This window comes from Conger conger, chromosome 1 (assembly GCF_963514075.1).
Source record: "Conger conger chromosome 1, fConCon1.1, whole genome shotgun sequence".
Lineage (NCBI taxonomy): Eukaryota > Metazoa > Chordata > Actinopteri > Anguilliformes > Congridae > Conger > Conger conger.
Window position 1 is genome coordinate 76,941,427 of NC_083760.1, and position 70,685 is coordinate 77,012,111.

Sequence of the window (70,685 nt, forward strand, 5' to 3'; positions counted from 1 at the left end):
AGCAACACAATTCACAGCTCTGGCCTCACGACTGGGTGGCTCCAGAGGGAAAGGACGAGGTGGCTGGTAGAATGTGGACACACATTGAAATCTGCACTCCCCGAAACTGACATAGGCCACTGCAGCCATGGAATGAGAAAACAGTATAGTGGTCAGTTGTAAGTGTTATCAGGTATACATGGTTTTGTTGGAGTTGACGACATTTTGAATACATGGATAATAACTACAGGGACTATAACAATTTGTGAATTATTCTATGTATAAAAAACAAGAAAGGTCTTCTACGATTCATAAACTCAAAAACTGAAAAGAGTTATAATTTCAGGTGCAATTTTCTAGTTTTGTTTTTAAATTGTGTGGTTGGAAACTCATTAGTTGCTCATGAAATAATTATTCCTGCGTTATAGCCCTGTAAATTAGTCGACCAAAATAGCCGAAATGAATAATAACAATTAGAAAAAATAAAATAAAATAATAAATAGTATAAAAAATAAAAGTATAGTATAATAATAGTATAGTAAATAAAATAAAAGAATAAATAGTAAGGGAAGTGCATGTCATTCATTTACATATAGATACGTTAAAAGCATATTAAAACTACTATGCGTGTTAAACATTAGTTTGTATACAATTTGTATGACTTATTTCCTAGGTGTTGTATCATGTTTTTCTTTCTACTCGTGAAACCTCCTCCTGCTCCCTTTCTTTTCCTGTTAGCACGATTCACTCTGGTCAGTTCAAACGTGCAACTGTATCACCCGTTGAATTTCGTTACGCAACAGACCGAACACACCATCGTTTTTCATTGGTCACCGGAATATTTGGGGGGTGTGGTGAAACGTCTCCCTCGACGTCTATTGGCTCAGCTGTGGCCCGTAGGCGGAGCTATTGGATTTCATTCACAAATCTCCGACGCAGCAACTCGTGAACATGTGCTCGCTTGTTAAAGAACGCATTCCCCTTCTGTGCGAGAGACATGTCTGCGTCTTCTGTGCGAGACTTAAGCGATAGATCTGAGCATCTGCCTTGCGATCTTAATTACCAACGTAGCGCTTCCGTCATCAGATCTACACAATTTAATTCTGAGCTGTATGGAATGTAACTCCCGTGTTATATGTCTCTCAACGTTGTGCTAATGAGCGGATGAGTCAGCCTATTCTTTGTCAGACACAAATGCATTAGTAAAGCGTCTTTGCTTCAGCCGACATGAGCTGTATATTAACAACACTCAGCAATTCAGAAATATTTTTGAACCATACTCTGCTGTCATTGATAAACATTTGGGATACAATGCGGACAGATTGTTAAACATTTGGCTGTATTTCTTTCTTCCACATGTGCAAGCGCGTGCGCTTCAGTTTCGCCAAACCACACACCCCCACCATACCGGACCAATAACATTGACAGCCACGTGAGGGGATGTCATCTAGCTAGTTTTCTGCACAGAGAGGACCAGGAAATTTCCCTTAAGTGAAAGAAGGAGATGGCAACAGAAGGAACAGAGCCAGGGGAGTAGGTTCAGTTTCATGTCATTTTCACTGATATCTGCAGTAGTCCTACCTTCGGATTTGTCATCTTTCATCTAAATCTGTTCATTCACAAAATCACAATCCATGCTATATTGTCACTTACAAGTGTATGCTGTATTTACCCTTGTGTGCTGTCGGGTGTTACACTGTGAAGCATTCACTGTTAAGCTCTTATCGAGTACATTTTGCGGTAATAGGTTAGGCTGTATGCGGTGGCCACAGCCCCCTGCTCTGTCTACCAGGGCTGCTTGCAGTGCTGCGTTTCTTCACAGGTGGGCAGAGCAGAGGCCTGCTGGCACAATTGGGAGCACCTGCGGCTAGTGCTCCCAGAGAAGGTAAGATGCACCTGTCTCCTGGGGTGCGTCCCAATACTCAAAATAATTTATCCTCTTTTCCTCCACCTGTCTCCTCTGCCCATACTTCCAGATAGAAGGAAACAAGTGAAGAAATGTAAAATATGTGCTTCTCCCATTTTGACAGGGCTATTCAGTCAGGTTGTGACAGTGGTCCCTAAAGTCAGGCGCACCACCAGGGATTTTGGGCCCCATAAAAATATCTCATACTCTAGCCCCACCCTAGAAAATCTTATGTTCTAATAGTTTTGTCAGTCAGTGTCCTTGGAATTGTCCTAACCCCCTCAATCCTACCCCCACCCCCATTTCTGGCACTCCTGCCTATTGGACTAATGTACACTCTATTAGAGTTGAGTTAACACCGGGGCTATATCCTCCTTTACCTGTGACAGTTACACCAGTCACGTTAAACAGACATTACAGATAGAGGCAACACACAAACACAAATGACACTGTCAGCATTAACCGCATATTGTCATTGTGATTTTCTCTGCTTTACGATATCGCCAAGCATGCTCCTCCCTCTCTTTCTATGTCATAATCCATATTTATCCCGCTGTATCATCGGGGAATAGGCGGGCACATTTGGAGTGTATGCGGCTGCCTTCCCCTCGGATTACTGGAGTCCCCGTCCCCAGTAAATGACTCACAGTGAGGGGGAGAGGCAGAGCCGCCAGCTCCCACCTCTCCACAGTCAGCTGGAATTCAAACAACGGCTTGTTCGCCGGGCGGCTCTTATCGTTATGTAACCCGACTGTGCATGTGTGCTGTGGAGGAAAGAGTGGTGTGGCGCCCTTTATTTTGGGCACAAAATAATGTAATAATGCATTCTTGACGTGCACTATATTCTTTGAAGTTAAATTAATCTGATTAATAACATTTTATATGGCAGTACTGAAATGGGGCAGCAGAGGGAGTAAGAGGCACTTCCTGAGCTTAGAAGTAACGTCAACGAATGACTGGCTCGAAGGGGAATGTAATGTGCTTCCAGCAGAGTATTTTGCTTTATTGAAATGAGTAATTCTGTCACTTACATACAGGCAGAATGAAAATAAATCACAGTGATTTCTATTCATCTACAACTTTGTGAAAAATATGTTTAAATGCAGAAAAACTAAAGGACAAGTAAAGATTACATAAAATTCTTATCCAGAGCGACTCACACAGATTACAGTCCTCACACACAATCCATTTATACAGCTGCACATTTAGGTTAAGTACCTGGCTCAAGATTACAAAATGACAATGCCTCCACCTGGGAAAGATGCATTGCATTCACAAACATTCAGCAGAGAAAGATAAAATAAATTATCCTTCATCCCACAGTATGGTTCATTTATTTGCAGTTGGCAGTGGCCGGTGTAGCAGACATGGATGTCGGCATAGCTGACCCTGGGGATTGTGATTCTGCACACTGCAGTCATGAAAAGCTTCAGGATTCGGCCATGAGATGAATGTGAGAAATAATGATTCTATGCCTGTATTATACATTTCAGAGAAAAATGCCATTCAGTGCTATTTGAAAGGTATGCAACAAAACACACTTTTTAAAGTCACTCATTCGACGGTTGTGTCTAATTGTACAAATTATATAATACAGCAAGAAGCAAGTAAATTCCCTTGTATTTATAACTAATCATAAATATGCTGTTTAGTCATTGATACTTCTGTCTGTTAGTCAATATTGGTGCATTCGAAAAGAATACTGCAAAAGTCGTGAGCATTCATAGTTGTATTTAAGGAGCTGTGTGGGTGTGCCTGCGCGCGTGCATATTACTCAAACAATGATGCGTTGAACAAGCAGTTTTTCTGTGAATAAACTATTGTCTATACTTCTCTTCTGTAATAGAACACACTAAACACATTTATAATGGATGGATTAAGCCTTGTCAGTGAGTGCCCGGGCGGGCGCGCGTGCGTGCGCAGAGGGCGGGCGTGCGTGCGCTGCGTAGACGCGTGTGTATCTGTAGTACCCAGCCCTACACACGGATGCCACATGTATAGGCGGGGCCACGAGTACAACAGGCAATATCCAATCAGTTACTAGTGAATCGCTCAGTGGTTAGCAATCTGACCAATAGGAACAGGGGCTGTCAGGCAGCCAGCCAATGATTGGTCGTGTGTGGCCTGCACACAGATCGGCACGTGTAGCCTTGCACATGTTGACGCTTGCAATGGGCAGTTGAAGGGGAGAGAAAGAAAGAGGCAACGAGAGAAGGCGAGTTGTGAACCCAGACTGGTGAAGCGGGCACCGGGGCACCACTCATTGAAGGAATTTTTAAAAGAAAATATATGCGCCTGATTGTAAACGATTACCTGCAGTTGAAAAGTATTGTATCCGCCATTGGGGGCAGGTCCTTGTTGTTTTGGTGTCTTCTGTTCAAGGTGAGAAAATGTCTTTTGAATTGTAACTTAGAAGGATAGCTAACGATAGATAGCTAACGTTAACGTGTTAACGTTGCTGCAGTTTAGTTATAGATGAAATTATCTGTCCTTTTTGGCTGAATTGAAGACTTCTTTCACGCTTTATATTAGTTGTTATATACGCTCAGACCTGTTTTGTTGATAGGTTGTGTAAGACAATTTGGTAACGTTTTAATACGACGATTACGCCACAGATAGCCCTCATTTATATTTTTTCGGATGTCTAATTTTATTGTTAAAATTGTTAGGGGTTATTGCACATTAACCTTATAGAATGAGATTCTCAGAAAGAAAGACAATTTGTACATCATAAATATTGTGGTCTTGATTACCGGAATCTTTTTTATAGTAGCTTATTGCAAAACAGTAAGTTATAGTTAGTAAAAGCAAACCAGTGAAATGTAAAATACCAACAGAATTTTGAGGGACTTTTCAGCTTTGCATTTAGCTAACTTATGTCCTTCATGATCTTGGAAGTTTGTGTGCTAGGATTTGTTGTGTTTTCATACGTTTGAAATGCCTATGCCGTGAATACACAACACATGTCCAGAGGTATGGTCACATTGCGAGGCAGGCACACTCAGACATAACGTTACTGGAAGTCAGCTGTAAGCCCAGACAGAGAGAGGGAGAGAGAGAGAGCTGAGGGAAAGGAGAGCAGGGACAGAGGCAGGTAGACTTCCATAGGTATTTCTGCGTCGGTATGCTCACTCTCGTAAGCCTATCATTGGCTGGATGCGATGGCATACTATGTACGTGGGTGTGTCAGTGCGTACATGCACATGCTTAACCGTTTGTTTTATTGTGTACTGTTTTCTTTTGGTATAATTTATTTATTTCATTTTCGTACCAAACATGTATAGCAACGTGATGTGACTGGTCCATAAGTGTCTCCAGCGAGATGGTGCTTGTGCCTGGAAGAGGTTCTTGTGAGGCTCTCTCTAATGAGGGTAGAGCTCGCACTGTTCCAGGGAGCCTGGGCTGAATACCCAGAGTGCTGGTGTGACCCCTATTTCTAATTTTCCTGTCCGTCCAATTTTAGACCAGCGGGGACTCCCAGATTAGCGAAAGACCGAGAGAACCGGGGGGAGTGAGCGAGTGGGGGGTGGGGTGGGTGTGGGGGTTGTGGGTGGGGGTCGGTGTCGGTGTAGGGCAGAGGGACACATCTATATGGTGAGACGTGTAGCAGAGGAGAAATGTGGAGAGAATGAGAGATGGGGGTTGGTGTGTGAATCGGGGGGAGAAAGAGGGGGTGGTGGAGGGAGAGAACGAGCACGGGACGGAGGGGTGAGAGTTAAGTGACAGGTCCTGACATTACTATTACTACTGCTGCTACTGCCACCATTACCACCAGCCCCCCCCCGCTCCACCTTACACCAGCAGCCCCCTGCACTCACGTTTCTACTGCAATCTTAATGAGGACTCCTCCACATCCACTCCAGCGCTATTTCCTCTGCTTTCTCATAAATATACCCACAGAAAAATAGACCGAAGCGCGACACTCCTGTTTCTGTCAGGTGTTACTATATTTATGCGGACATTATTTTTTTCTAATGATTTCAATCAAATGAGGACATACTCATTCTTTGGCAAGCCCACCCTCGTAGAGATTGGTTGTAGAGGCACTTAATGACACAGTCAGAAAGACTGATGGGCAGAAATGGACAGAAAGGATAGATTAATGGGAGAAAGAAAACAGGCAAGTAGAGACGAATCAAAAGTGATTTTGATTTCCCTCTCTTACCCTTCTTTCTCTGTTTTTCATTATTTTGGCTGAAATGTTAAAGGGCTTTCTTCTCCTTATCCACAGTGATGCAGTCATCAGGCAGTACTTCCTCCCAACCCTCCCACGATTCGCTGAGCTCGAGTGACAGCTTCCTGTTCAGCGACGGCGACCACACGGAGGACGAGGGCAGCGTCTTTCTGTCGGAGAGCGAGAGCAGAGGAAGGCCCAGAGGGGCCTCGTACTGCTTGGACAGAGGGAGCTCCAGCAGCCCCTCCTCGCAATGGGCCTTAGACGGTTTCGGAGACCAGGAGCGGTCCTCCCTGCTCACGAGCGGTCGGGTCGAACGCTGCCCCAGCAACGCCTCCTACTCCGCCCTGGTGACATCGTCCAACGGGGCAAAGGACCAGGAGGGAGGGAGAAGGTCTCAGACAGAGGGGGATTACCTCTTTGCTCAGAAGGTTAGTCCTTTTGATTTCCTCAGTTATCAATAAGTTGTCGGCAGTAAGTGTGCTTGCTTGCTGTTGTGGTGTGGGAAATCGAATGTACAATGTAGTTCATGTTTCTCCTCTTCCCTCCATCTTGTGTCCTCTCAGTGTGTGGAGCTGCAGGGGTTTGTGAGGCCTCTGCTGGACCTTCTGAACGGGCTTAAAAAGGGGAGATTCGACAGAGGTATGCGCTGGAGTTCACTCCGAGCTCTGACTATATGTTTAAACCCGTTTTCCTCTTGACTGTGTCAGTGCGATACTGCTCTGTGTACGAAGGTTACACCCTTCATGAATTGACAGAAGGACACGGGCAGGTTACTGATAGGGCTTATTTTTGATTGACAGGTCTGAGCAGTTTCCAGCAAAGTGTTGCCATGGACAGAATCCAAAGGATTGTGGGGGTTCTTCAGAAGCCTACCATTGGGTAAGAGCCAACCACCACAACCTCCACTTGTATTTATTGTAAGCTTACCAGTGTAAGAGCCACTGGATTAGAGTGCTTATCAGGCTGCACGGCTAACACTGACACTATGGCACAGCATTCTTAGTTTATTTGAAAACAGATCTGCATACAATCCGTTGGGGAAATTAATAATATATGAATTACTATGTTTACGTACACATCTACAGCCCTTTTCATAGATTATGTTTGTATTTTCGTCAGCAGGCATGTGTCATTTTTAAGCTGTAATAATTTATAATCTGTTCTGTTTCACAGAGGGAAGCACCTGCACACCCTGCTACAAGTGGAGATGATGCTGAAGCTGTGGTTCCCCCAGATCTCCCCCTGCGCCCCCTCGGGCAGCGGACACTCCGCGCCTCCACACAAGCACAGAGACCAGCTGCACATCCCCGTCAAGGTGAGGGGCTGTCGCCCAAGTCCCCCTGGCCTCTGCGTGCGAGTGTGAAGTGTGAGCCAATCAGTGGGCACGGAGAGGCAGTTATCCAATTAAATGTTTACATACCACTGCTGTAGTGTTGTTGCTACATTCCGTAAGGACAATACAGACAGTCTGGTCTGTTATTTGGCTTAAATTGTTTGGGGAGGGGGTTACTTGTTAGCGTGTGGGGGTAACACTTGTTTTTGCTGTCTGGCAGAAACGCAGGCTGAGCTGGTCGGACATCGACTCCCCGCCCCCGCCGCCCCGGCGCGGTGGACGCTCCGACCGAGGGGGGCAGGAAGAAGGTGGCGCGGGGGGAGAGGAGGGGTCAGGCCCCGCCCGGCCTGCCTTCTCCGGGGGTGCGGAATTGGGACGACCCGCGGGAGAGGGCCCAGGCCACGCGGGAGGAGAGCGGGAGAAGCCGGAGCACAAAGTCACGCGCTGGTCTGAGCTGAGCACCGCCTGGGTCCACGCCAGCCCCGTCGTCGGCCCCCCGAAATCATGCCCTTCTCAAAAGAGCGGAGGCTCCAGCAGCAGTCCAGCCACGCAGGACAGCTCCGTCTCCTCCACCACACCTTCCTCTGATCCCCGCCGGCTCCGCCTCCCGCAGTGCCAGCCAGTGGCGTGCCAGAGCCAGCCTGTTGCCACAGAGACAGAGGATTGTGAGGCTGGGCAGGGGCGGAGCCAGTCCCTTCCACCCGCGTTGAAGCCGTCGAGTGGGGTGGAGAGAGTGAGAATGCACAGTGCCACACAGACTTGATGTTGAAAACACAGCGTTCTTATAGAAGCTGTGCGTTTACATTTGGAAGGTTTGATTATTATAAATGCACTCATTTATAGAGCACGGGGAGGGGGGGGGCGTTTCGGTGATGAAGCATTTCTGGTGCACATTTTTATGAGTGTATTTGACTTCTATGGGATATTGTAGCTTTCAAATTCAGAGGACCACAATAGGAGCATCAACTGTGAGAAATTATTTAGATTCCTCACATCATCTAAACGAGCAATATTGCAACAAAAAAAAAATCCTCTCCCAAATTTCACAACTGCATATAGAATAAAAATACAGAACTCAAACCGGGGGGGGGGGGGGGAGGGGGAGGGGGAGGGGGAGGGGAGAGTGGCTTTTGCACCAGGCAAAGAAGGCTTTTGACGTATTCTTCCATTTTCTCACTTTTAGAATTTAAGTTCAATGAGGACCTTTTTATGCAAAAAAGAACTGCCATGTGAATTTCAGTAAGCGGTTCATTTCTAACAGAATCAAAACCTGGAAAAAAGGTGGTCTACTGCTCCGCCCTTTTTTAAACGTGATGTTTTTGTCAAGTGGAGTTCCCCCCAAGGAGCTTAAACATCACAATTACAGGAACATCGGCATTAATAGAGCATTAGACAACACTACTGTAAGATCAACTGCATTAGATTCCAGCAGCTGAAACAACAGCCGATAGCAGTGAAGTTCATCACTTTGCTTGTGATATGTGTAAACGGATTGTACACGTATTATATATCAGGAGAGGGAAATGGACGGTAACCAATAACAACACCATAACCAATAACAACATAGTTAGACTACAGCAGCATTGGTAGCAGCTTGGACTGAATTCACAAATGTAGCATCATTATCAAACCACAAAAACAATCTCTTCTTCCATCTTGTAGGTTTAAAATAAATCTTGCAGAATTCCTCAAATCTAACCAACAAAAAAGACATCCCTGAGTACAAAGGAATAAGATCCTTTTTAGGCCAGTAAATTGTAATTCTCGACTTGTGGATTTTCTGTAGATCTGAAACGGCACCTGAAAATAGCCTACAGTTACAGCAAGAGTAATGCTAACAACACATATAACAACTTGTCATCACTATAACCCATAGCACGGTATACAAAATACACAGCAAAATGTTCAGTGTTGAATCAACTCTTACAGAGTATATATAGTCTCAATAACACTGGACATTTTACTGAATCAACAGCAGCAGTACCATCAGGACAAGAAAAGGCCACACCAAAAAAACAACAGCATAAGCTGCACCTGACAGAATGAATTGTGGAGTGGACTTAACTTAAGGGTCTGGACAGGAGGAGGCCTTGCTCTAGAAACCTGACCCTGGTTCCAGTGTTCATTGAGCTTGTTGAGATTTGCATTTATTTATTCATTTATTTATTTAATTTTATGACTGAGTGTTCCGTGTCCAGTTCCTCCAATTGCTTTGAGATCTATTGGAGCCTCTATAGCTGTATGTGCATAAGGTATTATCGCCACCATGAAAAAATAAGACATTTGTTGATTGGACAATTGTGCCTTTACCAAATAGGATGTGTACAATGATTTTTATACTACATTTCTGATTGTTTTTTGTGCTTTTTTCTAGAAATGTTTACACAGCAACACAACTCAGTATGATGTCTGTTTTTCCTTTTCCCACTCATATACTGGAAATAGCTGTATTTCAAGCTTTCATAAGTTGTTCTGTGATTTGTTTAGAAAAATGAATTTCAAATTCCATTGCACTTGCTGATGAATCATATTTTCTCTGAATACGGATTCACTCCAGAGAAAACCTGAAAGCTTGAAAGACTTGGTCTGATTGGATTTGTAGAATTTCTAGAAAAAGGAAAGGCAAAACATTTGCACCAGCATCCATCATCTATTTAGTGTGAGATAGAGATTCACAGTGATTCAGCGCCCATATGTTCTCACTATCCTAGCGGTCTCAAAGCACAACACAGCCCCTAGCAGCAGTACCACAATGTCAACATGAAACAGAACAATGCCAGTGTTCTCTTATGTCTTTTATTTGTATGAGGGTTGTGTGGGGAGATTGGAAACCATTTGCACTTATTTTTATTTCATTTTCCATGTTTGTTTTATAAGACAAAGGCCAAATGGTCAAAAATTGTATGATACGTGTATTATTTCGACTGCCTTTTTTACATTACTGTACAGTTCTTCCTCTTCTCGCGCTGTCTGATCTTATTCTGTATTTCTACTCCTCCCTCTTCTACTGACTATAGCAACCCCCTCCTTCATTTCCTTCTTCTCTACACTCCCTTTCTCTAACAGTTTTATTCATGTGACTACTTTTTCAACAATAATACAAAAGAAAAAAAAAAAGGTTTTAATAAAAACACACATTTTGAAATGTGCAGTTGGTGTTGTTGTTCTGTCTGCGCGTTGCCTGTGATCCCCCTCCCACAATCCCACAGAAGGAGTAGTTGGCAGTTGGCTGACTGGGGGACTGGGTAAACAGCTGTGCCTCGGTAGGGGGTGTCATGGTGGGCGGGGGGGGGGGGGTTGGGGGGTTGGGGGGGGGGGGGGAGAGGGGAATTAGGGTGACTTGAAATTTGGAGAAAGGGGTCTGGCAGAGCTATGGAGGGAACGGATGGGTGTGTAATCTGGAGACTCAACCCCATTAATCCGTTCGGGATTGTGCGGGATTTAGCCCACCGCCCCCTTCTCTGTACGTGTGGTTTGTGTTTGATGTGTTTTTATGTTCATGCTTTTACCTGAGTCTGTGTCCACAAAAGTAATGAAGGACACAATTAGGCTTTGGTCTGTGTGTTTAACCATTTACACGTGGGATGATCCGGGGGAAAAATAGTCATGTGTTTACTAGTCCACATATCGGATACACATATATATGGATATATATATATCTTCCCCCAGATGATGTGTGTGTGGTGACCCTGACGGATTGTTATGCCTGGTGTTTTCTCTGACACACAGACTGCATTAATGTTCAACTCCACAAAGGCAGTGTCTCTGGCAGCCTCTGTAGGCCCCTCCCCCTCTCCCCCTGTCTCCATGCAGTTTTTCGGAGCGGGAGGCCCAGGCTCGCAGTTCAAAGTGACTGAGCCCTCCCCCTTTCCTCTAGACAACCTCAGCGTAACTAGAGGCAGGATGAACGGGAAGGAGAGAGGGGGGGAGGGGACTTAGGGTGGGGAAATGGGGGATCTGAGGTGACTGAACTACATTTTTGGGCAAATTTCTACTTATGTTGACAATATTTTTTGCTGAGGGTTACGCAAATCTATTGAAAGCCATTAAACAAAGCCTGTGCTGATATACAAAACACACACAAATACATATGTGTGTATATACATACACTGACCAAGCACTTTATTAGGAACACTTTATTACACCTACCTACTCATGCGATGATCTAATCAGCCAATTATGTGGCAGCAGTGCAATGCATAGTCATGCAGATATGGGTCAGGAGCTTCAGTTAATGTTCACATCAACCATCAATATGGGGAAAAAATTTGATATAAGTGACTTTGACCGTGGAATGACTGTTGGTGGTTTCAGTATCTCAGAAACGGCTGATCTCCTGGGATTTCACGAACACTAGTCTCTAGAGTTTACAAAGAATGGTGCAAAAAAACTAAACAAAATCCAGTGAGCAGCAGTTCTGCAGACAGAAACATCTTGTTAATGAGAGATGTCAGAGGGGAATGGCCAGACTGGTCAAAGCTGACAGGAAGGTGACAGTAATGCAAATAACCACACATTATAACAGTGGTATGCAGAAGAGCATCTCTGATCACACAAGGCATCAGAGATGCATGACTGGATAGGCTACAGCAGCAGAAGTCTAAAAAACGAAATTGAATAAATACCTAATAAAGCGCTCACTGAGTGTATATTCACATGTGTTTGAAGCATTTCTTTTTTGGTGTTCATTTGTTCATGGTGAATGTAACGAATGTAAAATTAACGTAATTGTTTCTTGTTGAAGTGTATGCGTTATCAGAAAAAAATGGGTGACGGAATGTTTCTGGGCCATTTGTGTTTGTGAGGAACGGAGAGACATTGCTGGAGAAGATAGAGGACACAGACTGGCATAGAGGGTGGGGGAGGGGCACGCCGTGCTTACTCACTCACCCCCCGTCCCTCTCGCCCAACCCCCGCTGTGTTCATTCACTGTGCTCCATTAGAGCTCACACAGGCTGCCCTCAGCTCTACTACAGCACACACGCTTACGTGCCCGTGATGCGTGTACATACACACTTAAAAACACACACCAATACGTGCACAAGCTGTATCACGACCGTATCCTATTCACAAATACCATGTACCCCTGATATACCCACATGAGCTGTATCCATCGATATCACACACACGTGTAAACACACACATGCACACAGTATACAACTATAGCATGTATACACAAACACTGCAGACAGTTATGTAATGTATGCATACACGCAGCGCACTACAGTGTATAAAAATGAATCATGTATGCATGTATGCACAAGTACATTATACACCTGTCTGGCACACACACATCCAAACCCCGCCCCCAACATACATACACACACACACACACACACACACGTTATACACCTGTATCTTACATACACTGTAAATAACGTGCACAAACATACACACAGAGTATCCACCAGTATTTTCAGAGCTTTGAATACAGCAAAATAAGATGCTTACTGCCCCTTCATTTACAAACACATATTCTCATTCTGAGACTCACACACACGTGCACACACATGTTCACATACACATACACACACGCGCACACACACACACACACGCACACACACACACTCACTTCACAGCGCAGAGTGAGCATGCTGACCATCTTACACGCCCTGCAGGGTCTGCAATCACTGAGAGAAAAAGAGAGTGAACATGTGAGGGACAGCGAAAAGATAAAGACATGCAGAACAGGGATTTCTCTCTACCCAAAGGACTTTGACAGCTCATAATGAGTGAAGGCTAGTGTAGTAGAGCACCAGAGAGCATCAGAGAGCCCTGTACAGAATGCAGTGTGCATGAGTACAGAACCAGAATGCTTGGTCTGCCATGACAAAGTTTCACCCAGTGCTTATCAGCACAGTCAAGCACAGCAAAGCAACACTGAGAAATGCATTACTGTACAACATGATAAATAGCAGTAGGCTGAATTGCAGAAGATTAAACAGCAGAAATACAGCAGTTATGCAGAGACAACTAAATCAATAACATGAAGTTCAGTCCCAAAATGACAGGCTGTTGTAGGCAATTAACAAACGTGCCACACTTGTGATGTGACATAAGAAGCAGAATTGGCGCAGACTGCAGTGGTATGAAAAGGCTGCAGGAATCCACGGCGTGGTGGTTGTGTTTTCGGATGCCCTGTCACATTGTGGGCTGCTGCTGTTACATAATAAAAAAGGGAGTGTACGCATGTGCGATACGGCAGCATCCCGCATGGCGCGTGCGATAGTATCTGTGCCGGAGAATGGGCTCCAGGTCTGAGCAGTCTGCATTCCCCAGTCCTGAACCTCCGATAAGGATGAAGTGGAATCAATCGACACATCGAATGAATTCAGCACGTTTTGGAAAAGGGAGTATGCCATTGGGTTTAGCAGAGTGTACAATGGTGTAGTACTGCCCGGCAGAGAGGAGTGGTGTTATGAGAAGTGCCGCAGTGGGGAGGGGTACCGCGTGCAGTCGGGGTGGGGTGGGGTGGGGTGGGGGTGCTGGGTGGATGTGTGCGATTGGAGGCAGATTGGGTTGCCTCCGGCAGAGTGCTACACACACTACCACTACTGCACCCGGGTGACCCACATCACAAGGAAGGGAAGAGAAAGGGAGAGAGAGAGAGAAAGAGAAAAAGAGAGAGGGATAGTGGAAAACAGGGAATCTTCCGATTAATGGCTGATCCTCTGTTTTCCTCACTATATTTTCACATTTGTTTATATCTATGCAGAAGCTCCCCACCCAACCCAGAATGATAAAACACATTGGAAAACACAGTGGCATGGTAATGTGCAAACGTTTTTATGTGCTTATTGTACTCTGCTCCCGACTAGTGGCAAAAGCTTGGAACTACTACCAACAATGTGTGTAACATCAGAATTTCATGGATATCCTGTTATTATTTTAAATTAGGTATTTTTATGCTCAATATTTCAGTGTATTAAAAATGTTTTGTTACCTGGAAATTAGAAATATAATATTCAAGGGGCAATAAAAATGATACATATGCAGTTTGAGGAATGTCAGTAATCTAACATATAATGTCATTTTATTCACTCATTAAAATAATTGCTCTCATCTTGATTTCTCATTCAGTGCACATTTTATAAGACTATTTTTACATGGAAATGACATAGCCTATAGGTAAATAAACACAAGGTAAAGGTAAGCCTGTAGCAAGGCCCTTAATCCCACAGCTCCAGGAGGGAATGTCCCCTGCTTAGTCTAATCACCTGTAAGTCACTTTGGATAAAAAGAGTCAGCTAAATAACATGTAATGTAAATGAAATAAAAATGCTAGCTAGCGCTAGCTTCCCTGGTGTAAAATCCAACTATACCAGCTTGAAAATTGAGCTGCTCAAGCTGGTCATAAGTTGGTCTAGCTGGGTATGAGCTGGTCAACCACCATGGCGAAGAGTGTTTTTTTCAAACAGGATTGATTAACCACAGACGATAGTTCATATCTGGTTATCAATTTGTAAAAATGCAAACTACCAAAGCCACCCTGTTTAATGAATACAGACTGATAGACTGATATTAACATTAAAGACTCTTTGTGCTTTCCCATTCCAAAATGCTACCCTTTGCATACTAACTAATCAAATAAAGTACATAAAGTTACTAGAAAGAGAACCAGCAGGGAAAATTATAAATTTTTTATTTTTGTTCATTTTAACAAACAAAAAATTGGGTTTTGTGACCCAGATAAAACAAACCTTTGAAACAAAGACACCGGCTCACTGAATTGTTGGTCCACTATACTGTGTGATGGTTTAGTTATGAAAACTCTGAACGCTAGTAATAACAATACGTCGTAGCAAACTAGTGGAAGCACCACAGCTAGTCCATACATGGGGGGAAATCATAAAGAAAACACACATTCGCGTTTGAGCTAACCATTGGACTGTAGAGCTAACAGTAGTCGAAAAACGTGCGCTTTAAGAATGCTCTGATTGGTCGACCGACATCATGAGGCTGTTTCCGCTTCCGTCTGGGCCCGGTTGAACGTTCCATTTACGGGGTATTCAGAAAGTTCGTGGGTCGTTAAAGTAGCTAGCAAGCTAATTCCTTAGTTTAAAAAAAACAGCTATTTAGACTGCTTTTACTTTTTGAGAACAGGCGACCATCCTTCCCGAGGTTTAATCGTTGGTAAGTTTTACAGACGCATTCATATTATGGAAATGCACGAGCTAACAGGGACAAGGAACTAGGTAGCTAGCTAGCTAGCTAACGTAAAGTAAACGTGGAAGGAGGAGCTCTTGCTAGTTTGAGATGTTAGCTAGGTGTGCTATGGCTTGTATTTGTAGAACACAGCGAATTGAATGGATACAATTGTTACTATCTTGGCTAACACGTTCTTATTCTGACTTAACGTAATCGTTACGTTTCTGCCACGCTTAATGTGTTAGCCAGTTGCCTAATGCCAATAGGTTGCTATGGTTTGACTATTCGAAAAGCCAACTAGGTAGCTAGCTAGCTTCGCTAAATAACATTTTGAATGGCAGGACGCTATCACGCGGGCTGACAAGCTTATTTTTAATGTAATTTAAGTTGGTTAACTTTTATCAGATGCACCTAACTTGAACAAAAACATCTATACTTAGGTTATTGTTGCCCTTCCATCCAAACTTAAGAATTTCCAAATTGGCTCATTCGTTTGCTTATCTTGTGGTGCTACACGTCTATGAAAAGCTACCGCGTATTATTTGCTCCTTGTGAGGACAATGCCCATTCCATTTTTTTGAGAAATCAACCCTCACTTTGGAAATGTCAGATACGCTTTTCAAATTTGTAGAGAAATCTCCCATCGTGGCCTTGTATAATGTAATATCTACCATAATTCCTCTGAAGCTTCCCGCACATTTTCCTAAATCGCCCAGTCTGGCTACCATAACATTTCCATGGAGCAGCGACACAATTTCTGTTGTTTTGACTCTACTCTAGCACATTGGATTTTAAACGGTATACAATATGCTCTTAATGATGTTACAAACTGTTTTTGTCTCTGACTTTTATTTCTCAGCCATATGACTTCCTCATGTTGACAAACACCAATAACCGACTCCAAAGGGATTCAAAAGCCTAGAATCAAGACTAGTTACTGAAAGCTTTTTTTATACCTGCACTAAGCAAGCGATTATCCTGACTAATCACAAACGGCTGATAAGCCGACTGTTTTTTTCCCCTGCCCCCTAAAATGAGTAGTCAATGTATAAGAGGAAGGATCACACCGATCACCTGATATTGATGTAAATGCCCTCAAATTAAAGGTTTAACCTCATATTCATTGTTTAATTTCAAATCCAATATGCTGGAGTGCCGAGCCAAATTAACAGAAATTCTTCCACTGGCCAAATACTTACGGACTACACTGTACATCTCAGATGTGGCAACCCCAGTGCATGCGTTCAATAATGGGCTCTTAATGTGTTAATGTGATTTCTGAATGCTCGCTGTGTCTGCAGAGCCCTCAGCATGTCTCTGCCGAGGCGGGAGGTGGAGGAGTTGCGGCCCTGGGTGGAACGCACGGTGAATAAGGTCCTGGGCTTCCCTGAGCCCACCGTCGTCAAGGCTGCACTGCACTGTGTAGGCAAGGGCCTGGACAAGAGGAAAACTACAGGTGTGTTTCTCATGGTACTGATTAATAGGCTCGTTCCAATAGCTTTTTTTTTTTTTTTTTCCCTCCTTGTTCTTTTTTCTTTCTCCGTCTACTCCGAGCTCCACCCTTCCGGAGAAGACTGGGGAGTCAAGAAAATGTGAATTGGGCACGTGCAATGTCCGTTGCTCCTTCAAAAGTCAGTTCAAATCCACGTCAGTTACAAGACGTGGCAGATGAGTGGTGGAACCACAGGTCGTCCATTTATACGTCGGGCTTTCTAAAATACTTTCTTGCTCAAAGGAAAGATTGTGAGTTCCTAGCTTCTAATTCTTGCTTCTAGAAGGAACAATTAAGGGGTTTGAATGTCCTTAAAGATGGTGGACCTCGATCGATATCTGGGTCAGGAACAAGGAAAGGAAAAGAGTGGAGAAAAATAAGTCATTGGAATGAGCCCAATGTGTGTGAGTCAGTCTGGGTAATGCAGAGGAGGTTGAGTCTACGCTCCCTGCAGCATCTGAATTTACTGTCTGATGGGCACGACCTTAGCCTGCACTTAAATATGACATTCTGATCCAAATGCAGAGAGAACGATAGCCTGACGTCTCGGCGACAGAGCCTGGCTCTCGTGCTCCGCAGCAAATGTAATGTTTTGTGGCAAAGACGCCGTTAAGATGACTGACGTGCCTGAGTCCTGTTTGCGCCTGGCACCTCAGACCAGCTGCGGCCGTTCCTGGACGACTCGGCCGGCGGGTTTGTGGAGCGGCTGTTCGAGGCGCTGGAGGAGAGCCGCAGCTCCCGAGGAAGCAAGTCTGGAGGGGAGAGGCAGCGCAAGCGGGACCTGAAGGTAGGGCCTGTGTGCAATGCTATTTAGCGTGCCTGACGGTGCTCACTGTCCGTGATATTACTTTACGGACATGATATTATCTACTGTGCGTAGTGCTATTTACTGTAGACATACAAACTGCCTTATGAAAGACTAACAAGCTCACACAAGTTTTATAGGGCAGACTCTGACTCGGTTATGGTTGAACGTTGCTCAGTGTGCATTGTGAAGAGTCAGTCCATGCCTACTGTCTTAAATGTCTGATTTTTGGACTTTGCTCCCACAAGGTTATCTATTCTTCCAAGTAAATTACCTGAACAAATCAATGCTGTTGATTGGCCAGACTATCCTCACTCCTGACTCCCAGGGAAAAGGAGGGTGGAAAACCTGCAGATATCAGCCCTGGAGAGCCTTGTTTTGAGGAACAGGGATTTTGAGGGCCACTCAAACTAGTTATGCTTGAATATGGCATCTTTGCTCTGTTGTCATTCATTGTTGCTCAGTTTAAAAATGAACCCCCTTCTGCGTAATCATCCCGGTCAGGATGTGTTTGGGGAGGAGAAGGAGGCCGGTCGAGAGCCCCCTGCTGGTGCGGGGGGGGAGGCGAAGAGGAAACGGGTGCCCCGCTTTGAGGAAGTCGAGGAGCCCGAAGTTCTGCCAGGACCCCCGGCCGAGAGCCCAGGCATGCTCACCAAGATGCAGGTAACGCCTCCCACCCGTCCATTTCTGTACACCCGTCCATGTTCTGTCCACCCGTCCATGCTCTGTACACCAGCCCATGCTCTGTACACCAGCCCTTACCTTACCCTGTGCATCACCCCGACCATGTTCTGTACACCAGCCAATGTGCTGTTATCTCACCCTGTGCACCACCCCCACCATGTTCTGTACACCAGCCCATGTTCTGTACACCATGTTCTGTACACCAGCCCATGTTCTGTACACCAGCCCTTTTTCTCTTACCTCACCCTGTGCACCACCCCCACCATGTTCTGTACACCAGCCCATGTTCTGTACACCAGCCCTTACCTTACCCTGTGCACCACCCCGGCAGTCCCATACACAGCCTCCGTCATTAAAGAATGGGACTCAGAGGTACACTGGGTACGTATGTAGTCTGGGGTGATGTTGCGTATCCATCCTCCCCAGGGATATAATTATACAGAGCACTGTGAAAGGCTATCTAGGGCTGTAATGGGGACGGTGGATGTTTTCCCTTTTTAAAGCATTTCAGTCGTTTGAAAGTGTATTCTAACGTGTGTAACATGATACTGATATGAAGGGGATGCCAGATGGCCCTTCTGGTACAAGGAAGTGGCTCTTATGGAAGCAGTAAACTGACTGATGTGGAAAATACTGATGAGCAAATGTGTCTTGAAGGAAGTCTTTCCTACATATTTTGGCATTCATGAATACTGATAAATATTTCATTTTATTTTTTGTTGTCATTTGTAGACCTTAATGCTCTGGGATACACTGTTCCTCACACTGAATATTATTACGGCTGAGCAGTATGGTTTATCTGCATATATCCAGCCGTGGTAATGGAACGCTCATGTAGAAATCACATGCAGTCACCTGAGGACAGGAGTCTTGACTCTCCCCCCCAAACGGGACGCAGTGTAGTGGTTAAAAAGCTGGCCTTATGAGGTTATGGTTGTAGCTTTCATTCTGAGCTGGTCAGTGGCTTTATACCATTCAGCAAGGTGCTTTCTGGGAACTAAGTGAATTTCATTCATATACCTGTCTTTTCAAATGGATATCTTTTAAGAGCTTATGTTTTAGCTGTGTGACGTAAACCTTTAGAGTGTCTCTACTGTGCAGACTTTAGCGCCGTGTTTCTGTCCTCAGATTAAACAGATGATGGAGGCTGCGGCCAAACAGATCGAGGAGAGGAAGAAGCAGCTGAGCTTTGTGGCTCCCGTGCCTCAGGTGAGATGAACACTCCTCTCTCTTCCCCTGGGCATTGTACATTCCTCTGGGATCATCCAATCTGGCCTTTAATGCAAATCCAGCCCCGCTTTTCTTTTCTCCCTGGTAATTAACTGAACAATTATTGCTACTGATTAGCCAGACTGTTTTCACACCTGTCTCCTGGGTAAAGGGAGGATGGGAGGAAAAACCAATAGTTCTCTGCCCTCAAGGACTGTGATTTGATGATCCCTGGTCTGCTGTGCTAATGGCTCTCTTTCTTTACCGATTTCTGGCCAGAGTGTGTGCGAGTGAGATGTGATTGTAAGAGACATGACTTGTTTATCTGTGTTTTAAAGGCTTCCATGTCTGCTGCCCTCTGTTACCTGTCAACCCTAATTGAATCAGCCTCATTATCAGATTGAAGAGGTTTTGTGTTTTGACACCATTGGCTTTGATTAATTCTCTCCGCTGGCCTTTCCCTGCTTCTCTCTCTCAGCAGAGTATGCTGCCCCAGTCTGAGTCTCCCGCCTCTCGCCTCCTCTCCCAAGTCCAGCTGCCCCTCTCTGCAGCTGCCCCGCCCCTGGGCTCCTCCCACTCCATCGCCCCCAACCAGGCCGCCTCCTTCATGAACGACGCCATCGAGAAGGCCCGCAAGGCCGCCGAGCTGCAGGTCCGCATCCAATCAGAGCTGGCCCTGAAGCCGGGCATCCTGGGAGCGCTGGCCACAGGGTCCAGTAACCTGGTCGCCCTGGCCAACCTGCACGCCATGGGCGTCGCTCCCCCGTGAGTCACCATCACTTTCTCTTCTTCAGGAGCGATCATTTATGAACTGTTTATCAGTAGCTCCCAGTCTGCTCAGAGTAGTAAGTGTTATGACTGAGTCCGTGTTCTCCTTACCCCCCCCCCCCCCCCTCAGGAAAGCGGAGGTCCGGGAGGTGTCCAAGCCGACCCCCCTGATCCTGGACGAACTGGGGCGCACCGTGGACGCCAGCGGCAAAGAGGTGGAGCTCACGCACCGCATGCCCACTCTGAAAGGTAGCTCTCCGTCACGCGGCAGCGACGAGGAATGTTTACGTGGTCCGCTTTCCCCGCCCGCGTCACGACTCCCTGTCCCATTTGGCTCCTCCCTCCAGCCAACATCCGGGCGGTGAAGCGGGAGCAGTTCCGGCAGCAGCTGAAGGAGCGGCCGGGGGAGGACCTGGAGTCCACCTCCTACTTCGACCAGCGCGTGTCCATAACGCCCGCCCAGCGCCCCCGCAAGGGCTTCAAGTTCCACGAGCAGGGCCGCTTCGAGAAGATCGCCCAGCGCATCCGCACCAAGGTCCGCTTTGGCAATGTCACTTCGTTCTAGTCAATACACTGGATACCACCTGTTTCATACACCGTTAGTGCACCAGGGCATTTGTCCTTGATGCTACACTGATGCTTCTAACCTACCCCCCCTCCCCCCCCCCAGGCTCAGCTGGAGAAGCTGCAGATGGAGATCGCCCAGGCAGCGAAGAAGACCGGTATCCAGGCCTCCACAAAGTTGGCCCTAATCGCCCCAAAGAAGGAAATGGGCGAGGGAGAGGTGCCTTCCATCGAGTGGTGGGACTCGTACATCCTGCCCTCCAACATTGATCTGTAAGAGAGGCCTGCTGCACTCTTCCTGTTAGCGAGAGCAATGTACTTTATTGAACCTCGTGGGGTAATTTGTCCTTCACAATTAACCCATCCTAGTTACTTAACAGCAGTGGGCAGCCGCAGTGCTGCACGCACAGGGACCAACTCCAGTGCCTTCGTCAAGGGCAACAGCAGGAGTGCACCTAAACTGACGCGCATATCTTTGAGTGTGGGAGGAAACTGAAGTGCTTGGTTTTGTGACCACTCAAAGCTACTTACTCAGAATGTGTTTGAGGATGTGATGTGACTAATATATCTGTTTCTCTCTCAGAACTCCTACAACAGCCTTTGACCAGTATGAGTTACATGGGGTTACAAACCTGGTGGAGCACCCTGCCCAGATGAGCCCTCCAGGTAACTGTCTGCTGAGTATCCAACAGGTCATGATCAGTCAGTTTGGGATGTCAGCAACCACCTGTGTTTACATGTAGGATATAATTTGGTGCTAGTGACCTTGGTGTTTCGCAGAATATGAAGCAATCCTCGTACTGAAATGCAAATGGTAAATAATGACTACCAAAAACATCATCTCTAACTGCCAAAAATGGTAAACAAGACTGTGGACACTGAAGTCACCTTTTCCATGTTGATAATGGTTTGGATTGTGCTCAAATGTTTATTTTATCAATACACACAAATAAGCTGGCAGCAGGGCTGTCTAGAATTGAGCAGAATTGAATACAAGTGTGCCAAATCACGTCGCAGTTCGGTCTCCTGCCTATTCGGACCTCACCTTCTGCGGATGGTGATTGGCTGATATGAGGGCCTGCTGTGCGAGTCAGTCACGTGACCTGCCTGTTGTGCCTCCCAGTGGACACAGACAGGCCGGTGACATTGGGGGTGTACCTCACCAAGAAGGAGCAGAAGAAGCTGAGAAGACAGACACGCAGGGAGAGGCTGAAGGAGCTGCAGGAGAAAGTGCGTCTGGGGCTCATGCCTCCCCCTGAGCCCAAAGGTAGGCCCCGCGCCGCCCTCCACAAACGTCACGTGTACAACCACTGCCTCTAAGCCTGCACTGTGCAGTTGACTCCCATTTGCCTGCACATTAAAGCAGCCCCAAAGCACTGAAATTAACTCGCCCTATGCTGATAATCTAGGTTGTGCCTTTAATTAAATATTTGAGTGAGTAGCACAGGCAACTGTAGGACGTACAGATGAATGGAACAATATTGGGGGAAAAAGCCATTTTTGTTTTGACTCTGCATGTCTAGCGCGTTGGATTATTTCACATCCAGTGTGCTGGCATGGAGTGAAAACAACAAAACGTGTCACTGTCCTAATACCTTTGCATTCATCTGTTTTATCATACATTTGCATGTGTTATTCAAATACTCTTTGTCAAAGTCTCTGGTACAAACAATTAAATGTTTTGTTTATGGTTGTGTTAACTTAATTGTATCAGTATCATGAAAATGATTTGCTTATCAGTAGACTTGTTATGTCTTAAGCATTGATGATGCTGGGTTCAGCCTGCCTCAGTAGATTCAGTGTTCCAGTGGGGCTGTTGTAACTGTTGTAACATCTTCCCTCAGTGCGTATCTCCAACCTGATGCGGGTGTTGGGCACGGAGGCGGTGCAGGACCCCACCAAGGTGGAGGCCCACGTCCGAGCACAGATGGCCAAGAGGCAAAAGTGAGTACCCCCCCCCCCCTCCCCATCACACGTCCGTCCCTCTGCGATTGGCTGCGTCGCGGGTGCTCCGTCCACTCAGACGTGTGACGTGTCGCGCTGCCTCCGTCTCAGGGCCCACGAGGAGGCGAACGCCGCGCGCAAGCTGACCACCGAGCAGCGGAAGGAGAAGAAGGTGAAGAAGCTGAAGGAGGACCTGAGCCAGGGCATCCACGTGGCGGTGTACAGGTGAGACCCGGCCCATGCCACCGTCTCCGCTAAAGGGCCGTCTGTGGGGTGAGGGCCTCGCACAGTGCATGACCTGCGCCTGTCTGCCCGCACCGCCCCCCGCTTTAGGATCCGAAACCTGACCAGCCCGGCCAAGAAGTTCAAGGTGGAGGCGAACGCCGGCCAGCTGTACCTGACGGGGACTGTGGTCCTGCACAGAGATGTCAACATTGTGGTGGTCGAGGGAGGTGAGTGGGGAGCCGGCAGGCGTGTCTACACCCGTATACAATTCATAATCTGCCATTTTCAATCTTGTGCAAGGTTATGGTTCCATCAGAAGAGTGAAAAAGAACTGCACACAGTCTACAGTCTCCCCGTGCTTTAGTTTTTATGAGCAGGTTTTTAGCCCCACCTGAGACTTGGGCTTTGCACACTTTTGATGGTCACTTGCTGTTTTAAACTGACCATACATACAAACCTCTGTTTTGGTCAATGGTATCGAATGTACCACCTGCCCTGTAATACCATTCCGCCTTCAGTAAATTGTGGTTATGGGAGATATCAGGTGGTATCAGGTGAACGGTCAGTGAACTACTATGCTAATGCACCTCCCTTTTGTGTATTTACCGAGAGGTCATAAAGTATGGTAAGGAAAGTGGTTTCTCGTTGTGCAGTTCAGCACAATGTTTTCAGTGGCTGTGGGCACTGCTGTATCGCATCACATAAATGTTCTGAGTAGGGCTAACATGAGAGTGAATTGATATTAACTCTTTATGGGCGCCCTTCACGTCTCCCTTAACAGACGGATGCGACACCAGTGTTGTATTTGATCATATGTTTGATCGACTGTTTTTTCAAGACGCATGACCACTGAAATGATTATGATTCCTAGGCCTTTCTATGAATTTTCTATAGAGCGCCTTAATCCATAATGGGTTGGGGGGCAAAAGGGAAATTTGACGCAATGGATCGAACCTTGTGTGCAAACCTGGTTCCACAGTTAATTGGGTGTATTGTATTGAATAATTTGTGTCAATCTCTCTTCCACTCTCCCTTTCATTTTCAGGTCCCAAATCTCAGAAGAAGTTTAAGAAGTTGATGCTCAGCAGAATCAAGTGGGATGAACAAGGCAACTCCAAAAGAGGCGGTGAGAGAGCTTGTGCCTGCCTGTCCTATTTGAATTGCAATATTAATTTCTGTCTGTTTAGTTCTTTGAGGTGCATTGCAGTAACCATTTGAAGAGTAGGCCTTTCAGAATGTTTTGGTTGGTGTTCTAGAACTACCATTGCTTTCAATTACCGGTCCTAACTGTTACATCAGCATCTTAACTGAACATTCTAATTCCATATTTGTGACCTCACACCTTAATGGGTTAATGATTGAATGCCCTTTTCCCTCTCCTACAGACCCTGACGGTTCGGACGAGGAAGGCACCAAAAAGAACAAGTGCAGTCTCGTCTGGGAGGTCAGTTTTCAACACCCACTGCAGTCAGCATCGCCATACGCAGAGGTGGAAAATCCATGTCCAGAAATTCAAAGTCCCTACTTTTAACAGTAACAGTTCTTCAGCCAGGATGTAGAACTAATTGGTGAAGTTAGCTGGCTAACTTCATGGGTGGAAAAAAAAAAAAACACATGGCATAACTTTTACCTTTTGACCTCTGGACTTTCCACCTCTCACCACACCTGATTGCATTTATTGCCTGGGGTCTCCTTTCCCCTCTCACTCCCCCCACCTCCTTCTTTCCCTGTGTCCCAGGGCACGACAAAGGAGCGCAACTTCGGGGAGATGAAATTCAAGCAGTGTCCCACAGGGAACATGGCCAGGGAGCACTTCAAAAAGCACGGCACGGAGCACTACTGGGACCTGGCCCTCAGCCAGAGCGTGCTGGAGTTCGCTGACGACTGAGGGGCCCCTGGAGGCTGAACCGTAGTCGTTTACAGTGGCGTTTTGACTGACCAGAGAGAGAGAGAGAGAGCACGAGCGAGAGAGAGTGAATGAGTGAGTGTGTGTGTGTGCGTGCATGCTTGTGTGCGAAGCCTACACTGTTATGGGCTGTGTGGTTCAGGGTGTGTATGACTGATATGTTTGAATGCGCTGGAATCCAGTGTTCTGTTCAGGGAAGATGAGAGGGAGGCTGTAGGTAGACCCGCTGAGATGCGTGTGAAATGGGCGTTTCCCCAATATGTGAACTTGTCTTATGATGAGTTTCTATGATGCTAAATGAGCATATCCTGCGTGCATCGCTGGCAGTGCGGGGGTCTGTTTCTGTCTGTGTGCTGCCTGATTCACGTGTTGCACTGCTGCTGTCAGCTGTTGTACCAACAAACACTGACTGTAATATCTGGGTGTAGCCACCTGGTGGTGCCACTTCCTTGTAATACTGTTGCTATGGGCAAAAGGTGTAAGTGTTGTGTATCTATTTTTTATTTTATTTTTTTGCTCTTGTCTCATACTTCATGAAACTTGAACCCAACTTCTCGCTGTATTATACTGTCAAATATTTTGAGTAAGTAATCGCCATTATACAGGAAATACGCATAGAAACAATCTCACATTTTTGTAGCTGTCCCTGCTGGGGCTTAAATCGCTGACTGCTAATTTAAGTCATGTGCATAAATCAGTTGTATGAAGAATCTTACCCAATTAACAAGTGTACTTTGTCAGTTTACCAAATAAGCCATTTTGTTTAGAAGTGTGGGGGGTGGGATATTAAAGAGGGAATGTCCTTTATTTTTTAATTGATGCATTGTCTATGTTTAGATGTCCCTCTGGCATAAGATACGCTGACACGCTGGTAATCACTGCAAGTGTGTACATACTGTGAGCAGGCACATGTACAGGAACATTTAAAGTACTTTTAATTGAATCTTTGCCTGTTTCTTTCCCACTTATTGTGAGCAGACATGCTGGACAATAAATGCAAACATTTTAAGGACTTTTAATTGAATTGTTTGTTTGTTTCTTTCCCTGCCCTATACATGTCATTTTACTTGTTTCTTCTCATGTGGTGAAATTATTATTATTTTTGTAATAGTTTCCTTCTGGCTTTTTTTTGCCATTTGAAATGTTTTATATATACATCTGTCTGTGGTGCGAATGCGACAGCATTGCAGTCGGCCAATTTAGCGTAATTACAACCATAGCGGTAACTAGCTACAATTTGATCTTGCCGCCTTGCCTCAATTGAAAAGTTCTCAAATAACATTTGAACATATAACGTATTTTATTCAGGGGTAACGTTCATACTCCAAAGGCCCACTACTTGGTAAGGTTTGAATTGTGTTCGGAAGATACCGAAACCCCTAGCAAGGCTGCACGTTTTACACAAACCACACATTCATGCATTGGGAGGTGTGTTTGCTACTGGTCCAGAGCGGGCCTGTGAATCCGCAACAGAAACCGTGCGGAGAGTTACAAAAATGGCGGCTGGAGCGACAAGCGGCCACGGTGGTCGTGGCTCGTCTGCCACTTTGGAGTCATCTTTGGACCGCCGATTTCAAGGAGTGACTAACACTATGGAATCAATACAAGGATTATCCACCTGGTGCATCGAAAACAAAAAATACCACAATTTGATCGTGCGGTATTGGATGAAATGGCTGAGAAAATGTAAGTAGCTAGCTAACTTAACTAGCCTAGCTCGTTGTCTATCGATACTGCATAGATAGCAGCGACTGAGGCATGCTATTAGCTTGCTATTATCCATTTCTGAGACCCTCGCGTTTAGCTAGCTAACTAACGGGACAGCTAGCAGCGACAAATATACGCTAGTTAGCCCATCATATCGTTTAGACTGCTGGGTTGGGTGCGGGCTAGCTAACATCTCGCATTTTAGGGGATATCTAGCAAGGCAACGTTAGTGGACGCTGGTTCGTTTCGGGAGCTAAAGTTAATGAAACTTATCTTGCTAATCTTGTTCGTTAGCTGCACGATATCAGAGTGGTATACAGGCCAACCGCGAGCTCATCCAACTGTTCGTGGCAAGAGTTGTCAAATTCGCAAACCGCTTTCTAGCCTAGCTTTCGATAACCTCCTAAATTCTGTAGAAATGAATTTGACGTAGCTGCTAATGTTAGCTACCTAACATTATCTAACCACCTTTATGCTGATGCATTAGTTGTAACTAGCGAGCTTGTTGTATGGGACATGTAAGGTCAGTGTAGTTAACTTTAGCGAGCAACGTTAGTTGGTTATGCATACAGCTTAGTAACGTTATATTGTGGGCCTCCTGTAGTGTGAGACGCGCGTCAATAATAAAACATTATTATGATCTCGCCAGCTAATGTCCTCAAAGAGCTACAACACTAACTTTACTTTGCAATGATAACGTTCTCTATTAGAAGTTAGCTCTAGCTATTTATCTAATGCGGTGTTGCTGCATGCAGTTTCAACGTTAAGGTAACGTTAACTAGTAAATGAAGACATTATTTTGCGAGCAAGCGGGCAGCTAACGTCAAGTTAACTAGCAAGAGGGCGTTATCCAGCTAACGTTAAAGAAGTAAACCCTGCTTTTAAAAAAAACAGCTCAAGCTAGGTTTTTTAAACCGCTGGGGACTGGTTCACCAGTTCAGACTAGCTCCATATTAAACATGGTTTGACCAGCTCAAGCTGTGTTTTGAAACACCTGGTAGTGAGCAATTTCAAGCAGGTCATAGCTGGATTTTCATTTAAGTTACTGCGCAATACAACACGACCAGCTCTAGCGAGGCTAAGTTGGAAACGCTTAGCTATTTCAAAACATCGCACAGCTGTACAATAATTCAAGCTCGTTGGTTGAAAATTGGTTTTAATTGCCACATCCAACGGCATTTCAATGTTAGCGCGTTCACAGAGAAGGGGTGGGATAAACAGTGTTGTGGTTTGAGCGTGTTGTGTTTGTTGCTGCAATTCCTCTCTTGACCGTTAGAAGTCCGAAATTATCTATTGTACCTTTACGTTTGTTGTAAGCTATTATTGGCAGATATCTATACAACCTAGTTATCATGTATGCCTATAGAGCCCTAATAAGTAGCGTTCTAATGTTCTGTGACCAAGTAAAACATGTCGGGAAAATGCAGGCACTGATATGAGTGGCTTTTTTGAAAGATTGTGAATTTTAAGGAGAAACCATTATGGAGAAGTGCTAGTAGTGGGTAGATGGTCCAAGTGTCCATATAACCAACTGCTTGCTTGTGTTATAATTGGAGCCTGTAGTAGAATGGTTCTTAAAAGGAGAGAGTAAAGCAGATGAGCAGATTTGTTTATTTTGAGCTGTTTTGTGTGGGTGTACATAGTGAATGATAGTGCCTCTTATGTAATATTAAGCCATTTCACGTTCTGGCATAGGAACTGTCAAAACTGCATGCGATTTTCAGCTTCTTTGCTTCAGCTTCTTTGCTTCAGCTGACTAGTTTGGAGTAGCTGACTAGTTTAAGCAGTGATGTGCATTAACATTTAATACTGTGAGAATCTGTTTAGAGCATTTATTGTGGCGGCTTTGCTCTGCTATTGGTCAAATGTGTCTTTATGCCAACAGCCAGAATGTGCTTTGATGGTTGATATTAGGGATGGGCATCTGATGTAATTTCACTATTGGAATATCCACAAATTTAAAATTTATTTTTGGGATATTCAACTAACCGAATGAGGGAAATAAAATATGACTTCGTGCTCAAGACTGGGTGTATAGTCTCTTCTGAAAAACACAAAATAAAACATGAATTTGAAACAGAAACTAAATAACTTTTCTCAAAAGTTATTTCAGCATAGAAGCTGACATTTTCATGATTTCTATTTCTCATCATTAACTGACAAATTTTCCTGTTGAACTTTAATGGAAAGAAATGTTCAGGAGAAACCTTTCTTTTCATGTCAACTGCATATCTGGCAGCAGCACGGTGGTTTGAGGCTCATTTGATACCTTGATGAGCTAAAGCCATTTAGCCAACAAATGTGTTCCATACTGTATCAGCATAATTTACAGCTTAATCTTGTCCCACCCCCATGAAAATAAGATATCCATACTCTAATCATGTTGAAAGGTCACAGACCTCAGGAAGTCATGGCATGCAAAGGATAAGATACAAAAAACTAAACATGACTACTTTCATTCACATAACATTACTGTATTCCAAACATTAAGGTGCTCTGAAATGGAGGGAATATGTATAAACACTGTTGTAAGTTCTACTTGGTGAAACCAAAATGTATGAAAATGTCATTTATTAAAGTCTGCACTTTAACCACATTTACTTTTTATTACAATCTCAAATCTCAAAATGTGGAATACAGAGGCAGATAAATAAATTCTGGGTCTTTCTCCAAAACATTATGGAGGGCTCTGTGTTTCCATGTACTGGACACAATTGCAGCACTACATGAATGTGACAAGAATATTGCACTTCAAATGCTTCGAAGAGGTTCAGTGTCTTACATTTTGATTGGAACGCGCTTGCTGCATAATTCACCTTTTGCACAAGCTGGTGCTTTTCTGTCATCTGATTTAAACTAGTGCTCCATGGGCCTCAACATATTTGTGCTTGTTCACTCACTCACTCACTCACTTTGTTCTCAGCTAGTCCGAATGTTGACAACCCGAGATGGGTCTGAATGGCAGAAACCAGAGTAATGCAGTGTCTGAATTATGTGTCGTTGTTCTCGGCGTGGGCGGCACGGATGGTGCAGTGGGTAGCACTGCCGCCTCACAGCAAGGAGGTCCTGGGTTCGAATCCCCGTCGGCCGGGGCCTCTCTGTGCGGAGTTTGCATGTTCTCCCCGTGTCTGCGTGGGTTTCCTCCGGGTACTCCGGTTTCCTCCCACAGTCCAAAGACATGCACGTTAGGCTGATTGGAGAGTCTAAATTGCCCGTAGGTATGAGTGTGTGAGTGAATGGTGTGTGTGTCCTGCGATGGACTGGCGACCTGTCCAGGGTGTATTCCTGCCTTTCGCCCAATGTATGCTGGGATAGGCTCCAGCCCCCCTGTGACCCTGTTCAGGATAAGCGGGTTCAGATAATGGATGGATGGATGGATGTTCTCGGCGTACACGGCTCAGCGGCCAGTATCCTGCAGCGATTCATAGCAGCTAGTTGCAGAGCGATGTGTGTTGTCATTCACATAAAACATTGGGATATTAAAGAATGTGTAAGTAGGGCCTACTCTACCTTGAACACTTAACTTTTCTGAATGAACCTAAGTGTGCTTCACTGTAAACGGGGAAAGAACTGATGCAACTGAAGAAGAAGGCACTGGAGGTGGAGGCCTGCCACTGACTCCCATATCCTTGTGCTCTTGCGTGGCGTGTAATGCCCATGTACAGAGTGCATGCGTGCTTGTGTTGCTAAGCCGGAGCGACAGATTCTGTATGGTTGCAGGTAGCTCTGCCTTTATAGGTTTTTACCGCTATAGCGCTGGTTTCCTGCATTTGGATTATTTTTAACATGTGATGTAATGTGGTGGAAAATTGAATGCAACTCCCATGTCATCGCTTCGGGTTTATCGTGGTAAAGAATTGACTGAAACACAGAGGTTTTAAAGTGATACTGCCATTGCTGCTGCCAACGATTGCTTTATAAGTAGGGCTGGGCAACATGGCCAGACATTTTATCATGTACTTTTTCATATCGGTAGATGATGATAGAAGCTCATGTAAAATAATTTATTCTATCTTTCTCCTCATTTCAGCATAGAGCTGTGCCAGTGCGGTATGCAAAACAATATTTTTGGCCAGGGAGACCATATGACTTCAGCGGGCAGTACGATAAGGCACTAGTGATGTATTTGTGTCGCTTTGAGTTCTTGTCATACAGCTTAATGCTATAAAAGCCAATTGCTTTTTTTTGTTGTTTGGGTTGCACAACCTTGTGTGTGTGCTCTAATGATTGTCACTGTTTCAGATGGTGAAAACATTTTGTTGTGTTGCCTGTCTTTCTCTGGCATAATTTTTAGCAAACACTGCGCCATGGCAGACTTTAAGAAGCCAAACCATTTCTATACAGTAGAATTAGTTAGTCACTTGAGCTTTTGTCTTCTCATTATCGACTTGACCAAGTGTGCTTTCTCCACTACAAAGGCTGTTGTGTGCATAGGTCACTGCTGCAAAGGTTTATTTGTCCCGCGTGATTGGCTATTCATGTAGCATTTGCTGTCAGTGTGATCATAGCTGGTGTCACATTAGAATCTGTCCCCATGGACCGTAAGTGATGTTAATTTAGGCATAGATCAAAAACATCATTATTTGTCTTGAGAATTATGTTCAAGACATTATCATTGTTATTGTGGCAATCTGTATGACACAGACCTACATAGAACGGGAATAGAAAAATTGAATGGCAAGCTTAAAAGCTAATAAACATTCCAGTTCCCAGTCAAGCACCTTAGCCACTAGGGATGTGACAAATAATCGGTTTTTTGTCAATGTTTACCAAAAATAGTTTACTTAAATAGCTATATTTTAATGTCAATTTTGAAAGGCAGACAATAGCCTAATTGCCAAATGGAAGATTTACATTTACATTGACATCATGCTCACAGATTTACAGCAGTCTGTTCGATTGCGTGCCAATGAAATGCATCGGTTAAAATGATAATTCTTTGTGTCTTCATTCCTCTTTCCTATGCCTTCTACCTGACAGACTTGATTGGCATGAAATTTACCCAATGTGCTGCTATTGTGAACTACAGACAGGGTTGTGCACTCAAAATTCTGTGGTCACGTTAATGTCCATTGTCCAATATTCACCTGATATACAGTAACATGATAACACCGTGTCATGGTGGCGACACAATAAATCTAGGCAGGGAATCAGATGGAAAACTGGTGTAAATATAACACAGTCGCCTGGTCTGATGACTTTACTTTTATGCCAATGATTTCTATACAGTTTGGCTCATATTTTTATGTAACCTGTAAACTTTGCCTGTGCATTTAATTTCATACAGTGCAGGGTAATCTTTGTGGTCTATTTCAAGCAGGGAATTTTCTCTTTCAATATCCGATATGATACTGGTCTAATGATTTTTCTTTTATGCAAACAATTCTACTTGCTTTTTGAAATAGTCAACTACACGGTCCTGAAAAATGTAGCTAGCTAGCGCTGGCCGACATTAGATAACTTATATAGAACACAACATTTAAAAAAACCATTGGATATCGATTGCACTAGGCTATAAAGCAAGTTGGAAAATTGTTGGATCTAATAAAATTATGAACAGTGGTTACACATAATGAAAGCCTTTAACTATCGTACTGCAGCATTCAATTCCCTGTGTTGTTTGCACCATTTAAACGTTTAACTGCTCACACTCCTACTATAGGCCGCTGGCCAAACACACTCAGACCCCTGTGAAACAAACCAAACTCTGCAGCTGGTCTCAGCATGGTTTGTTCTTTTGGTTCTTTTCAAGGGGAATTTAATATGAGCATTGTGAACACAGTTTACTTAGCATGTGCAAGAATGTTCTTGCCATTTGTTCTTGATGAGAATGGTCTTGCAAGAACACAAGGACAGATAACACTGTTGTATGCAGTATGCAAAACCTTGTGTATCTAATTTCTTTCTAAAGCTGCTTCTGGGTATAATTGAATTGTGATTGCAGTCAAACTCTAGCCTTCTTAAAACATTAAAGTGAAGCAGATGTCTTTACCTAGCTAAAGAACCTATTCTTTGGTTTCCTGTTCTTTAGCTAGCTAATGAACTTAGGTTGCTTCATTCATTCGCCTCCAAAGTGTTTACGAATCAGCCGGCTCAGCTTGGTTATTATTAACTGTATGATATGGCCGAGGTTATAAATGTTTTTAGCTGTAGGCTGCATTGTATGCTTAAAACGGACTAAGATTTGGCGATTATAATACAGATTTCTGTCATCGTTTTTATTCTTAGAAAGCTTTGCTGGAATAATAAAACTAAAAACCTGGTTTGACTCATCTGCCATCTCACAATGAATGGTGGGATGGTAGGTCCGCTCTCATTGGCCAACAGTGCATGTGATGGATCCTCAATAAAATGGGCGGATTGAGAGCACATCCTGGCGTTTTATCTGCTCTTGTTTTCATGCATTCTTGACATTGGAGTTGTACTTGGGGCGTGAAAGATGACGTTGTTTGCTAAAGTTGCAGGTCATGTTGAGTTTATTTTAGTAACTTTTTTTTTTTTTAATCCATGAATCTTAAAACTTTTTGATTTCTGTCTTCGGCACATTGTAGTATCCTATATTTGTAGTCCTAGCATATTTTTAGCATTACCGTTCTTTCCCTTCCTGGACCATATAATTGGTTAGGAATCACCTCTGTACGAACCCCACTCCATTCATGTGCATTTCAAACAGTGCACGCTTAGCTTAGTTTTGTATTGATTGTTAGCTATTTAACTGTCACAACTGCAATTAATGTACTTAATATTCGCCTGCTGTAAATGAAATGCAAGGTATGTATTCTACTTGCTTATGTAGACAGATTCACCAGATGATGCAGGTTTAAAGTACGGTTGGAATAGCGTCATAGAGATGCATCATAAAGCAACGTTGTGTACATTTGGAGCTGTTGCTGAAATGAATGGGAAGATGGGATGTTGTGGACTATTTTAGACAGAAAAAGGTCAGAGCGTATTCCAATATGAAATCAATTGACTAAAACAAATTAGTCAAATTTAGTCAATTTCAAGCATTTTTTTATTGTGCTCGCATCATCTATTTTAATATATGTAGTATATTTGATGGTTAGTCTTTACACAATTTTCAGGAAAAACATAGCCAGGTGTTTTCCAGGTGTAGTTGTCGGCTGTGAAGGTGTCAATGTCACAAATGACCAATAGCTGCACTGATGCATGCCTGTTCCGTATGTTTTAGATATAGGGGATTAAGGTCAGTAGGCCAACTTACTGAATGTGACAAGCACAAATTTGGTAAATATTGCCCAGACATTGGTGTTATATTAAAGGAAATTTTCATTAAATGAATGGTTGGCTGGGCTAGATATTTAGATGCCGTAGGCTTAATTTCGACCCCTGTGTGTTAGGAGCTGTTTCCACTTTCCTGTGGCAGTTAACTGGCTTACAAAGTTCCAGTTTCATATGAAACCCAACAGGTACTAGGTCGAATGCCAAACTGTTTCAGTATGCACAAACCCAGCGGCAGTTGAGATAAAAGATAAGTCCAGATAGAAGATGCAGTAAGTTGAGACACGACGGTAATTTATTTCGACATTCTTCTCTGAAAACCATTGAGTTTTACAATGTCTTCTGTTGACTCCAACATGTCAGTCTGAGAGAACATCCTAGAAAACTGGAGACGTATCTTCTCTCATCACTGCAGCAGCTTGCATCCTAGCAAGCAAAGACGGGCCCAAAATATATTGGGCTCATAAAGGTTAAACGCTTAGGGTTACAATGCCCTGGCCAGAGAAAAGAGGCCTGCCTAAAACACTGGGTGCTTTGGAAGTCACATCCCAATTCACATAAAAAAACAGCTCACATTTTCGGGTAATATGGAATTTGCAAGCACCTAAATGTGCTAGCTCAGTTGTATTGAATTGTTCTTCTAAATAATCAACTGTGACTGTCCTTAAAGTGTAGGCTGTATGTACTGGTGTAGGTATCTTGAGTGTTTCTGGATGTGCTTCAGTTCTCAGATATTGCTATGAATCCCAGCACGGCTCCCACTGTGAACCTCATATGAGCTTTGTCTCCGCTTCCTTCTTGGAGTGCTTGGCTCGTTTTGGGAGGCAATATGGAGCCAGTCAGCGGCGTTATTTTGTGCTATGTAGTTGAGCTAACTGAACTTCCGCAGAAATTGCAATAGAATACTGTGCCGCTAATTCAACCCGAGCAGGCAGATTGACCAGATTAGTCACTAGTGAGTGACAAAGGGGTCTTTGGCTTGCTCAGCGCTTGGTGAATGTTTTTTTGATTGGCCCTTTGAGTGCCCATGCACAAAGCCTTTTATAAATAGGCCTCCATTCATGTCCCAGCCAGTTAAATTACCAGGTGTATTGGCCCGGTTCTGCTTTTTGCACTTTTTGGCCTTTATGCTTGGTCTACATTGGTGAGGCATTGAATATAACCATGCAAGTCAGTGGCTAGTGGCTGTATCCAATAGTTTTGTTTGTTTAGTTTATGTCGCCTATTTGTATTTAAAATAAATAAAATTAAGGTATATAAAATGAATATCATATTTAGGTCACTACAAATATAGGTGATATAGATTTCACCTATATAAAGTGGTAAAGGTTTAGGCATGCTCTATTATTTATCCTATGCTATTATGAGAAAATATAGCCCAAGTTAAATCTCTGAAAACATTAATGACAATGGGCAGCATTTAGTGAATATACTATGTTCCTTTTACATTGACAAACCAAAAATGTATTATTTCTCAAGTAAAAATGAAAAAATCCAAAGATTGGCAGCAGCTGCGTTTTATTACACATGATGATCATGATGATATTTATTTGGACGAGGTTTATATAAACACCAGCTTGACATCTGCCCTTGTCTGCATGTACTGTACACCGAAAAGCAAACCTGTCGATGAAGGGAAACCTTTACATTTCAACACTCTTTTTCAAAATTGTTCCAAACAGCAGGGATATGAAATGAACTGGAGCTCTGCAATGTTGATCATGTGTTAACGTAAAGAGGGTTATTAGTAAGAGTAGGTTATTAGTAAGACGTTAAAGTATTCCGTTCAGAAAGATGGAGTAGAAACATCAGGCAGTAAATTGTGTCAGTTAATTAAGTGCTAGAAAAGTACATTTTGATGACCTTCTCGTGTAATTGAGATTGGCCAGCTTTTCTCATTTTAATGGTCATTTCATATGCTAGAAGGAGACAAAGGGCCTACGAGCAATTTAGACTCTCCAATCGGCCTATCGTGCATGTCGTGCTTGTCTTTGGACTGTGGGAGGAAACCGGAGTACCCGGAGGAAACCCACGCAGACACAGGGAGAACATGCAAACTCCGCACAGAGAGGCCCCGGCCGACGGGGATTCGAACCCAGGACCTCCTTGCTGTGAGGCGGCAGTGCTACCCACTGCACCATCCGTGCCGCCAGCAATAGTCATATAAAACAAAATTGTTTAATAAGATGAATAATTTAATAACCAAGAAGACATTAAAAACCACGATCCGCCAAGGTACTTAGTTGCCATCCGTTCAATTTGCAACCAGTGGGCCTTTAAGTAGCCAAACGACACTTATTTATTTTCCTTAATATAGAGTTAAATTTCAGTTGAGCAGCATATGAATTATCACGTTTTTTTTTTTCATGTCAGCCTTAAAAGAAGCTTCCTGCTGGCTGATCCTGTTAAGGCGCTGTTTCTGTTTGTGGATTAGCCCCACAGTCTAATCAACTCCACCCTGTTTCCGTGCCGAGATGTTCGTCAGCCACGCAGAGCAACGCATGATTGGCTGTACAGTTGTCACGTTCTTACTCAAAGTCCTGCTTTCAGTTGTGAGAAGAAGCAGTGGCTTCAGGTAACATGGGCTCCCCCAATTTGGTAGCGGAGGCTGCAGGCTAGCAGCAATGGACTTGGATGGTGAAGACAGTCGCTAATTTTTCCTTTTGGAATTGAGTGTTCCATTGGGCTTTCTCTATGGGGACTGCATTGCTGGTGAACATATGTGCACATCCACTTCAGATTGAACTGCATTATGTAGGAGTAGGAGGCCTACAACAAGGTGTCTGATGGGTGTCCACCTCAGCTCAGATCTAATTACAGCAGGATGTTTCATGAGAACATCATTAAAAACGGGTTTGGGTTTTTAATTGGCAGAACGGCGGTTGGTGTGATTAAGGTGTGAAGAATTGTGCTGTTTGATTGTGCTCTGGACCCAAGGGGTGATTACTTATTAGAGAGGATGAAGCTTATTAACTCGAGTGTGGTAGGTACTTGATTAATTTTGCGTTTATTATTGAAAGAGTATCTCTGTGGAAGCTGAGCAGAAATAGATTTTTGCTTAAAATAAATAATGGAAGATGTATAAACAATAAAAATATATATTCATTAAAAATGTATGTATAAAAATAATGAAATGTGATGTAGTAGTGTGATGTGGGATGTACAAACATACTAATCGTAATGTGATAGATACAATTTAAAGTTTCATATACTAAAATTAATTTTAAAATGTGTACTCTTCATTTGTTCTATTGATCTGAGTTGAACACGGTGCAAAAATATCAATATCGATGTCTCTGACGTTTAGCATACAGGTAGTGGTTTCACCATGGATGCTGGCTTTGGGCATATTCACTCTGAAGCCTAGATCAGAACAGTTGGATTTTTATTGCCTTTTTGCTTAATAAATAGTCCAATGTGACTGTATTTCTGTCATTATGTTCACCACTTTATGGTTTAGTAATTTTTAAAACTGAAACAAAAAATTTCATTTGGATGGAACTGTAGGTTGCTGGAAACAAAGCATTGCACCAGTATGGTGTCATAGCAACAGCACAGGTGGGCAACATTCTGTTATAAATGGCAGCAGCTGTTTGAAGAGATTAAACCCCTTGTGTGATGTTTGCTCTCTGAGAGCACCCCGGACTCAGGTATGAAATAGCCAGCTGCAGCTGATTGAAGTGAAGCCGTCTCACCTGTATGGATGCATGGCCTACTGAGAATGACACCTTTTGAAAGACATTACATTTTCATTATTTTTTTTCTTCACTGAGATGTGGTTTTCAGCTGATGTTTTGAGCCATGATACGTCAGTTTGTATGCAAGAGAAATTTGCCTAAATGTCTTCCTAAGAAATATTATGGAAGTTGGTGTCAGTTCTTTAGAAACAGCTTTTTATTCCTGTGGAAATGTAGACAGTATTCACTATTTCCTGGTGAGCTGCAATTTCAATTTGAAGGAAGGTTTTATGGATATATTGTGGGTTTGAATGTTTGCATGAATCTGGTGCCTGGTTGTTGGATAACAGTAGGGGAATCACTTTGATAATCATGTCTGGAAGTTTACTGCCCAGTTCAGTGTTGGACCATGAATGTGCAATATGCTGTATTATATTATATGAATAATGGCCAATATGGGGTTCAACTTTTTTTTGTTTATTGTATTAACACACAGAGTATCTTGTGCAAACATTCAGTTGCTTTTTGTGCAGGTTTCTTTCAGGTGTTTTTGTATGCCTCTGTTTGACACTGGTCAACCCATGAGATTTCCCAGTGCCACGAACAGCTGTGTGTGCCTGTGGCCTTCAGACAGTTGAACCAATGCAATATTCTCTCTCTGCAGCTGAAGCACCTCACAGGCTGAACCTGTTCTACCTCGCCAACGATGTCATTCAGAACTGCAAGAGGAAGAACGCCATAATCTACCGCAACTCCTTCGCTGAGGTTCTGCCAGAGGCAGCCCTGCTGGTCAAGTGAGTGTTCCACAGCCCCACGCAGTTACCACATTATTCTTGTGCTAACGCACTATGTAAAGGGTTGTTTTTTTGTTCTTTTGTAGAGTTTGGACTGAAGTCGCATCCCCCTTAATTTGTCATTTTGTTTCAGATCAGTCAATTTCAGTTATTCACGGAAAAATCGAGAAACCAATTTGCGCTGCAGTTTATATTTTGACAGCCCTCAACCTTTGTGGAAAGTGTTTCTCTTATGGAACACTATTTTTTGGATTGTGTAATGGGCATGTGTCATTTTTATGCTAAGTCTTTCCAGGCTTTCCTTTGGAAACGGTCATGGAATTTCCTGATGGAGGCTGAAATTTGTTCATGCACACGTATCTCAGATGGCTGGCGGAATTAACCCCATCTTTTCCTCCCTCTCAGAGACGGAAAAGTGCGCAAGTCCGTGGAGAGAATCTTCTCCATCTGGGAGGAGAGGAACGTCTACCCTGAAGAGCTGACTTCAGAGCTGAAAGCCAGCCTGGTGAAGAAGGATCCGCCTCCAGGTCAGTCTTCCTGGGGTGCCCCCGGCCCTGTTCTGGGCCCTGCCCTGGGCCCCTGCTCTGTGGCCCTGCTCTGTGGCCCCTCCTCTGTGGCCCCTGCTCTGTGGCCCTGCTGTGTGTCAGGCAGAAATGCATTCAATCAAGCCCTCGCACCTCTGCATGCACTGTGCTGTCAGGTTATAAGGGTGTGATGAGTTTGATCGTATAGAATTATAAGCAGGACACTTTTTGTTTTTCAGCACCGGTCAACCCCAAAGCTGCACTGAAGTCCAAGATAGTTGCTGAATTTGCAGTGAGTCTTGTTTTTGTTGTTATTCATTTCTGTCAATATCATCCTTCATGATTATTCGTTATTTAGCTGATGCTTTTTTTCCAAAGTGGCTTACAGTTGAATAGACTAATCAGGGGACAATTCCCCCCTGGAGCAATGCGGGGTTCAACGCCTTGCTAAAGGGCCCAACAGCTGTGCGGCTCTTATTTTGGCAGCACCAAACTGTGGCTTGAACCACCAACCTTCCCAGTCATGTGCCTTAGCCACTAGACTACAGGCTGCCCCGTATTATCACGTGTAGCTCTGGATAACGGTGTCAACTAAATTATAATGCAGTTTAAAAAAATTTCTGGTTGTACATGTTTATTTCTGTGCATGTACTGTCCGCGAATATTTATGTGTACACACACACAAACACAAACACAAGCATACACACTCTGATTTTTCTATTTCCTGGGGTCTTGCTCGCAGCCTCAGACATTCATTGAGCAGCTGTCCGCGTATAAGAGGTCTGTGGAGGAGGCAGAGCTGAAGGAGAAGCAGCTCTCTGCTCTGAGGGTGGACGTGTGCAGCACAGAGGGACTGAAGAGGCTAAAAGGTGAGGCGGATGCCCTCTCAAACTCCTCATTCTCTCCATCTTCCACCAATGATAATGGCTGAATTTTAGTTTTAAAAACATTAGCGCTCCTTTAACGCTCTGTCCATTCCTCAGACAAGGCTGGCGGTAAGAAGTTCTCCAAGGATTTTGAGGAGGGCAGCGGGAAGCTGCAGGAGTTTGTGGGCTTCTTGGAGCAGCAGATGCAAGGAGGGCCCCCCCTGCTGGAGGCACTGGGGAATGCAGACGTCTTCTACGAGATGCAGTACAAGGAGGTCAAGATCGTCGCCAACGTGAGTCAGGGGTGAAAGGCTGGTTTGTCTGCCATTTTGAGCTGCATGATACCAACATTGCAACCATTGTTTTTAATCTGTTTATTAATGTAGAATGCATTTTGTGCATTCCCTCTGTCCCATTCCCAGGCTTACAAGGCCTTTGCCAACCGCGTGTCGAACCTCAAACGCAAGCTCGACGCCCTGAAGGCCACCCTCCCGGACCCCGACGACTCGCCCATCCCCTCCCCCTCCGAGGACGCCCCCTCCCCGACGGGGTCAGAGTCCCCCTTCCACGGCATGGGGGTCGGGGGGGCCAAGGGGGAGGGGCCGACGGCCATGGCCAACGCCATGGAGACGGACATTGACGGGCGGGCCATGGACGACGGGGACGAGGCAGGCATCTCCCTGGGGGACGTCCCCAGCCCGCTCTCCTCCCCCGGCGGGTCCCACGGTCCGGCCCACGGAGAGGGAGACAACAGGGACGTGGAGGACATGGAGCTCTCGGAGGACGAGGAGACGGAGAGCACCGGCATCATTGGTGAGGCGTGGGTAGCAGGCAGAGCTCTGAGAGAGGAAGGGGAGTTTGAGAGGGTTGTGTTACTGAGTGTGAAGTGGTGGGTTTGGAAGACTTGATGATAGTGGGGGAAAAAGCCCTGGATTGTGTAGGCAAGAGAGAGAGGCGATTGTTAGCAGAGCAATCCCTAAATGTTTTTGCTCTTCTTTGTGTATATCTCTTCTGTCTGTTTCCATAGTAGAGGAGAGAAAGGAGAAGCCAGCACCTGCTTCTGTTTCCAAGCCCGCTCCCGCTCCTGCTGCTCCTGCTGCTGCACCCCCTTCCCTGTGCACCTCCGAGGAACCCCCTGCCAAACAGGCTCCACTCCCTGCCACCCCAACCCCTACCCCTGTCCCTACCCCTACTCCCGCCCCTACCCCTACCCCCACTCCAACCCCCAGCACCCCTGGAACACCCGCAACTCCCCTCCCAGTGAACTTGGCCAACGTGGACCTGGGCAAGATCAGCTCCATCCTCAGCAGCCTCACGTCTGTGATGAAGAGCACTGGTGAGCTGTCACCTCTGACATCATAGTATTTACCACGGTTACACAGCACAACACTCTAGAACACTGCCCTTTACTTGACCTCAACTGACGAGGGGCTGTTACAGATTAACATAAATAGACCGGTCTGTTTTACATCGCTATTACATTTGCAGTTAAGTCATAAATAGCTGGTTTTAACAGAGGCAGCTGAATTAAGGCAGAGGATTTCAGTTAAGTCGCGTTATCTACATCAAGGTTTCAGAGAGCTCACAAAGCAGACAGAGCCAAGGTTCTCTTGCTTTGGGAAGAGAGGTGAGGGCCTTTTGGCTCTGCCTTACAGCTGCCTTACAGTATCCCAGCTGAACTGACAGTTGCTTTACCCCTGGGAAAAAAATAAAGTTCTGCCAAAAGATGTCTCTCTCCAAACATCTTGAGTGAACTTGTTCATTTCCTCCAAATGTAAGTTGTAGTGTATAGGTGTGTGTCTTCACTTGCAGCCCTCTCTCCTCTCTGTCAGGAGTAAGCCCAGTGTCTCGTCCCTCTCCTGGGACCCCCACCACCCCTTCTGCCCACGCCTCAGCCCTCAAGCCCCCCAACCAGTCTCCTGGGGCTTCCCAAGCTGCTAACCCTCTAGCCAGCATCCTGTCCCGCGTCGACATGAACCGAGAGGGGATCCTCAGTGCCCTGTCCAAAACACAGGCCCAGAGTGCAGGGCTGCAGGGTAAGAGAGGACCCAGGGATGGTTTGGGACGTAAGCTTCTCCTGTCGGTTTGATGTACGTTTACACACACGCTGGGCCCATCAAGACACCGTGCATACTGAAAATCACCCCCAGTACCTGAACGGCACTGGGAAATAAGTCAAGAAAACCATTCGTGAATATAGACAGCACCAGGCTTTTGTGTATTGAAATATTTGTTATCTTGTGTTTATAGTATATATCTTGCAATGTTTGGCTACACAAAGAAATCGCCCACCTTCATGTGATTTGGTTTGACCATGTACACAGCAGAACATGACAAACATTTAAAGAAATATTTAAACTGAATTGAAGACCAGACCCAACTCGCCTTGGGAAGCTGCTTGCCTGATTTTTTTACTGCTTCAGTTGGGAAGACAGTCATTGTATTTAATGTGTTAATGTGCCTGGTCCCACAGTACAGGCCAAAATATAGACAACTAGGTACTTATGGGTAGGTCTGTTCAGTTTGTTAGATTTTTTTTTTTCCTCTCTTTTAAGAGAGCTTTTAATGAATTTTATTTTGGGCCTGTGGTGGTGCCTATTTGTCCATTTACCTCCTGTCCCTCCCTGTACTGTAGTTAAATCTGCACTCCTAGTGTGGCCTACTGGTGCAGTTAAACTTGTATTCTTAGTGTGGCATGCTGGTGCAGTTAAACTTGTATTCATAGTGTAGCCTGCTGGTGCAGTTAAACTTGTATTCTTAGTGTAGCCTGCTGGTGCAGTTAAACTTGTAGTTTCTTAGTGTAGCCTGCTGGTGCAGTTAAACTTGTATTCATAGTGTGGCCTGCTGGTGCAGGTAAATTGTATTCATAGTGTGGCCTGCTGGTGCAGTTAAACTTGTATTCATAGTGTGGCCTGCTGGTGCAGTTAAACCTGTATTCATAGCGTGGCCTGCTGGTGCAGGTAAATTGTATTCATAGCGTGGCCTGCTGGTGCAGGTAAATTGTATTCTCAGTGTGGGCAGCTGTGTGAACTGTTTCTCTGGTCCTCCTCAGGTCTGTCCTCCCTCCTGCACAGTGTGGCTGGAAACGCCTCCACGGGGGCCAGCAAAGAGCGCCCCCCCAATTCCACCGCCGCCGCACCCCCCCACGGGCACGGCTACCCTGTCCCCGAGACCCCCCCTTCCTCATCAGCCACGGCGCCGAGCAAGACCCCGGCCACGCCCACAGCGCCAAAGCAAAAACTCCCGACGGGCAACAGCTACAAGCGCGAGCTGGACCGCGAGAGGGGGCGGGAGCAGGAGAAAGAGAGGGACTCTGCGGCCGCCGTATCCGCCTCCCCCACCAGCCTGGAGTCCAAGATCCACAAGTTCCTCCAGGGCAACCCCGGGTTCAGAGGCCTGGGCCTGAGCATACCCATCCTGGGTGGGGGCCCGGGGGGCAGCAGCGACAGCCCCCTGCTGGGCTCGGAGAACGTGGACGGCACCCCCGTCCGGGACGAGACCGGCGGCACGCCCACGCAGGACGAGATGATGGACAAGCCGGGCGCAGAGTCCCTGGGGCTCCTGTCAGACCCCGGGCCCTTAGGGGGGGCGAAGGCGCTGCCGGGGCCCGGGGGTCACGACCTCTCCCCCACGGCGTACCGCAGCGACCCGTGGGACGCGGCCATCTCTCCCCAGGCGCTCTTCGCCCAGGCGGAGGAGCGCGACGCCGATTACCGCTCGGCCCGGTACTCCTTCGGGACGGACAAGAAGCCGGCCAAGTCCGCCCTGAAGGCCAAAGGGGAGGACGCGGCGAAGAGGAAGACGGCGGGTTCCTCCTCCTCCTCCTCCTCCGCCCACCAAGACCCGAAGCCGGGCCACACGAAGGCCAGGAAGGAGGGGCACGGGGGCGGGAATAACTTGGGCAAGCCCGCCTTTTACGACGGCGGGGGCGGAGAGAGGCGAGCGTCCGCGGGCGGCGAGCCCCACCCTCACCACTCGCTCCCCGCCTCCGAGCGGCCCAAGAGCACGGGGGCGCGGAAGGACGAAGGCAGCAAAGAGAGAGAGGGAGAGGGGGAAGGGGGGAAGGAGAAGGCTCCGGGGAGCGCGTCCCCCGTCCACCGGATCGAAACGGTGGTGTCCTCCACCTCCTGCGGGGAAGGCGCGCCCATAGAGACGCTGGGGTACAGCAACCGCCGGATGTCGGGCGAGAGGATTCAGACGGTGGAGAGCATTCGCGTGATTGGCCGAGGTACGCGACCTCACCCCAGAGGAGGCGGGGTCGGGGCGAGGCTGAGCCCCACGGGAGCTAGCTGGTACGACGAAGCCTACATGGAGGGGCCGCCTCCTCCCTCCCTGGGCCCGCCCCCGTCTCTCGGACTCCCGCCCCACCCCGGCAACCCCTCCCTGTCCTCTCAACGAGGCCCTGACGAAATGGGCCCCTCCGCTTTGCCCCTGCCCCCACCGCACATTCTGCCGCCCCACCCCCGCCTGCCCCCCGGCCAGTTCCAGTTTGAGGAGCGGCCGCTCATGCCCTACCCCGGCGACGACCCTCACTCGCGCCCCCAGCCCCACCCCCACCAGCGCCCGCCCCCCTCCTCCTTCTTCAGCTCCCCTCCCCCCCCCATCCCGCAGCCCCCGCCCCCCCCGCGGGACTTCCTGTCCCCGCCCTCGGCGGTCATGGTGGGCGGAGTGCTGGTTCCTGTGGACCGCGTGCTGCCCTTCCCTCCCCCCCGGCCCGACGGGGGGGAGCGAGGGGGCGTGGCCGGCGGGGGCGGCTCGGCCAATCCCGGCCCCCACTGCCCGCCGCCGCTCATGTCGTCGCTGCTGGGCGAGCCGCCGCCCTTCAAAGAGCCGCCGCGGCCGGGCACGGTGAAGGAGCATTTCGGTCCGCGCCACGCGCCCCCTCTGCACCGCCCCGGCACCCCCGGGCCCCCCCCTCCGCTGCTGGGCAGAGTGAGGGAGGGTCCCAGCCCCCCGCCGTCCTCCGCAGCCTCCACCACCCCCCCCTCCCCATCCGGCGACCCCCCTCCCCTCCTCCTGCCCCCTAACCGCCACCCCTCCCCTGCCGTGCCGGGGCAGCAGAACCAGCGCCCCCCCGCCAGCCCCCCGCCTCTGCCCCGTAACCACCGAGCGCCTGCTCCCCCCCGCTCCCTCCTGCGCCTGCCCCACCCCGCCTCCCTCCCGCAGAGACCCTTCCTCCGCGGCCGCCCCCCTCTCCCCCTGCGCCTCCCCTTGTTTGACCGAGAGCCCCCCTTCCACACGGGCAAGAGGCCTGGCCCACCCTTCAGTGGAGCCCCAGGGGGAGGCTTGGGGGGTAGTCCCTTCTATCCTCCCAAAAGACCTTTTCTGCCCCCACGCTACTGAATTATTAAAGTCACGATCCATGGGGGAGAAAAGCCAACCCATATTTAAGCAAGGGTGAGGAGAGGCCGTTCTAGAAAACAGAAAGCAAAATCTTCCTGTCGGCTCTGAACCTCCCAGTACACAAAGCTCGTAATCCTCTGTGTGCTACATGTAGGTATCACACTGTTACACACAAGTTCTACCATCTCAGTAGATGGCACACACATGGTGCTGTGCATAGTGTGCGTGGAGTTATATGATTAAGTATTACCCACAAACCCTTCCCACTCCCTCCTCCAGGGCCTGGAGAAACCATTCTCTCCTCTTGAGCTCCTCCTGAGTGGGGAAGTGAAAGGGAAAAGATGGAAGGATGATCTAGAAGGAAGAGAGGGGTGGCGGTCTGGAGGATTTAAGAAAAACAAGGTGGTTATTTATTTCATTCAGTTTGACTCAATTTGACTTAATTTGCCTTCCTGTGGTCTCATTAAAGCGACCTGTTGTGCGATTAGTCAAACAGTCTGAGGTTAGGCAGGCGTGAAACACGGCCCTTTCATGTCCGGATGTGGTATGAAGTTTCAGTTCAAAAAGTGTTTTCTCCCTATATTTCAGTTATTTATTTTTTATTTGTTTTACTACATGGATTTCTCCTTTGTGTGAGTGCAATAGAGTACTTGATAGAAGTTATTTTTCCTCTTCAAAACAGGCTTTTCCTGAACCACATTGTTACATATGGGGGATGTATCAAACCATCCTCTTAAATAACCATCTCTTGAGTTTTAAAAATGTATGCTGAAACCCTACCTCTCCATCCCCTTCCAGTAGTCCTGTCCATTTTCCTCTCTGTAAAATAATGTATATAAAAATAGTTCAGTCTTCCTCCCCTTCTATATATTTCAAACACTTCTGAATATATAGATTGAAAGGGGTAGGTTGTGTTCCTCCCATTGTTGTCTGCAATTACTCTTGTAGCTGGGGACAAATGGTTTGCAATCATCACTCTTCTAACTGTTGTTATCATGATTGTGAAGCGCTAGTTTAAGCATCAGTATAACAGAAACCTGTTCATTCTGTACATAGTATAAATACAGCTCACCTGCTCTCTTGCCATCTCCTGGCTCTGAGTGAACGGAAGTATGTCTACGAAGAAAAACACTATCAGGGTGAGAATACGTGTAATGTTGAGTTGACATTATGCGAGAGAGCAGTGCATTACAGAAAGGTAATCAAGAGGGAATCGACAAGCTAATAAACTTACTAGAGGGTGCTCTGAGATTGAAAAAAGAAAAAAAAAAGCTCTTCCAGCGCTCATAAGGCTTTTACATGTACTGACTTTAATAAAAACCAGAGTTTGAAAACACCCAGGAGAGAATATTTTCTTTACAGTCATGGTTGTTCTTATGATTACCATTATCATGACTAACTGCTGTGCTGGTTTTTTTTTTGTAATGAGGGTTTGTATTGTTGGTTTTGTTTTATTTTATTTCGACTGTCATTATCACAACGGCTTGTTCTGGTTGTTTTATACTTCCTTGCCGAGTTCTGATGTACACCTGCTCCTTTGTGTGTGTTCTGTTTGATGTCACCGCAGTAAAGTTTGGACGGGAGATGTACGGTTGTGATTGGTGCTGCTGAACAAGGGGCTGGTGCAGAGCCTGCAGGCCCACAGCGCAGCTGAGCTTCCTGCCTCTGCGTTCGCCCCCCCCCCCTCACTCTCACCTCCCCTGTCACTCTCTTCTGTTTGTTCTCAGTGTTCCCCACTTTAATCTGTTTAGCTGAACTCTTTTTGAAAGCCTTTTCTGCCTTGTGTTGTTTTTAGTTTTTCCCATTGTCGTTCTTCTTTTCCTCTCTACAACCCCACTGGTTCCCCACAGTCTTCTTGTGTTCTCTGCTCCCTGTCTGTCGTGTATCTCTGTGTCTCTGTCTGTTCCTCAGTCAGATCTAACATAAGTACACAATATGATAACCCTTATATAACAAAAAGCACCAGTGAAGAAGCCACTTGATTGCTGAAAATGTCATAAACACAGAGTTGTGCCTGTGTGTGTGTGTGTGTGTGTGTGTGTGTGTTCGTGCGCGTGCGTCCGTGCAGGTACGTGTGCGTGCATGTGTGTGCGTGTGTCTGTTTACATTGCTGAAATTGTCATAAACACAGTCAGTATAAATGTCCCATTTACATATTACAGGCTTTTCACTGTTTGTGCACGTCTGCAAGTGTGAGAGTATGTGAACAAATGTAACACACCTTTCAGTATCTGGACTGTGGCATGGTATACATCATGTACCTTTTGAGGATGCGGAATTTAAAATAGGTATTTATTATCTAAGATTATGTAAGATTGTAATGCAGTGCTGTTTATAATGAAATAAGTTATCAACCAAAACTACAATTTTAATTCATATGCACTTTTAATGTTCAGTGTCAACATTACCCTCCAATTCTCTCTTCCCCCTAGCTAGTTTTGCTTCATATTCTCCAGTTCTGATAAAATTGTGGATAGTTTTGCTAATCATTCACTGCTCTCCATCATATTGAGACTGCATGTCTGACTTAATCTACAGTAATATCATGTACAACTTTGGTATTTCATATCAGAACTGTTGCATTTGTTGTTATACATTTAGGAAATATGATTTTGTGGAAACTCCCCCCTCAGCCCTCCCACCACCCACCAAAAACCTAGCATTCTGAGAGAATAAATAGTTCACTGTCGTTTACTTACCTGCCATAAAATGACTGCCTTTCATTCTCAGCTCCACTGGTCTTGCTAAAATAAAATGTAACTGCTGAAAGGCTTCCAGGGACATAACCAAACTCAGTTTTAAACATGCATCTATTTTACATGGACATTTGACTGCATTTACTTTTGAAATGTTTTTTACACAATGTGCAAGTGCTGCCTGCAAGGTCTGTTTGAATGTTTTTTTTTTTTTGCTTTGTTTTTTTTGTTTTGTTTGTTTTGTTTCTTGTTGTTCTGACTAGTAAGATCTCAGATTTTGAACAGCTTTTATCTAAACTTAAGTCTGCTCAGTAATTTTACTTTAGAAGAATGCCCGTCTGCCCAAAAAACCTTCAATGCCCCCACCCCGCGTCCCCATTTTCAAGCTGTGTACAATCCACAGTTTAATTCCTGTTATTATTTACAAGCGCTGTTAAAGTTCTAACAGTTAACACCTGAAGAGTGCATAATTGTCCTCCACATATTGTATCCTTTTAAATTTCTATTCTTTAATTAATTTTTACTTATTATTATGGCGTGACGACATGCACATGATGTTGGCAAAAGTGTGAAGGGTTCACATATCCATTGTTACACATTTTCTGCCCATATAGCTCATCCATTGGGCATATCACCACACATACAGTACCACTGTAGTCTGTGCGTTGTCATGTTACAATAAAATTGTCCTACGAGGGAGCTTTATTCACATGTTGCTTGGTCCCAATTACCCTCTTTCTGACCACGCCAGTTATTACCAGTACGCATGTATGCACTGTGCTGTTCTTCAGTTAGCCCTGGTTCAAGTTGTCCCAGTCCCCCAGAGCACCTCAGTCAATGCCTTAATTGAACCAGTGTATAGGCTATAATGTACCTACACATATTGAATTGGTGTGATACTCATTTAAACAAGGCTGGAAATCCTGCTTGGGAATGGTCTTCCATCACCAGGACTAGGCACTCCTGCAATTTAGTGTACGTCGATCAATAATAAAGTAGTGTGTGCGCGTATGTTTGAATGTGTGTACTGGGATAAGAGTGCGAGCAAGAAGTCCCGAGCGTCGGTTTACAGATGCTGGAGAGTTTTAATGCGAAAGCATGATCTGAACATCTCTGTTCCGAGTGTATATTCATTGTAACATCGCCGGGCTAATTCTCACTATCCCGTGTAGGTCTCTCGTAAACACCGCGTTTTGAAGACGTGGGCTATCACGTGGTAACATTATTTATTTAAGCAAACTCAGGCTGCAAGCACATTAATATTTGCATGTCGGGGCCATTTGAGAGTCCAGAGAGCCGTACACGCCCCGAAATTATATTCCATGTCAGAAAAATGCAAATGACTAATATATAAATCTCTATTTATGTATCTAAAAAAGTAGCCTATCGAAAATGTATATATGAGTGTTTAAAATAGTAAATTCAATTAGAACGTAATTCATAACTGATATGTAAGGTTTGTTGTACATTGTTCAGAAAAAAAAAACGGAAGCACTATCACGTGTGATTAGAAGTACGCCCTCTAGGGCATCTTTAGTGCATCACCCCACGCAAGTGTATTTAAATAGCCCAGTTTTTTACTTCTTTGAAATACTCCTACTCCGAAAGTAGGCACGTCATGTTACGTAAAGAGGCGCTACTAGCCTACAAATAAATAAATACAAATATGGAAATGAATTCCACTGCCTCTTGAGGAATCGTTGAGAAATCCGTCACCCAAAGAAAATAATATTAATATCAATAATATCGGCTTATTAATATGTGTTGTATCTATCTTCACATATATAGGCTGTATAATGTATGTAGCAGTAATGCTGAATAGTAAGGACTGCATTCATACGACTATAAATATGGTGTGCTGTGATAATGCGTTAGAAGGCTTGAACCCTCTGGGAGACACTGGTTTTGTGCCCTCCAGCATCATGATTTACCCTTCATAAGAAAGCTTCATAGGTAAATGGGTTTGTATATACATATATTTTTTTTTGCAAATCACGTATATGGTGCCCAAAATTGTCCATAATATGCGGTATTTTGCCCATAATATGCGATATTTTACGTCAAACGTGTATTTAAAATATTGAGTAGGGTGGGGAAATGTAGAATTTCCTAAAAAGATGTTTCCACCATTGACCACCGATTCAATAGCTGCGTCCCTCCTTGTGTGTTGCATATCTGTTCACAGAACTGCATTTGTTTTCGAACGCGTTTCCGGAGTTGCGTAGCAACTGCGTAGAGTATCTGAATTGCATCTGGATTGGCTCAAGTCTGGAGACGCTCACAGAGTGACAATGAGCCGATCCAGGCACGGTTAGGATCAGCGGATCGCTGCAGTTGCTGCGCAGTACTGATGGTGACGAACATACGTATCGCTCCGTTTTTAGTGGGGAAGGATCGCCCCCTTGCGCGCATTCAGCCAATTGGTCCTCTCTTGCGCGTCGTTCCAGTAGTTCCGGTGTTATGGCGGTGCACCGGAGGAGGGACAAGGGGTGGTTGGCTTCTGCGAGTGTCATGGGGACGCGCTAAGGTAAACACAGTAAACTGGATGCTATTGAATGTCCCTTATAGCACAGTAGCCTGTTAGTCTCAGACTAGGCACCACCCAGCAATTTGGTTTTGAAGTATTCCATTCAGACGCGTGTGTATAAAAAAATAGGTGACAGACAGTTAGCTTTATTGCTATCCCAAAACAAAAAAACAACAAAAATGAAATTGACAGCACTGTGTGGACTACAAAGTGCACCATAACCACGTGGTGCTTTAAATGATGTGGTAAATTAATAGATGGTAGCAAAGGCATGTTCTGAAAAATGCCAACTCCCAGCATTAACTGGCAATAGTAAGTGGACGTACACTTTCTGGTGTGTTACCTTTGTGCCTAGCATAGATGAAGTGTATGTCAAAGTTTTGTTCAAGTGTGGTGATAGATTAAAACAAAGTGTACAGCACCTGTCCAAATTTTACTGCTGTGACCGCTGTTCGTTGGCGTGATTTCTCATTGTATTATTTCTGTTATTTCTGTTATTTTTTGATTGACTGATTCACCCGCACCTGTTCCTTCCTGGCTTTTCTCTCCCCTTTCTTTTCAACCTCCATGTTCTTTTGCCCTCACATCCCGCTTTCTCACTTTTTTTTGTCTCTGTCCGTCCATATCCTGTCCCAGAGCCCACGTGTCTGAGTCTCTGCCAGTGGAGGGAGAGAGGCTGCCTGCCAGCACGGCCATGAAGGAAACAGCAGGGCTCACCCTACCTCTGCTCACTGACAGATAGTTCTGGTAACTTAACTATTATGAATATCAACAAAAACATGGGCTCACATTTGCTCAGCAGTCAACATAATCCTAGACATAGGTGCGATTTCCCGGGGAATGGGGAGGACATGTCCAGTGCACTTTCACAGACCGCTGTAACATAGACGTAACATAAAGCCCCCCCACAGCCACGATAGCCCTGTGATCCCCCACATTTGAAACTGAAATTATGCCCCTGATCCTACAGCTATCTGCTGATCACAAAGGTAAATGTAAATTGATGTTTTATAGAGGCGGAGAAAGCCAGAATGCATTTGCCTCTTCAGAAGTGGAGTATCTTTCCCCTGGTTTAATCATTCACTTGTGTTGTTAGGTTGTGAGTGAAAGTAGGAGAGGCAGTGCCATGCGTGTGCGCTGCGGGCATTGCTGGGGCTGTGTGTTGATCCCCTCATCTCTGTGTTCACAGGATTAATGGCCAAGTGGTGGACAAGGGAAACAGGGAACGCTGCGAGCTGTTGCGCCCCCTAGAGGTAAACTGTGAACTCCACCTGCTGGGATTTCACACTGTTCAGTGCAAACCAACCTGGTTCAGACCGACCATCAGACAGTTATCCAGTACGTTGACTTACGGAAATAGAGAACTTATTTGAATTCTTATCAGACCCTAGAGTCATTCTGTGTGAACACAGCTCATGTGAATACATCACTTTCATTCAAAATTCATTTCTTAATGTGACTTTCGGTCATTTTGTCGGTGTATGTTAACGGAAATGAAATTCCCTCTGAGCGAACCTATATCCCTTGTTTCTGTTTCCTGTGGTGGAGGGCAGATGCAGGAAGGTGGCCTCCCTGGAGCTCAGTATCCTGGGTGTGTAGGTGCTCTTCCAGGTACATCTCCCCGTTTCTGTGTGTTGCCATCTGCCTGTCTGTCTTGTTCCAGCAGCTATAACCGACAGTCGCGGTCTCTCTCAGCCTCCTGTGTCATGTGCAGTTCCTTAGCACATTTTTCTGTGACTACGCAATCCCCCAGGGCTTCTATATCTGTCCGCAGAGCTGCTGGAAGCACAGGCCGTAAACGCCAGACTGCGCAGATAAATAAACACGAGCAGCAGTCCTCTCTGGGCCAGGCGGAACTTAGCGGTCCATATCACCGTGAGAACGATGTTGTCTTTTGCGCGGAAGGCATCGGCGGACGACTCGGCTGGCAGCAAATCGCCTTTTTTGTTTTCTTTCCAGCCTGTTTCCGGAACCGACCACAGGATGGCGCTGCCGCACCGGTTGGGGGTTGAAGGAGACGGCAGGAGCTTGGCAGAGCGCGCTTCTGGGTGTGATGTAGAGAGCGGTGTGATGCCGGGCGGCTCACAGCTCGGCCTTCTGGGGCTGCACTGGAGGGGAAAGTTGGGCCGCGCTGCTGGTAGACTCACGCTCGCTTTTTAATGCCACTGTTGCTTTGTCACTGCAGTTTAGAGGATTACGCATTGCTCCAGTTGGCACGATTCGAAAGTATTTGTTAGTGCAGATCTGTTTGGGGCATTTCTTTGTTGTGTTTGTTGAGGACACGGTGAGACTGCTGTTCATTGAGGAGGAGGTACCTGGTCTGTGATATTTTGTAACCCTGATTGAATTGAAAATGGAAAAATAATGATATAATGCCACACCCCACATTTATTTTTACTTTTGCTTCATAAAAGCGCTCTCTGGGTTCCAGAGCTGGGAGAGGCGAGTCCCTTGGCCCCATCAGGGAGAGATTAAGTGCCTGTTTTGTTGTGTGGAAAATAAGCCTCCTGGACTTTGGCCCCGGAGCACTCAGGCCTGGGCACCCTGAGCGTAGTTTTACAGCCGTACAGTTTGACGCACGCTGTTCAGCGCTTGCACTGCGAGCATCACGTAACGCCCAGCGGATACACGCCCCCGCTCCCCACGCCGGGCTTTGCCTCCCCGCTCGCCCTGTCCCTGCAGCGGGCCCGTTTATGAGCTGTGGGGATGCAGTGGGGGTGTGAAGTCATGCTCTTCTTCCTCACGCTGGCTCTCTCCAGGTCAGGGTGAAGGTCAGGGTGCTGCGTGTCAGCTGGGGAGGCACCCGTGTCGATGGCTCTTCAGCATGCACGCTAACACTGCTAATAACTTAGCGCATTGCCACTGCGGCCTATAACTGAGCAGCCACAAACCTGGCAGTGTTATGGGGACCATCCGCCATTCTAACTGGTGGAGGGAGTGTATTAGGTGTATTTTGGCTCGATACTGTAAATGAATTGTAAATGAAACATCATGAATAGATTATTTTTCCCGGTAACTGTCGTGTACTCATGTACACGGCTCTCTGCCTGACGTGCTTGTCCTGGCCGTCTGTGCGGTACACTGATGTTGTTATTGTTTCTGACAGCAGCGGTGCTGCGGTGTTTCGCCTTGCCGTTCTCGTATCCTCTCCGTACGGCCGTGCATTGATCGCTGTTCTTCACTCGGTCTCATGAGGCCTGCAGACCTCCGTTAGCGATGGGAGTTCGGCTGCGTTTCCTGTCGAAGCGAATGCACTTCTACAACGTATTCACCCGTTTCATCGAGGTGCCGGGTCTCGCGCCCGGCTGTTCTCAGCCACTATTGACCACTCGCGCTCCGTAACTGATGCAGGGCGACCCCACACTCAACCCTTTGTCTCCCTCCCTGTCAGTGTTTCCTTCCCTGCCCCCTCCCTGCTCCTCCCTCTCTCCCTCCTTCCTTCCTGTGCGCTTTCCTTTCTTCTTCAATCCGTCCCCCTGTCCTTCCCAAAAAGTCGGGGGTTGGGAGAGGTGCTGACCCCTGCCCTCAGGATTGGGGGGAGAGCCCGGGGCACAGGAAGTGGCGTAGCGGGAATGAGCTTATGTTGCGCCTTCAACAAGGCTGGACAGCACTGCCATTTTATGGGCTTTTACTGCTGAAAATGTTCCCTGTTCACCCTCTAAGCGCTGCATTGTGCTGCTGACCGGTGGGGAGGGTCACCATGTTGGCTCTGTGGCTGGGTGTGCATCTCTAGCCCCCCGCTCCGGAGGACCATTTCATTTTCATTTCTGTAATCATTTCTTATGATTACGCATGGTGATGCCGCTCTAAACATTCACTCCACCGGTCCCCACCCCAGTGTCTCACCAATCAATTTTATAACTTAGTTATTCTGGACTATTTCCCGGTCAGATAGACAGATGGACAGACGAGGCAGAAGCAGCCAAGACAGGCTAAAATGGCTGACGTATATCTGTAGACAAGGATAGGACGACAGAAAGACAAAGCACACGGACAAACATGATGGAGAAGTCTGAATTTATTTGTGTTGGGGTTGGGTTGTGTGTGTGCACACATGGATGAGCGTGTACACACACAATTTTAAGATTTTGTGTTTGTGACTGAATGCGCCAATTCAGGCAGAGTGACTGTGAAGTAAATGGCGTGTCTGTCTCCTGATCAGGGCATAAGTCTGTTACTGCATAAAGCTGTCCGTCGTCCTGTCAATCACTCTGTGTTCAGGCGCCTCCCCCTGCCCAACCCCCAGGGTGAATCCTGAACAGAGCGTGGCTTCCTGGCCGGATCTGCCCCTGCACAGGGCACACTTCCCTACTCTCCATGGCAACCAGCTTGTGGTCCCGCGGTTGGCACCTCTGCCCGGATGGCACACACGCGCTTTTTCCCCACGAGCAGACCCCTCCTGTTCTTCCTTCCTGCCCCTCACTTCCTGTCAGGGCCTCCTCTCTCCCTCAGGCAGTAGCAGGCTGCAGTTTGACCCCTGCAGGCCCATGAGGAGCCAGGAGGGCAGGAGGGAGACGCAGGGAGGGCAGGAGGGAGACGCAGGGAGGGTCAGCGGGGAGAAATACAGTCTGAGCTGTGACCACAGAATCACTCACTTCATACTCTCTGGGTTAAGTTCATAACTCTGTTTTCTGTTGCACTCTGACACAAAGATGAGGATAAACTGCAGCTAGACTGTCCTAGTTTCTCTCAGAGAGTACAGTAACTCTATTCTGTCCTCTTGCCCTAATTCTCACTTACCTCCCCTACGCATATGTATTTTGTCTTTATTGCAGGTTCGTGACATTTTTGACATTTTTCTGCCGGTCTCTCGGTCCCTCTCCTTCCTCCGGGCTCTGTGTGCCCCTCAGTGGCCCCTGTGGGAGCGGGCGGGGCCAGAGGGGGCTAACGGTCGTTCAGACCACACGTCCCTCCGGGTGCTGACTCAGCGCTGCGCAGACCCAGCTGTGCAAACGTGTGCACATTGTTAGCGGCCCGGGGTCAGAACATCTGGCAGCCGCGCCAATCGGGCCGCGGAGGAAATGAAAGCGCAAATCCCCCGTAAACCTGTCCTTAACTTCTCTGTGCGTCTGTCACCCAGCCGTGGCCGCGGCTCGCTAGCCTGCTAGCCACCGTGCCAAGCTGTCGGCCAGCGTCTTTATTTATCGGGCGGGGAGAGCGGCGGGGTGCGTTTGAGACGAGCAGGGCTTTGTGGGACTTGCCCCACAGGGCTGGCCTGTAGCGTAGTGGTTAAGGCACATGACTGGGACACACAAGGTCGGCGGTTCGATTCCCAGTGTAGCCACAATAAGATCCACATAGCCGTTGGGCCCGTGGGCAAGGCCCTTAACCCTGCATTGCTCCAGGGGAGGATTGTCTCCTGCTTAGTCTAATCAACTGTACGTCGCTCTGGATGAGAGCGTCTGCCAAATGCCAATAATGTAATGTAATGTAATGCCCACCCACAAAGTTGGAGTTGTGACATCATCGGTTTGGGGAGCCATAGGAACTCAGCCCTGGGAACAGGGCCTAGTGTGGGCTGAAGGTAAGGGGGGAAAGGAGGTGGAGGAGAACAGGTCACATGGATGGAGAATGGGAGGAGTAGGAGCAGAAGGACAGATGCTGACACTGATGGGTGTGGAGTGATGGGGTCAGCAGAGCAAAGGGAAATATCCATCATCATAAAAACGGCGGAAGAAGCGTCCGTCAGAATAGCCCTAGCACTGTTCTTTGATCCACCGGGTTGAATAAGCGCTTTGTTAATTAAGCTCTGCAAGTGCACAGAGGCGGCTTCTTTTCACCGAGCGCTAATTCTGGCGAGCGCGAACGTTTAAGATTCCAGTGGTTTGGTGCCTCCGGGCTGTGGAACGGGAACGGGTGGGGGAAGTTTGACGCTTCCATTGTTGCTGTGCACTGCTACAAGTTGACATCCAGATTGTCAATGCCATTGGTTGAGAGCGCCGGTGTGCCGCCATCCAATTGGCCACCCGGCTGCCAGTCACATTCGCCCCTGTGGGATGAGTCAGTCCCATAATTGGCGGCATGTGTATGTTGTTATAGCTAGCAGCAGCAATGTTACTGTAATAAACATAATGACCGAAAGCAGTTAGAATATAATTAGAGATGAATACAGTACAGGTCTTTATGAAGCATAATCTCTGTGTTCCAGTGCAGATGGAGAGATGTACTGGTCTTTTTTGGTCCACTGAGCCATATTTGGATCCCGGGAACAGATTTTTCCTTTTTCTGGTTGAGAATGTTGGGAAAAGATGAGATGTTTATGCATGTGTTTGAATGTGTTAGTGTGTGTGCATGTGTGTTTAACTTGAGGTTTCTAAGGATTTTGCAATGCACAGCATTATGCAGAGGTCCCTGCTTTCTGAATCAAACGTAAAGTGGGCGGATGCTACCTGTTTTGGCTCGAGAGGACAAGAATGAACAAACAGGAAAAGTAACAAACTAATGTTACAGGGTGTTGTCCGTAGTGTGATGAAGTCTCCCACAACATTTCCATCACTACTGTTTTTGCACTGACTGACAGAAGGCCATAAAGTTTGCTAACCCCACCCTGAGCTGACATGGAGCCCAGCCAGCTGCACACCATGGTGCCAGAGCTTCATGGTTGGATCTCACTTAGCCTGACCCACTGCACAAAAGCCTCTCTTAAGAAGTGTTTTAGTCTTGTAATGAGTCTTAAAATCTTTTTTTCCCCATCTAGTAGAAAACATATCAGCTTATTGTAAGTTACTTTTTGCTTGTTGAGTGAAATTGTCTCCTTGTCTTATTTAGCAAAAACATAACAGAAATAACATTGTACAGTGGTGTGCTAAAATCCAGGCACCCCTGGTCAAAAGGCCCTTTACAATTAATATCTAAGTGAACAGAACTGAACCTGGTATGAAGTTAAACATGAAACATTTCTTCAAATTTTAAAGCAAGATTACTTTTTTATTTCACATTTTTACAGTGTCACAATAATTATAAAAAAGAAAAAGGCTGTGTGCAAAAGTTTTGGAACCCTGTCAGTTAGTACTTTGTAACTACTCCTCGGGCAACTATGACAGCTTGCAAACGCTTCCTGTAACCTGCTAAGAGTCTATTCCTATACAGCTAGCTCAGAAATATTCTTTGGCCTCCTTACATGTACGGCATTTTTGAGATCTCTCCGCAGATTTTCAATAATATTCAAGTCTAGGGTCATTCCAAAACCTTCATGCATCTTTCCTGGAGGTACTTCATGGTTAATTTTGAGGTATGCTTTGGATCATTGTCTTGCTGGAATACCTAGCCTCTCTTCAATGTCAATGTCTGGACTGACCATCCAACATTAGCCTCTTGAATGTCTTGATATTTGGTGGAATCCATTCTTCCTTCTTCTCACACACTATTTCCTGTTCCTCCAGCTGCCACGCAACCCCAAAGCATAATGGATCCACCTCCATGCTTAACATTTGGCAAGGTGCTACAACGGCTACACCCTTTTTTTCATCTGAAAATTTTCTTCCAGACTTTGCCTTGACTTTAACTGTTCAATTTCATCCATGCTATTTTCTAATAATGTTTCTGACAGTGGAAATATGTCAATTGAAACATTGAGTTTTTTGTAGCCTTCTCTTTCTTGGTGGAAATGAACAAAGTTCATCCTTGGACAACTGTTTAGAGAAACCCATGGTTGTTAACACCGGACAGAACAGCCACTGCAGTTGGATACTTTAGAAGGCATGGAGCGACTTCAGAATAAACATTTCAGCCCTGGAATTACACTCACCTGACTCATTGAGGCCCTAATGAGTAAATCACCTGGGTCTGGGCCTTAGTAATCATCCATCCATCCATCCATTATCTGAACCCGCTTATCCTGATCAGGGTCGCAGGGGGGCTGGAGCCTATCCCAGCATACATTGGGCGAAAGGCAGGAATACACCCTGGACAGGTCGCCAGTCCATCGCAGGGCACACACACCATTCACTCACACACTCATACCTACGGGCAATTTAGACTCTCCAATCAGCCTAACGTGCATGTCTTTGGACTGTGGGAGGAAACCGGAGTACCCGGAGGAAACCCACGCAGACACGGGGAGAACATGCAAACTCCGCACAGAGAGGCCCCGGCCGACGGGGATTCGAACCCAGGACCTCCTTGCTGTGAGGCGCCTTAGTAATCATCCTTTTAAAAATATAAGAGAATAATCAAAAAGGGTTCCCAAACTTTTGCACAGGGCCCTTTTCTTTTTTTTTCATTTATAAACAGTAAAAAATTTAAGTAAAAAGCAATCTGCTTTCCATTATTAGGTCAATAATTCAGAAGTTTAAATCCACTGGAACGGTGGTAAATGTATCTGGTAGATACATCTTGCCCACACGCACAGTGTGGTCGATGATTTGGGTGGAAAAAACATCCAAAGACCGCAGTTGGAGATGGACAAATTTTTAGTTGCATCTTGGGGATACAGAGTTTCCGCATCTACCATCAGACACCACCTCCATGCCAACTGGATTTTTAGAAGGCTTGCCAGAAAAAAAAGTCTATTGAGGGCACTCATAATAACAAACTTCAATTGAAACCGGGTGTTATGGCCACATGTGACCAAAATTCAGCTTTTTGGCCGCACTTATCAGTAGTGTATGTTGCCCAAAATAAACTGAAATGTGGTGATTGCTTTGCATGTTTTGGTCCTGGGTTTCTTGCTTAGGTCAATGGAATCTTGAACACCATTAAGTATAGAGACGTTTTGGCCAAGAACCTCTGCCAGGAAGCTCAAACTTGGCCTCTAGTGGATCTTCCTGGATGACAATGACCTCAAGCCCACCCTCATCAAAAGGCACAAAGAAATGTCTAATTGACCATAAAATCAACATTTTTAAAGGACCTTTCCGTCTCCAGATTTTGACGCCATTGAAAACTTGTGGTTTCAATAGAAGAGGCCAGTCCTTCACCACAAAGTGAAGCATATCAAGCATCTGGAAAGATTTTAAGTGGAGGAATGATCTAAGATGTGTTCTCCAATCTAAACCATTATAGAGAAAGGCTCAGTGCCATAACCATTATCTCCGCAAGGAGAGAGTGCTCAACAAAGTCATGAAAACAGGGGGGTGCCTATAATTATGACACTTAATTCCGGGGGGAAAAAATAATAATTTGAGAAATGTATAGTTGTGGTTGATTCAGTTGAATCACTAATAAAGTGAGATATATTCCACATGTTGGAAAATTGCAGTTTTGCTCAGCGCTGGTATTTATTTGCAGTCTTTTTTTGTTCATCTTTATGAAGGGTGCCAGTCATTTTTGAGGTCAGTGTATATGGCACACTGAGGCAGACAATTATACAGTTATGCACTATGGTGCTTATTCGTGCCACCTAATGGCTCCGATATTACGCATTACAAAAGAGCCTTTTATGCCCGGTCGGTGACTGTCATAATGCCAGTTTTCTGATTAGCGCCACACTCATTCCCTGCTGTTGTTAACGTGGTAGCAGCACCGCAGGAGGTGGGTTTTATAACCGACACACATGCAGATCATGATGCCACCATGAATGAGAAGGTCCAGTCAGCTCGGTTTTCCCAGCGAGGACTGTTTGGTGCAGCGAATGAAGTGATGTGTGCAGGAGAGGGGTGACAGAGTGCAGACTAGGCCTGGAAAAGAGGGAGGGAGAGAGGGTTAGCGATGTTGTGGTCTTTTTTGGTAGCGACTCTGAGGGATTGAGGCTAAACGGGAAGTTGTGCGATACTGAATTAAAGCAGATGGGGTCATTTCAGATTCTGTTTACCGTTACCTTGAGTTAATTATTCAATTCAATTCAATTCAATTCAACTTTCAATTCAATTACGGTAAAAAAACATACTCCCCAGTGGGAGGAAAAACACTCAAATGGTGGGGAGAGAAAATTCCTCAATGGGAGAAATCGTGAGAGGAACCTGGCTACAGAGGAGGAGCCCATTATGACTGGCCCAGTGTCATGCGAACAGATTATGTCTCACTGGTCTCTGTGTTTCTGTGTTTGTGGGTGTCGGTGATGGAGGGGAAGGAGTGAAGTGGTGGGAAGGCAAACCTCCAGACGAGGAGGGGGCCAGCAGCTGACAGTGAGGTACTGACGGAGCACCCCGCGCTCAGGGAGAAAAGCACCTAACCAATGAGGAGGTCTTCAGAACACAGCCCCGATAATGCAGTGACCACCTCGTACACACGTACACACAGCTCTGACACACACACACACACACACGCACACGCTAACAGGTGACTTCAGGTTGACACAAGCCTGCAGTGAGACCTGGAATAGCTCAAACCTTTATCTACACTAGAAGTGTTATTTCCATGTGTGACAGAACACATGCACACAGTGCTACTGTATATGACACCTCCATACCAACGTACAACTTTGTATGCGGCATGTGCTTTATTTATTTGTATTTATATATTTAAAAAATAAAAAAATTAAAGAAAATTATGGCTCCTGAAAGTTTATTGCTTGTTTTCTGTGGCTTTGTGATTACCCCCTCCCTGTTTTTCACGTTGTCCCCTGTTTGGATTAGACGGGTGTAACTGGCCCGGTCCTGTTCCTCCTGCTCCAGGAGGGCGTACACTCGCACACGTCCTCCCTGGGACTCCCAGGCTCAGTCAGCCCTGGCCCCTGGCCCCTGGCCCCTGGCCCGGTCATGGGACACATCCCTGCGCTAAACACCATCCTCCGCTGCGCACCACTACTGCAGTCTGTACAACTAAATTTACGTTTCAGTACGTTTCCTGTTTTTACACATAACGCTGTTTCCTAAAGGCTGGCTTTGAATGTGAGATCCAGAATTCTGAAAACAGTGCAGAACATAGGTACAGATGTTCAGGATCAGGATGGGATAGTTTTGGTAATATTTCTCTGGGCTCTCTAGCCATCACACAATACTGAGGCCATTATTCCAGTAAAGTTCATTTCAAGTACGTACATTAATTCAGTCTTGTAATACAATAATTTATCATATTTATAACACAAGTTTCATTAAGTTGAAAAGTTGTCATGGTCATGGAGATTATTGCCAAAGCATCTTTTTCCCCTCTCCAATATGAGATTTCATCTATTTTTCTACTCAAACTTGTCATATGGATTCCCCTTCACATTTATGTAATAACAGCTGGCTGATAATGTAAAACACATGACAAATTTATTCTCTTATTTAAGCTTTTGTTTTGATTTTATGTAATAAAAATGGACTGATAATGTAAAATGCATGATGGTGATGAATGTGTTCTCTCATTTAAGATTTAATTTGGATGCAACATGTTTGCTCATGACTACCATGCCTTTTCATCCAGTCTCTGTTATGTAACATAAGTATCACAGGGGAAGTAAAGCATACCTTAAAAGCACGAAGGAGAGGAAAAGAAAAGGAATGGGCGGCGGGGGGTGGGGGGTATGAAATTTGACTAAAATAGGAGCGTGAGCAGAGAGGGGAGAGCTCTGTTTTTAATGGAAACAGGAAAGCAGAACGAAGGTCAGGAACTGGGGAGTTAGTTATTTTTCCCACTCTTTTTAATTGAGCGAGGAGGGCGGGCGACGGAATGGAAAGGACATGAGTCACAGTGACATTTGGGGAGGGGGGGGGGGGTGGGGGGTGATAGAGGGGCAGTGTCCACATCAGAGAGGGAGGGGTGTCATTAAAGCAACCCCCTCCCTGCCCAGTGTGGACATACCACTGCCTTAACAATGGCACTGAGAGACAGCATGCGTTCAGCTGCTGGACCACCGCACGTTTACATTTCCCATAAAGATACAGAGATACATGAACTCCTGACTTCACAAACTCTTGACACACGGGTCAGCTGGGAGCGTTGACACCGGCTGACTTACTGTGGTTATTTTGGCTGCTCAGAGAGAGGGGAGGTCAAGGCAGAAGAAAAGAGCTGACTTGACGCTACAGTAGAGATGGTGCGATAAAAAGATAAAGAGGTCCAGAAGTTTGATATAGAGGAAGAATTCTTTCAATTCTCAGATCGTCTCCCTCCTCTCCTCTTTGGCCTTCTTTCCTTCTCAGAAATTTGAAATGAAAACACTTCATTGGAATGACCAGCATCTAGCAGTAGTTCCTCAGTAATGACATATGAATCATGAGCATTCCAATTAGCATAGCTTAAAGATAACAATATCTCTCCCTCCTCCTTGCCTCTCCTTCACTCTCTCCCTCCCTCACAGTGCACAAAGCAATGCTTCATTCAGACTCCGAGTCGCTCAGAGTTCATCGGAAATTATTTTTAGCCAGGGGGTAGAGAGAGCAGTTAGAAAGAGTAAAGTGGAGAGCAGGCTTTAAAGAGCAGATAATTATGGAGAGGGGCAAAAGGTGGAGGCAAGATGGAGAGAAGGTGTGAAGAAAGTCAGTAATAGAGGGCAGATTAGTTTGGTGAAGAAAGAAAGTTGTGTTGAATGCGTCAGTGTGGTGCAGATAAGGATCGCAGAAGGAGAAAAAGGACAGAGCGCTAAGACTATAAAGCACGGAACGGCAGAAAGGAAAACAAACTTTAGTTCATAAATAAGCAGTGAGAGGAAAGAGGAAAGACGAGGACGCACGCGGCTGAGAGAGAGCGCAGTTTGGGAAAAGATGGTGGCTTCAGCGGGAGAGCTGGAGAGAGGGTGACACCGTTCCGGCAGGAAACAAACACAGCCGCGGGGCTGGCCTCATTGTTCTTTGAGGGCGAAGTGCGGCAGATATCAGCGCGATTAAAATGTCAAGCGCTGTTGATTGAAAGGGCCCTCTCTTTAAATAGCCCCATGTGTCCGTCCTGCCCTTCCCCTCTACCTGGTTAAAAATAACCTGCCTCTCTCTGTGTGACGCCCGCCATCCCCTGCCACCAAAACAATAACAGGAGGTCTGGGGAATTCCTCACCAAACAATGATAGTGACTGCATGGTCAAGTCCCTCTTCAGGAGAAAGAGAGGCCCACAGACAGGGACCGGCAGTGTACTGTGTCGTCTAAACTGTTTGTTTTGGCTCTGGTAAAATGATTGTATTGTTCATTATGTGATGGGGGCCCTGCCGAAAAAAACCACAGCTAAACCAAGTATTTGAAACAGCTAGCTGGTTGACCAGTTCAGACCAGCTCCGTACTCAACATGGTTTTGACCAGTTGAAGCTATGATTTGAAACAGCTGGTAGCTGGTGGATATTACACTAGGGGGGTTCTAATAGAAGAGCTTGTGTTCGTGGTTTTTCAGTGTCTTGCGCTCGTTGCGGTGAATGAGTGCGCGCTAGCATAAACACGCGGCCCTGTGTTTGGCCGCTGACGCTATGTTTACGCTGATTTGTAGCAATGTGCCCAGCTGCAGTCACATGACATTCTTCTTTGTGAAATTGAGGAAGAAAGGCCAGGAAAAAAACCCCAATACAGACTGGAATACAACCCAAGACACTGGCCCACCCGCACAGCGTGATTTTACCTTGTCTGCATTTCCCCCGCCCCAAGGTTTGAAACAAGTTTGTATTTTATTTCAAGATGGGCCAAACTTTTTGTTTAATCTGGCTCCTCAGAAATCCCCACACTACTTTTAGTGTCTGCAGTTAATATCTTTGAATGCAGATTATTTGCCTAGCTTTGGCTCGGCGCGGCTAGTAATAGGTACAGCCCTGCATATTTGGCCGTTCCTGCCAGACCCGAACACACAGACGAAGACAGTGCAGCGCAGTGAGCGTTCTGGCTTTGGTACCCTTTCAGCTATGCCTGCTATGTTCAACACAGACAGAGAGCTGACCTGAATACAGTACGTATCCTCTTCTACACCAAGAGTGTGAGAGAGGGAGAGAGGGAGAGGGCGGGGGTTGGGAGAGACAGCGAGGAAGCAGGAGAGAGTGAGGGGGGGGGGGGAGTCAGATGGAAAGAGCAAGCTTCGGTTTAACAGAGGAGGGTGAAGACGGATTATCAGAGCTGAAGACGCCGACAAATGAAAACTGTCTGTCGTCCTCTTCTGCCTCCTGGTTGTTGGTCAATGAATGCCAATCTAATCTAAGCAAATCTCACTTATCCCCATTTCTCCAATGTAAATGGGGTTCACAGGAGTAAAGGGCATGTATGGAGGGTAAGAAAAGCAATGGATTGACCACAGTACGGAATGAAAGACGAACACTTCATGAGAAATTCCTGGGTGTTTCTGGAATCAATAAGCAATTTTGAGCTCTGTGTATTTTCTTTGAATGGTGATAGATTTGAAGCTATTCGTGCCTGTTGGGCTAATTATTTGCAAGAAAGGGAGGGAGGTGCAGAGCATCGGTTTTGAATTTGGTTGTGGGCGCGTTGCCAGCTTCTGTGGAAATGATTCGTGTTCTAACATTCAATACCATTTGTCTAGCAGTCCAACTCACGCTGTATTGTAGTCAGAAGGAGGATTTATGCGATGCATTGAGATTCAAAGTCGGGCCAAACGACATGCACCTGCCAAAACCTACAATACCAAGATTCACCTCATTGGCAATGTGCAAGATAGAGAGAAGAGAGAGAGACAGACAGACAGAGAGACACAGAGAGACACACAGAGAGAGAAACAGACAGAGAGGCAGACAGAGAAACAGAGGGCGAGACACAGAGGCAGACAGACAGAGAGACAGACAGAGGCAAACAGAGGGAGAAACAGATAGAGGGAGACAGTCAGAGAGACACAGAGAGGCACACAGAGGGAGAAACAGACAGAGGGAGACAGTCAGAGAGACACAGAGAGGCACACAGAGGGAGAGACAGACAGAGAGACACACAGAGGCAGACAGAGGGAGAAACAGACAGAGAGACACAGAGAGACACACAGAGGGAAAAACAGACAGAGAAACAGAGGGTGAGACACACAGAGGCAGACAGACAGAGAGACAGACAGAGGGAGAAACAAACAGAGGGAGACAGTCAGAGAAACAGAGAGGCAGATAGAGGGAGAGAGGGAGAGAATTCTAGCATTCTATTAAATCCCCATAGACCAAGTCTGGTTTGTGACAAAGCGAGAGATTAAAAAGAACAGAGCCAAATTCCACCCCTGCATACCCCATCTGCAGGGTAAATTTTCATTTAAATTGGCTACATTTGTGTGAAATAAAGAGGTAGAGAGTGTAAGAAGGTTTCCAGAGAGTCTATGGATACTTTTGCACTTTGTTAGCCTACTATTCCAGTTAAGGAGCAGACTTACCACATTTATTGTAAGGTGAGACACAGCACTATCCCAAGTTCCCTTGCAGGTTTTATACATAATCACAATCTGTGGTAGGTTAAGGTAATCTGTACATGGTCAACTGTTAACTCCGTGTAATGTCAATGATGAAGATATACTCCAAAATGGGGGGTGATTTGTTGAGGGAGAGTTCAAAAAGTATGGTAAAATTATCTGTCTAAAGTATAATGTCTTTATTTCTTTCATTAGTGTGTAAAAAACAACCGAAGAAGAAAAAAAAACTCAATCTGGACTGAATTCACAAAGCCTTCATGTGCCAGTCTGACGATCTAAATAATTCTGTTTCCATCTTTCAGTCCTGGTGTTTTGTATTAATATGTTGTGCAATGTTTCAGAAGTCTTGTGATAACTTGCCATTGTGATTTCAATTGTTTTGTCATGCTTTATAATGTTGAACATTTCTGACGGTGGATGTAAATGTGCCCTTCTAATACATTACATTACAGCTAGACTAGACCTGATTAGACTAAACAGCAGCCAATCCCCCCAGGAGCAATGCAGGGTTAAGGGCATTGCTTAATGGCCCAACAGCTGCGCTGATCTTATTTGTGGCTACACTGGTGCTTGAACCACCAGCCTCCCAGGTCCCAGTGAAGCACCTTAGCCACTAGGATACAGGCTGCCCAGAGGCTGCCCCTCTAATAGGGAGCAGATGGGTGTTTTAAGAACTAAGGGCTCGGAGGAACCCCCCTCTTAGTTTGGAATGCAGGTGTGCGCCTTATCAACTGCAGCTCTGCTCTATCACTCACCGTGTGTCCCGATGCTCTGCTGCGCGTTGCTCACACCGTAGGCTTGGGCAGGCGGCTACAGATAGCTGCGGTGTTGTCCGCTCCCCTGCAGCATTTCAGCATTCGGAGAAGTCAATTCAGTCCATTCCACTGACCTGACCCGCTGGTCTGTAGTAGGCTATGTATTTCCAGTTCACCATTGTGATGTGCTCGCGGGGCCAAAAGTAACAAGGCTCGGAATAACACTGTGTTGAAGTGAACTGGGTTAATTCAAGATCTGCGGACTGACCACACCCGACTGTGCGGCACAAAATTATGACCCAAAGGCTCCTGAGAGGGCCAACGGCTTGTTTGTGTTGTTGTGGTATGTATGCATGTCCATATATTTGTATGTGTTTGTACAACATATGTACAGTATACATGCATTTGTAGTACATTCTGGAGAATGAATTCCTCCTTTATGCAAGAATTTGAGCAGATTCATTATACAGTCTTATGAGCCAATTAATAACATCATTCTGAAAGCGCCCATGGGAGTAACAACAGTAGTCCTCCAACATCCATTGTTCTCCGTCTCTCTTTTTCTTTCCATCTTTCCATTCTAATTATATTCACTTTGCTTTGTTGGCATGACAATATTATCCGCTGCTAAAGCGCTGTAGCCATGACCAGCCATGTGAAGGGTGAAAATAGCATAGCTGAGTTTGCTCTGTAGACATTACAGTACATTACAGAGTACAAAAGCAAACATACCAATAACAAAACTGAGTATCTCCCCTTTGAAGAGGTTACTGGCACTCTGCTCAGAGAATTCAACAGGCGACCCAATGCTGTTTCTGTCTTTCTCTGGTCCAGTTCATATTCAGGTCCTGTTGTCGGTGTCTTTCTAGCATAAGCTGCATACAGTATGCTCCATAATGTATGGGGCAAAGACATTTTTCTTGATTTGGCTCTGTACTCCACACTTGGATTATATTGCATACAGTACCCTCACTGAGCATTTTATTAGGAATACCTGTACACCTACTTATTCCTGTGATTATCTATTCAGCCAATTGTGTGGCAGCAGTGCAATGCATAAAATCATGCACATACAGGTCAGGAGCTTCAGTTCATGTTCACATCAACTATTGGAATCGGGAAAAATGTGATCTCAATGATTTTGACCATGGCATGATTATTGGTGATAGATGGGCTGGTTTGAGTATTTCTGTAACTGTTGATCTCTTGGGATTTTCATGCACAACAGTTTGAAAAACAAAAAACATCCAGTGAGCAGCAGTTCTGTGGCCAAAAACACATTAATGAGAGAGGTCAGAGGAGAAGGGCCAGACTGGTCAAAGCTGACAGGAAGGTGACAGTAATGCAGTAACCGCACATTAACCAGTGGTATACAGAAGAGCATCTCTGAACACATAGCAACCTCGTCACATGTCAAACCTCTAAGTCGATAGGCTACAGCAGCAGAAGATAAAAAAATAAGTCTAATAAGTACCTAATAAAGTGCTCACTGAGTGTATTACATACTGTGTATAAATGTACACTCCTTTGAGCCAGTTTGCAGTAAATGTTGACTCTATTTCACTTCCCTCTTATTCTCTCTTTCTCCTTTCCTCTCTCTTTATTTCCTCTTTTCTCTCTGTTCGCTCCTTGCCTAATATAGCAAACCACTGGGGTTTTTGTGGCCATTTAATGGTGACTTGTTAAACCGTATGCATGGTCGGTGTAATCATAGTGTGTCATAACAGTATCGTCTGAAGCATGATAATTTGAAGGGTTTCCCATTTGAGGGGTCATTTAATGTTAGGGATCAATACTGTCTAATAACACTCATAAATAAATGATGTTAACTGTAAAGCCCTGCTGTAAATGACATGTTTCTCCTGTCTTTTACTCCTGCTGCCGAGATTGCTGAAGAACAACAGCGGCACGCACGCTCTCTGTTGACTCATTGAGCGTTTCGCTTTGGAGAGGGCACTCCTCCAACAGCGTACATGTGAGCGAGGGAAATGGGTGCTGATGGAGGGTAAAATAATGGTCCCGGTGGAGGGACCTGCCCTGGCCTGTGATGTAATTAGTCTCAGCAGCGATCTGAGACAAATAACAGGCCCCTACACCACACCGCTGCTGATACACTCTGATAGGCACACTAATGCTAACAGTGATTCACCGATAGGCATGCTGCTAATAACAGGACCCGACACACTGGGTCAGTGACCCTGCAGTTAGATTACCCAACTCCTGAACGTGCTAGATGGCACGTTGGCACTGTGGTTGTTTTTCAGAAAGATTTTTCTGTGGGGTGTGGAAGAGAATGGGGTGGGGTGTGTGTGTGTGTGGGGGGGGGTGCCTCGTGCAGATGAAACCAGGAAATGCTGAACTTTTGACTGCTCCACTGTGGGCAGCCACATTGATACACGCACCTTCACTGGCACCAGCACGTCAAGCTCTTAGACTTAAAATGTAAACCTTTCTCATCAGTCAACATGCATTTGATGACTATAGACACAAAATGCCTAAATGTTTATTTATTTATTTAGCTCATGGCTTTCTCATTTTAAAAAAAGTTTCAATGGCCTTCCATTTTTGGATTATAGATTTAATATGCTAAAACATTTATCCAACTAAGGCGACAAACCAACTCCCCAATGTACACAAACTGATGCAAAGGTATTAATATGACTTGCATTGTCTTCATGCTTATCTAAACTGATACGTGGACACATCTGATGCTGGTATGATTTTCGTAAAATATTATTGATTTTTTATACGTTTCAACCAATATAATGATTATAATTATGAATATATTTACTCAGCAAATGGTGACCAGACCAGTGCATTTGCTGAGTAAATATATTCATCATTATAATCATTTTACAGTCGTAAACCAAGATGATAACATTGATTCCAAGTTCAACCGCAACGAGAGTTCACGAAAGCTTCTGTATAGGACGTCCCACTAGACGGAATTCTACAGCCCTGTGACCAAATCTATAACAGGCACTCAACAGCACTGCTTACCCGTTGCATCTCATCTATTGCCAGGAAATGGCAGAAGGCTTATCAACAGCTGAAAAAACAGATACAGTCACTTTTCAATCTGTATTTTCTCATATACCCTTAAGTCAATCACTTTCATCTTACTAACTCCCCTCCAGGGATACCGTTATCAACATTCCGTCTTTTGCATCTGAATGGTCAAGGCTTTGCCAGGGCGTTGGCGGAACGTTCCTTTTGGACCATTGCAATTTTCTTCAAAGCTCCATCGAAATTTCTTCCAAACTGGCGCAACTGCGTTCACAAGGCGCTGTTTGGTGACGTCATAAATCAATCAATTCTGCGATATCGGTCTGATAACAACTCGGGCTAGTCTCGAAATTCGAAGAACTGGAAGCCATTGAAAATATTGTCTATAATAAACGTAAGCTAATTTGACAAATTGTGTCATCAGTATTGAATTGCCATATTTGCAGCACAGATATCAGGGCAATCATTATAATAACAACACATAGTAATAGAACACTGCAACTACAAGCTAAAGCAGCTTGTTTAACTCGAGCACCCTCTTACTTGATAGATTAGCGTGTTTCTGCGCGGAGTAACAGGGTGTGTGAGAGAGTTGTGTAATGTGCGAATTCAGAATCCTTTTTGCCCTTTCAGCCCCCCCCAAGCTGCTAGACGTCACACCAATTTAAAACAAGGACAAAAAAAGTTGTCGACTGGACGAGGGGGGGGGGGACCACAGAATTTTCCTCACACAGAAAACGGGAGGGGGGTGGTTGTGACAGGGAGAGAAGGGGGTCATCGAAAGATTGGGCACTCGAGAAAGAAATCCCCATTCCACTCTAGAAAAGTTGTAGGCAACTATAAGGATCGCACGTTACAGGGTCCGCAACAGAAGATATATCTGCTCTTTCCCAAGTCTTTCACCAAGGAATAACGCGACACGACTGAAGAGAATGGGGACCGGAATCCATCGCAGGTAAGTACGGTGACTGAACGAATAACCTACTGTTGTTGCTGTTCGCGCTGGTAGCTAATATGTATTGGTTATACTTATACTTAGGCTATAGGCTATTTTATGAATCCGAATTTCATTTGTGACCCGAGAAATCGCGGGCTTTGGTGTGAATAAAAACTTGGTTTGAGAGATGATGTGTATTTAAGTTTGAACCCCTTAAATATGTTATGTTATGTACTTATGTGCTATATTAACCCCACGCTTTCGCACAATGTGGAATTCCGCCCCGGGCGATGTTGGTGTAAGTGCAT

At 45.7% G+C, this 70,685-nt stretch overlaps 4 protein-coding genes and 1 long non-coding RNA gene across 6 annotated transcripts in view; all 5 read left to right on the plus strand.

Annotated features, from left to right (window-relative positions):
• Positions 1–4,034: 4,034 nt before the first annotated feature.
• LOC133108389 (circadian-associated transcriptional repressor-like) lies at positions 4,035–8,460 on the plus strand. Its single transcript, XM_061217898.1, has 6 exons — positions 4,035–4,267; positions 6,117–6,490; positions 6,626–6,701; positions 6,863–6,941; positions 7,236–7,377; positions 7,616–8,460. The coding sequence occupies exons 2-6, from the start codon at positions 6,119–6,121 to the stop codon at positions 8,156–8,158; spliced, it is 1,212 nt and encodes a 403-aa protein (XP_061073882.1). The 5' UTR covers positions 4,035–4,267; positions 6,117–6,118; the 3' UTR covers positions 8,159–8,460.
• A 6,912-nt stretch (positions 8,461–15,372) lies between these two features.
• Positions 15,373–26,159, plus strand: LOC133131571 (U4/U6 small nuclear ribonucleoprotein Prp3-like). Of its 2 annotated transcripts, none has more exons than XM_061246947.1 (17): positions 15,373–15,528; positions 16,845–16,999; positions 17,692–17,822; positions 18,345–18,503; positions 19,653–19,733; positions 20,212–20,498; positions 20,632–20,750; positions 20,849–21,036; positions 21,172–21,338; positions 21,649–21,731; positions 22,189–22,332; positions 22,910–23,009; positions 23,121–23,234; positions 23,343–23,461; positions 24,280–24,360; positions 24,620–24,678; positions 24,973–26,159. In XM_061246947.1, the coding sequence occupies exons 2-17, from the start codon at positions 16,855–16,857 to the stop codon at positions 25,120–25,122; spliced, it is 2,127 nt and encodes a 708-aa protein (XP_061102931.1). In that variant the 5' UTR covers positions 15,373–15,528; positions 16,845–16,854; the 3' UTR covers positions 25,123–26,159. The 2 variants fall into 2 exon arrangements, with proteins under 2 accessions (XP_061102931.1, XP_061102938.1); XM_061246954.1 differs by having other exon boundaries at positions 20,215–20,498.
• Positions 26,160–26,569: 410 nt separating this feature from the next.
• LOC133132301 (regulation of nuclear pre-mRNA domain-containing protein 2-like) lies at positions 26,570–46,629 on the plus strand. The gene is made up of 11 exons (XM_061247646.1): positions 26,570–26,826; positions 38,431–38,560; positions 38,966–39,087; positions 39,324–39,376; positions 39,827–39,953; positions 40,068–40,243; positions 40,373–40,763; positions 40,978–41,286; positions 41,783–41,986; positions 43,003–44,178; positions 45,573–46,629. The coding sequence occupies exons 1-11, from the start codon at positions 26,637–26,639 to the stop codon at positions 45,599–45,601; spliced, it is 2,907 nt and encodes a 968-aa protein (XP_061103630.1). The 5' UTR covers positions 26,570–26,636; the 3' UTR covers positions 45,602–46,629.
• A 4,518-nt stretch (positions 46,630–51,147) lies between these two features.
• Positions 51,148–54,515, plus strand: LOC133129734 (uncharacterized). Its single transcript, XR_009708850.1, has 4 exons — positions 51,148–51,263; positions 51,706–51,769; positions 52,070–52,127; positions 52,476–54,515. It is a non-coding gene; the product is annotated as an uncharacterized LOC133129734 (long non-coding RNA).
• Positions 54,516–70,185: 15,670 nt separating this feature from the next.
• The window catches only part of adamtsl4 (ADAMTS-like 4), a 26,290-nt gene continuing 25,790 nt past the window's right edge, over positions 70,186–70,685 (plus strand). Inside the window, exon 1 of the mRNA XM_061234559.1 lies at positions 70,186–70,395. Within this exon, the coding sequence (XP_061090543.1) occupies positions 70,373–70,395 (23 nt within the window). The 5' untranslated portion in view covers positions 70,186–70,372. The remainder of the gene's footprint in view (positions 70,396–70,685) is intronic.

Coding starts and splice junctions, on each gene's coding strand:
- LOC133132301 (XM_061247646.1), top strand. CDS start 26,637: ATGGCGGCTGGAGCGACAAGCGGCCACGGTGGTCGTGGCTCGTCTGCC. Junction 26,827..38,430: donor GATGAAATGGCTGAGAAAAT/GTAAGTAGCTAG, acceptor CTCTCTCTGCAG/CTGAAGCACCTCACAGGCTG. Junction 40,244..40,372: donor AGGTCAAGATCGTCGCCAAC/GTGAGTCAGGGG, acceptor TCCCATTCCCAG/GCTTACAAGGCCTTTGCCAA.
- LOC133108389 (XM_061217898.1), top strand. CDS start 6,119: ATGCAGTCATCAGGCAGTACTTCCTCCCAACCCTCCCACGATTCGCTG. Junction 6,491..6,625: donor ATTACCTCTTTGCTCAGAAG/GTTAGTCCTTTT, acceptor GTGTCCTCTCAG/TGTGTGGAGCTGCAGGGGTT. Junction 6,942..7,235: donor CTTCAGAAGCCTACCATTGG/GTAAGAGCCAAC, acceptor TCTGTTTCACAG/AGGGAAGCACCTGCACACCC.
- LOC133131571 (XM_061246947.1), top strand. CDS start 16,855: ATGTCTCTGCCGAGGCGGGAGGTGGAGGAGTTGCGGCCCTGGGTGGAA. Junction 20,499..20,631: donor GCCATGGGCGTCGCTCCCCC/GTGAGTCACCAT, acceptor CCCCCCCCTCAG/GAAAGCGGAGGTCCGGGAGG. Junction 23,010..23,120: donor CAGATGGCCAAGAGGCAAAA/GTGAGTACCCCC, acceptor CCTCCGTCTCAG/GGCCCACGAGGAGGCGAACG.